This window comes from Trichosurus vulpecula, chromosome 5, assembly GCF_011100635.1.
Source record: "Trichosurus vulpecula isolate mTriVul1 chromosome 5, mTriVul1.pri, whole genome shotgun sequence".
NCBI classification, from domain to species: Eukaryota; Metazoa; Chordata; class Mammalia; order Diprotodontia; family Phalangeridae; genus Trichosurus; species Trichosurus vulpecula.
The window spans coordinates 94771536-94843624 of NC_050577.1; the positions used below are offsets into that span (position 1 = coordinate 94771536).

A 72089-nucleotide genomic window follows, 5' to 3' on the forward strand; every position below is an offset into this window, starting at 1 on the left:
CCCAGAACTCTCCCTTTACATCTCTTAATTATGTTTTTATCATTATATCAGTTATTTTATACTGACACCCACAGTCTATGTGTATCCCTTTCAATTGTCATAATAACTGTACTATTCTCAAGATTCACACACACACACACACACACACACACACACACACACACACACACACACACATATATATATATATATATATATATATATATATATATATATATATATATATATATGAAACAATATAATCCTATTTAAGGATGTAAACAATTTGCCCTTATTGATTAACAAAGTTTGTGGGGTTTTTTCCCATTTACCTTTTTATGTCTCTCTTGAGTTTTGTATTTAAAGATCAAACTTTCCATTGAGCTCTGGCCTTTTCATCAGGAAGGTCTTATTTCATTGAATGCCCATCTCCTTGCCTGAAAAATTGTGCTCAATTTTTCTGGGTAGTTAATCCTTGGTCGTAGTCCAGACTCTTTTGCCTGTCAGAATATCTTATTCCAATTTCTCCTGTCATTTAATGTAGAAGCTGAAAGATGATGCATGATCCAGACTGTAGTTCTATGATATTTGAATTGTTTCTTTTTGGCTGCTTGCTGTATTTTCTCCTTGAATTGATAATTCTGAAATTTGGCTAGAATATGTCTTGGAGTTTTCCATTTGGGATATCTTTCAGGGGGTGATTGGTGGATTCCTTTGATGACTCTTTTCCCCTCTGGTTCTAGGACCTCAGGACAATTCTTCTTGAGGATTTCTTGGAAGATACTGTCCAGGCTCTTTTTTTCATCATGGCTTTCCGGTAGACCAATAATTCTTAAATTGTCTCTCCTGGACCTATTTTCCAGGTCAGTTGCTTTTCCACTCAGATTTTTCACATTTCTTCTATTTTTTCATTCTTTACATTTTGTTTGACTGCTTGATGCATCATACAGTCAGTAGCTTCCACTTGCTCAATTCTAATTTTTAATGAATTGCTGTCTTTGTTTTGCTTTTGAGTCTCCTTTTCCAATTGGTTGATTTTACCTTTTAGGGTGTCATTTTCTCTAATTAGATTCTGAAACTCCTTAGCCATTTTGCTGATTTTACTTTTTAAAAATTTGTTCTCATCAGTGATTGTTTTTCCATTTTTTCTTTTACCTCCCTAATTTGGTTTTTAAAATCCTCCTTTAGCTCTTCCAGGAATGCTTTTTGGGCTTGAGACCAGTTCACATTCCTATTTGAGGTATCAGATGTGCATATAGTGTCCATGCTGTCCCCTTCTGAATTGGTATTTTGATCTTTCCTGTCTCCATAAAAAGAATCAATGGTCCTCGGTTTTTTCATGTTCTTCTTCATGTTGGTTAGCTTTTTCCTGGATTTAAGGTATATTTCTTTGAGGATCAGGAGTCTCTGCCCCAAGTCTCTTGCTCTTGGAATTGTGAGCCTAGTTACTGGCTTTGTGTTCTATGGCTTCTGGTTTCCTGAGGTCTGGGGGAGGGGTCATCTGGCTGCCAGAAGTCTCCTTTTCCCCTGTGGCTGCTCTCCACCACGGATGGTCTCAACCATGGTCTGTCCTGGTGTCTGCCACTTCCCCTGACTGTGCAAATGCATGTCTGGGTTCCTCGTGTTGACCCTTGCTGGCTCCACACTTCTGGGACTCAGGAATTCCCACTGTTTGGTACTGAATCCCCACTTCTGGCTCCTCTATTCCAGGGTTTTTCCCGAGGTATTCTCTGGGTCAGGGAGGGAGAGAAGGAGGGATGAGAGCTGTTTACCTGGCCATTATGACTCCTGGAAGTTCAAGAAGGTGTTTCAAACCTTTTGGCTGCAAGCCTCAGGAGTAGATGTCTCATGGCCTCAGGTGCTGCGCTGCTGCCTCCCATGGCTTCCACAGACTCCCATCCTGTTCTGGGAGGCCTGGGGATCTCCACAGGTTTCAGGCACACAGCTTTCTCCCAGTCTGGATTACTCGATGGTTTCCACAGCTCCTTCCACTTTATTGTGGTCTGGTGCAGCTCTGCGTACTCTCCCTGCCTACAGATGCATCTTGTCGACCTTGTGGACTCTCCTGGCTTGGAAATTTGCCCACTCAGTCTACTAGTGGTTTCTAACTCTCTCAAACCTGCTCAGATTCACTTTTTTAGAGGCATCTGACACAACTTGTGAGAGAGCTCCAGTAAGATGCTGTTTTCATGTGGCCATCTTGGCTCTGCCCCAAAAGACACTGGATTTATGCCCTGAATCACTAACTGCACTGAATAAACTTCAATGGGGAGACCAAGAATTAATTTGTATTACAGTATCATACATTCTCTTATAAAAGGTCCAGTTTTCAATTCAATCCAAGCCATCTTTATTAAGATACCATGTGCCCAAACCTTATATAGAGAAGAAGGAGGAACAGAGTGGTAAAATAGAAAGAATGCTTTGGATTTAAAATCAAAAGACCTAGATGGAGTCCTTGCTCTAACATTCCTTATTACTGCTAGAGATAAACCAATTATATGCTCTAAACCTCAGATATGAGCAGATTGATATTTGAACTCCCTACAAACGTTTGTTGTAAAAGGAAATCTTGAAGACCAGTGTAAAAGTAAACCACTATCCACTTCTATTGGGTGGGAAGACATAGTCCTTGACTTAATCTCCAGGAGTTTATATGTAGTGAAGACTGCATCCATGAACATGAAACTGTTAAGTGAAAAGGCAAGATAATATGTATGATTGCTGCCAACCAGCTATAGACTATGTATGAAAAAAAAGGTGAGTGAGAAGAGGGAAATGAGGGCTAGTGTGGTATGGGAAGACTTTCCAAGGATATGCAAGCTGAGGTGGACATTGGAGGCAATGTAGGGTTTAGACAGGCCAGCAGGATGGAGGGATTCTGTAAGCTCCAAGGCTTCAGAATTGTTAAATCATGAAAGTTTTCTCACTATTTCCTCACTAAAGTTAATCAAAGTGACAGAAGCTAAAAACAATTCAGAGCTGCTGGAGCCTAAACCAATAATTATAAAGCATCATGAAAACCCTTACCAAGGAAAGAATAAGTAAAGAATGACAATGTTAAATCTCCATAGCATTGAGTCAGATTCCCTTGGGTCCCACAAATCTCTGAGTGCTCATCTTAGGAAGACTCTTTGTCTGCTCCTTGTACTCAGCCAGTTTCTCTCCAGTTTTCCTGAGCTTCTCCTTCTGGCTGGTCCACTGAAGCTTTCCCACTAGGCTGTGAACCTCATTGGTGTAGTACATGCCCCTATTCTTCTGTACTAGGCTCTTTGCTGTATCTAGCAGCTCCTTCATTTGCTCTTCCTGCTCCCTCTCTTTGACAAGATTGTTGAAGACACAGACCCAGTCCCCACAACACTCAACAAGCTCTTTCAGGGCCTTGCTTTCTGTGAACTGGATGTCATTCTGCAGGGAGTTACTTCTAGGTGAAAACAATAACTGGGTGATTCATGACATTATTACCAAAGATCTCCTTCACCCTCTTCATGGTGTCCTGGTCCACCTTAGAGTAGTGACCCTGCTGGGTCAGAAAGAACAGTGTGTGTGGCCCTGGGGAGGAGAGGATGTTACACTGAATGATTTCTTGAGAACTTAGACCTTCAGTAGACACCTCTAGACCAAAGATATCAGGGCTGCCCATGCTTTCAATTTCCTCACTTCCCCAGCTCTGGTTCCCTTTGTTGCAGATCCTGGTCATTGACATTGTCCCAAGCTTGGACACAAACACATTCTCCCCAGGGATGTTGTTCCCTGTTGCACTTCTTCTGGTTCCTGTTTCTTCACCAGGATTACCCTCTGCTTGGGCTCTTTCAGGGGCTGCCTCTCCTCTTCTGAGTCTACAGGGAGTGGACATTATTCAGGAATCAAATCTACCCTTTTAGGATGATCTTTCAGTTTCTCCACTTAACAAGACAACAATTTAAGAATAGAACACTAATTGTGAGAGCTTACCCTCAGAGTTGACTCCTCTGCCCCCTTCTCAGTGCCTTCATTCAGAGACCCAGTACTGCCCTTGCTACTCAGGCTTGCCCCCTTCAGCAATGTTCCATGCTGTGAGCCTGGACTCTAGACCTAGTTCTGCCACTAACACCCTGTGTAACCTCAATTATTGAATCCTTTCCTCTATCTGAGCCTTGGTGTTCTTATCTGTAAAATGAAGCCCAACCAGCTCTTACACGCTTTGTGTTACTAACTGCTGACACCAACTTCTATGGTAATTTACAAATAATATCTCATTTGATCTTCACAAAAACCAAAGGCACTATACTCATTTTAGAATTGAGAAAATTAAGGCAAGTAGAAGTAAAGTGACTTGCCTTAAGTCACATGAGTGTCTTTGGTGATAATTGAATTTGGGTCTTCCTGTTCCCAGGCTCAGCACTCTCACCACTGTGCCATCTGCTGCTAGCCTTGACTAGCTCTCAAACATCCAAGCTGACAGAGAGTATGTTACACAGAACCCCTCTCCCTCCAGAAGGAGTGGGTGTTTCCTGTGAGCTACAACACTGAGGGAGAGTGGAGGTGGGGCACTATCCCAGCCTAGAATGTTTCTACCACCTAATAATCAAGCAGAAAGTGAGCATTTGTGCCCTTTCAAAAATATTCCTTACCATAGAGATTTTCTTCATTTCTTTCCACCTTTCTTTCTTTCGTGTTTACCTGGAACAGCCACAGAAATAATCAGGCTTAAACAGTGGAAACTTTGGGTGGAGTCATTCCTTTTGTTGTACTGAATATTGACAGAAGATGGACAGGGTAGAGACAATGAATACAGCCAGTATTCAAATTATGAATGTTTTGTGGACTGAGTCCATGGTGCATAACAGGGAGTTCACTGAGATCAGGGTCAGGAGACTGCCTCTAATCCTGTGAGACTTTGAAGAAATCAGGCTGTCTGCCTGAGTTTCAATTTCCTCATATATAAAGATGGATTAGAAAATCTCTAAGAATCTTTCTAGATCTATGATTTTCTGTTCTATCAATGATGCCCAAAGATCAACCACAACTGATCCTTTGGTAAGAATGACCATATTTTAAAATAAAATATGCCCAGCATGGCTCATCCATTAATGCATAATACTTTATCAGATCTGGGAGATGGATATTCAAATCTTAGAGCAGGCACTTATTAACTATGTGATACAAAGCAAATATCTTAACCTCTCAGAGTCTCACCTGTAAAATGGAAGAATTTGTTAGAGATAATAGGGAGCCACTAAACATGTTTGAGCATGGGCATGACACCATCACATCTGTGTAGGAGGTTGTGGTCAGATCACAGAATTTCATTGTTCTTGATCATGAAAGTGGAGCCCTTGTAGGAGATGTCAAGATCAAGGCTGTGGCTATTCTTATGTGTAGCTCAGGGAGGGTGGAGGACCAGGTCATGAGAATTGAGTTGATTGAAGACCTTGGAAATGAGGGAACATCAGCATGTATGTGGAAGTCCTCCAGTATGAGGCAGGAGCTGAAGTAGAGTGGGAGACTGAACAAGGCACTTAATTTATTAGAAGTGTCCCAGTGATTGGTAGATAATTGCCCCCAGAATATGGATTGGGTGATATATTTGGGTAATGGGAATCTCAAAGGAGGAGAGGCTGCAGAGTGAGGGTGTGAGAAGAGTCTGTTAGTGGCAATGGGGATCAATGAGTACTTTGACTCCCACTCTGGGATGAATGAATTGGGGGAGAGAGATGTAAGAGAAGGAATAGACACTACTGGAAAAGAGAGCAAGGAATGAAGTTTTATCCTTGGGCAGCCAGTTGTCAATGACAGCAGAAAATGGAAGGAGCATGAGAAAACAATGGGAGCTGTCCAATGAACTAGATGATTAACAAACCCAAAGAGAAATACCATTGTGCCTCTCTAACAAGCCAGATAAGAAATGGAGAGAGGGAGTAATCAAAATTCTGATTCTTCACAGACATGTCTATTTGGTGCATCTACCAGCCCCAGCCATATCGTCCCCAACCTATATTTGTACTCCCATGTCCATGACCCTAGATTCTGATTGATAAGCATTCACCATATCTCATCCCATCTCTGGTATGCCATGCCATTACCTGCCCCTCTTTCTGCGATGCTGATGTGTACAGCCCTACCTCACTGTTCCTTATTAGTTTCTTTTGTTGGATCTTCATCTAGACGCTTACTGGACTGTCTTCCCTTCTTCCTCTATACAATTTCACTTGGTGATTTCATCCCCTTCCATGGATTTCATTATCATCTCTATGTTGATGATTCTGAAATCTACTTATTCAGCTCTAACCCACCTCCTAATCTTAAGGCTCCTCAGTTGGACATTTTGAACTGGCTGTCCTTAAATTACTTAAACTCATCATGTTCAAAACCAAACTCATTCAATCTTTCCATCTTTCACTCAACTGTCGAATTATCTTCCTAAAGTACCTGTCACTCCCCTATTCAATAAACTCCAGTGGCTCCGTATTATCTCTAGGATGAAACATACAATCCTGTCTTTGGTATTTAAAACCCTTCATAAATTGGCCCCTTTCTACTTTTGCTGTCATTTTGTATCTTTCTCCCCTCCACACACTCTGTAAGCTAGTCATACTGGCCTCTTTGCTCTTCTTTACTCAACACTTTATTGTATTTCCAGATTCTGTTCTTTTTAGGGGCTGTCCCCCATGCTCAGAATTCTCTTGCACCTACTGGCTTCTTTGGTTTCCTTCAGATCTCACCTAATTCCTACCTTCTCCAACATGGCTTCGGCAGTCCTCCTTAATCTTAGTGTCTTCTCTCTGAGATTATCTCCAATTATCCTCTCTCTCTCTCTCCCCCCATCTCTCTTCCTCTTTCTCTCTCTCTCCAAACATACATATGTGCACACATATATTTATACACATGTATATATTTCATGAAATATGTATATGTGTTTATATATAAATGTGTGTATACATACATATATACATATCATAGTTTTAATATACACATATACACACATATCAATATATATGTCTAAATATGAATACATATACACACACATATGTGAAACTTTGTTATCTCACCCCCCATTAGACTGTGAGCTTTTTGAAAGCACAATCTGTAGCTAGGTGGTACAATGCATAAACTCCTGGACCTGGAGTCAGGAAGACCAGAGTTCAAATCTGGCCTCAGACATTCACTAGATATGTGACCTTGGGCAAGTCATATAATCTCTATTGTTCTCAGTTTCCTCAGCAGTAAAATGTGGATAATAATATCACCTACCTTCCAAGGTTGTTGTAAGAATCAAAGCAGACAATACCTGTAAAGCTTAAAGCCTTTAGTGCAGCCTCTGACACATAGTAGACATTATAAAAATTCTTACCCCCTTTACATTTTTTGCCATTCTTTATATTCTTAATGCTTAGCACAGTGCCTGGGATATAGTATATGCTTAATAAATGTTTATTTAGAGAGCTGAGTCAGAGATGTCGGCTGCTGCTGGCGGAGAAGCCCCGGGGCCACCGAGCGGCTTCGCCAAGCGAGTCCTGGTCACGGGCGGTGCTGGCTTCATTGCATCACATGTGATAGTCTCTCTAGTAGAAGATTATCCGGATTATATGATCATCAATCTTGACAAGCTGGGCTACTGTGCAAGCCTGAAGAACCTTGAAACCATTTCTAACAAACAAAACTACAAGTTTATACAGGGTGACATTTGTGAACCTCACTTCATAAAACTGCTTTTTGAAACTGAGAAGATAGATATAGTACTACATTTTGCAGCTCAAACACATGTAGATCTTTCATTTGTCCATGCCTTGGAGTTTACCTATGTCAATGTTTATGGTACCCATGTTCTGGTGAGTGCTGCTTATGAAGCCAGAGTGGAGAAATTCATTTATGTGAGCACTGATGAAGTATATGGAGGTAGCCTTGATGAGGCAAGCCATCTAACTTCTCAGTGCCTTAGAGCAACTCTTTAAGACCCTAAGTTGCAGAGAAGGTGCGAGTCTACATCAGAAATCCCAGTGAAATCAGAGGAATTTGATGAGTCTTCACCAAAACAACCTACAAATCCTTATGCATCATCTAAAGCAGCTGCAGAATGTTTTGTACAGTCTTACTGGGAACAGTATAAGTTTCCAGTTGTTATCACAAGGAGCAGTGATGTTTATGGACCACATCAGTATCCAGAAAAGGTTATTTCAAAATTTATATCGTTATTGCAACACAACAGAAAATGTTGCATTCATGGTTCAGGACTCCAAAAAAGAAATTTCCTTTATGCTGCTGATGTAGTAGAAGCTTTTCTCACTGTTCTAAAGAAAGGGAAACCAGGTGAAATTTATAACATAGGAACCAATTTTGAGATGTCAATCGCACAACTTGCCAAAGAATTGATACAATTGATCAAAGAGACCAGTTCAGAGTCTGAAATGGAAAATTGGGTTGATTATGTTGATGATAGACCTTCCAATGACATGAGATATCCTATGAAATCAGAAAAAATGCATGGTTTAGGATGGAGACCTAAAGTTACCTGGAAAGAAGGAATAAAGAAAACAATTGAATGGTACAAAGAGAATTTTCACAACTGGAAGAATGCAGAAAAAGCTTTGGAACCCTTTCCTGTGGAATAAAAAGTTTTACAATAAGAAATATTTATGGGAGAGAAAAGCAGAAAATCGTTTTACCTCATAGATACTTGATATGAAATCAAGTTACCAAACAGAATTTTCTTTCCTTTTGGAAGTAGATTCAGGTGTTTTTGCACAAAATCTCAAAGGTAAAATTATGTTATAAATAATAGGTATTCTCAGTTCATAGAAGAGTTGCATTATGAGCTGGCCTGATGGAATTTTGTTCTACTGTCAGCTCTATTCTCAAAGGAAGATGCTACTTTTCTGCATAATAGGAAAACAGTGGGAAATAAGATGAATGAAGTATGGAGAAGCACAACTTACAGATGTATCTACAAGGAAAGAGTCGATCCCTTGGTTTGAAAGTTCTATAAGCTAAAAGGCCTACTTCACAAGTGGTCCACTGGCTCAGAAATCAGTCATGGCAGTAGGGAAGGTGTCACTTGCAGGCCTGTTCCTTGCTCTTACACAGTGAATATACTACAGATTTACTTCCCCTTGCTAGGGATTGTTATAAATTTGAGTCTTAAGGTAATACAGAGTATTTATCCTAATTAAAGCTTTAAATTCCATAAATGATTTGCCATAAAATGAGAAATACCTGTCTGTACAAAGCAATAAAGTTGAAACAAGATGAAAACATTTCAAGCACTTTTAAATTTTGATACTTGATTTTTAATAATTGATTAAGTTCAAGAAAATTAACTGTGCAATTTAAAAACTTCTAAAAATATATTTTTAAAAATAGGAATATAAGATTTGTATAAGTTTCTAAATTAGTTATTTTAACTGCAAAAAAATCATTTTGAGTTAAAGAGGAAATGTACTGCATTTTGTATTTATGAAATTGTCATATTAATGTTTTTAATGAGACATTCATGCTTTTTATTCTATTTTCTATTTATTTTATCTATATTCATGACCAAAAATGCATAACTTGACCAACTTAGGTTAAATGATGCTGGAAACTTAAAACATTCATTCAACAAATATTTTTGGAGCATACATTGTACATATCATTGAACTTAAGAAATACTTTTTAAAAAGTGTTCTTTTTTAAGAAACCAAAAATTTTTGTTTTTCATTTTTAGAATTCCTTTTATATCATTAAATTCAGGTCTTTTGCTGTCAAGATTAACTTTAATTCTCCAAATTAGCTTATTATGAGGGGAAACATTATTTTGATTTTTAACATTTATAAAAAGTTCATGTCCACATAAACCATTTTCTATTAAAGCATTATTGACATTTCAAAAAAAAAAATAAATGTTTATTTAATTGACTTGACATGTCTCCATTTACCCTTCCCCTCCACCTTGCCTGCACACTAGCTCTGACTCTGAGTAATTACTTCAACATTGGAAAGAAAATGTCAATCATCAATCATCCTGTGAAACTAACTGCCATTCCCTGTGACTCCACTGTCTAAAACACTCCTCTTTGGTTACCATTCCCCTATATGGATTTTCACCCCCTTACAATGTAAGCTACTTGAAGACTGGGACTGTCTTGCTTGTATTTTAATCCCCACGAATAATTTTTTTTTTCATTCTTCTAATACAACACACTTTTTAATTGATGCATCCTTATTATCTAAGGCAAATGATAACTTGACAACTCTAGTTTGTTTGCTTTGGAATTGTCAGGGCTGTCCAAGGCAGATGCTGGTCCTCTTCCTCTCTCACTTTTCTCTACCCTTTGTCTCCCCCTCGTCTCCCCCTCACTCTCCCCACTTCATTCTCTATTAATTGTTCACATTTCTTGGTTCTCATTTTGTTCTGCAGTGACTTCCTATGTGCACGTTGCCACCCCAGTCCATCACCAGTTTTGCCTCCTAGTTTCACATTCAATAGCTCTTATTAGAAGGAACTTGGCTTCTGTGGTAAGCTAAGCCTAGCAAGAAGAATAATAATTTCCTGTTCATAGTGAAGGAAGTAGCAAAAACAAAAGTTTACAGCAAGTGCTGAGGCTAACCTAGGTGGAATACATACATATCTATCTCTGTTGTGTGACCTGAACCATGACCCACAAACTTCCTTCCCTGCTCAAATACGTCTCCCCTAGTTCATGGCCATGAATCCTTCTCTAATACAGATAATTTCTAATATTCAGTTTTTAATGTCCACCTAAAAAGCAGAGCCCTTGTCTCCAGAAGCTCGTAGTAAAATGTACTCTGTCCTGTCCCCTCTTTTCTTCTTACATTCTCTTTCTCTTGGTGACCAGTCAGGATCTCAGGTTTATCTTGATGCAAATGGCACACCAATCTACATAGACAACCTTCATCCCTCACCTGAGCAACTATCCTTTTCTGACTACCTGCTGTACACCTATCTCCATTTGCAAGTCTCATAGACACTTCGAACCCAATAAAGGAACATGGAGCTGCAATAGAGCTCATCATCTTCCCTTTAAAGCACATGCTTCCCTTTTCCTAACTTCTTTATTTACATCCATGGCAGCAGCAACCTTCTAGTCACTAGGTTCACAACCTTGCAGTGAATTTTAAATCTTCAGTAATTTATCTTTCTGCAAGATCACATCAACTCTGAAACTCATATCTCTTCAATATCTACCAGATTTGGGATTTCTCCCTCCCTCGGATTAGAAGGTGTGGAAGGTAGACATTAGAGAGGGCCTCCCAGATCTTCCACATAAGGAGAAAACTTAGGACAGTCATCTCATCATTTTCTACCCAGCTACAAGTCTTCATTATTCCCCCTCCCAAGGTAAATAACCCCTGATCTCCTTTCAACTTTTTAAAAAATATGTTATCTCCCCCAGGGAGATTGTGAGCTCTTTGAGGGCATGGCCTTTTGCCTTTTTAAAAAAATATTCCTAATGCTTATCCCAATGCCTGGCACATAATACACATTTAATAAATATTAATTGACTGACTGACTACACTTTCCCCTACACCCCTATATTTTTAATGCATTGTTGTTGCTTGATGGGAAGATTTTTCCCATCTATTAATAGGCCCATGTGACCTGCTTAAGTCACATGGAAGCCTAAGTCACATGAGCCTAGGTCATGAGGGTTGTGCTGCCCTCTCTCTCTGGTAACTATGTATATATTGCTATGGTCAAACAATTAGAAGCCTGCTGCTGATTTGTGTTATTTGCTCTGTTTATATAATTTTTGTTTGTAATTTCTGTTTGTATTTTCTCTGAAGGTCAGGGTGTTGACTTTTCCACTGAACTAAGTGAATGGTAGATATGTATGCATGTATGTATGTATGTATGTATGTATATATATACACACACACGTGTGTGTGTATATATGTGTGTACGTATGTATGTATATATGTATGTATACACACATACATAAATATATTATATATATATATATATATATATATATATATGTTTGATTAAAGTGAGATTGTTGACCCCTTTTAAGTTGCTTTCTTTTAGAAAAGCAGATCAAAGAACCTATGCTAGCAGCCCTGTATGCTGGTGTTATTGGTCTTATACACCCAGAGCAGTTGCAAGCAACATTATTGTTACACTCTCATATATAACCAGTCAATAGAAATTTATTAAGCACCCACTATGTGCCAGGAACTGTGCTAAGCAAAAGACAGCCTATTCCCTTGGGGACTTCACAGTTCAATGGAAGAGACAACAAGCAAACAAATATATGCAAACAAGTTATATGCAGGATAAACAGTTAATAATTAACAAAGGGAAAGCAGGAGGATTACAAGGGGTTGGGAAAGAATCCCTGTAAAAGGTAGGAATTTAGTTGGAACTTAAAGGAAGCCAGGGAAGGCTGTAGGTAAAGATAAGGAAGGAGAGCATTCCTAGAATGGGAGACAGTAAGAGAAAATGTTCAGTCAAGAGATGGAGTGTTTTGTCCATGTAACTGCAAGGAGACCATCGTCACTGGATTGAAGAGGATATGGCAAAGAAGAAGGTATAAAAAGACTGGAAAGGTAGGAGGAAAGGTAGGTTAGGAAGGGCTTTGTGTGCCAACTAAAACATTTTATATTTGATGCTAGAGGTAATAAGGCAGCACTGAAGTTTATTAAGTAAGGATAGGGTTTACATAGTTAACCTTTGATTTTAGAAAATCCTTTTGGTGACTTAATCAAGTTTTGACAATTCTATCTCTACAATACCTCTGTGTGTCTTCTCTTATCCTTATTCATACAACATCCCCACCTCCATACCCATTTAGGTTCTACTCAGTTCTGACCTGAATTTTGCAAAAGCCTCCTAATTGGAACCCTAGCTTTTATTCTTTAACTTTCTTGATATCATAAGCAAATAAGTAGAACATGAAAAAAATTTTTCACATTAGATCTATGGATAAGGGAAGAGGTTATGGCCAAACAAGACACCAAGAGGACTATAGGAAGTAAAGTGAATATTTTGATTACATGAAACTGCACAAACAAAAACATTGCAGCCAAAATTAGAAGGAAAGTCAAAATTGAAGGGAAAACTTATAGCATATAATTTATAGCATATGGCATATATATCATATTTTCTCTGATAAGGGCCTTATTTCCCAAATATATAGAGAACTTAACCAAATTTATAAAAATGAGAACCATTCCCTAAATGATAAATAGTCAGGGGATATGAACAGTCAGTTTTCAGAAGAAATCAAATCTAACAATAGTAATATGAGGAAATGCTCTAAATCACTATTGATTAGAAAATGCTGATTAAATCAAGTCTGTGGTACCTAGTCAACCTATGAAATGAACTAACATGTCAGAAAAAGAAAATGAGAAATGCTAGAGGAGATGTGGAGAAATTGAGACACTAATGCACTGTTGGTGGAGTTGTGTACTGGTCCAATCATTCTGGAGAACAATTTGGAATTGTGCCCCAAAAGCCACAAAACTATGTGAACTCTTTGATCCAGCAATACCACTACTAGGTCTGTTTTTCCAAAGAGACCAAAGAAAGGGGAAAACGAACTATATGTATGAAAATGCATACAGCAACTCTTTTTAGTGGCTAAGAATTGGAAACTGAGAGGATGCCCATCAATTGGGTAATGACTGAACAAGTTGTGGTATACAATTGTGATGCAATAAAATTGTGCTATACAAAATTACAAGTAAGATGGTTTCAGAAAATACTTGGAAAACTTAGATGAACTGATGTAAAGTGAAGTGAGCAGAACCAGGAGTATATTGTATACAGTAACTGCAATATCGGAATGACGATCAACTGTGACTCTAATCAATAAAATGATCCAAGATAATATCAAAGTACTCACAATGGAAAATGCTAAACTCCTCCAGGAAGAGAGTTGATCAAATAGAAACTAATAACTCCATGAAATATCAAAGAATATTAAAAACAAAGGCAGAAGATTGAAAAAATAGTACAAAATGTGAGGCATCATCCCCAAAACATCTGAACTGGAAAAAAATCAAGAAGAGAAAATTTAAGAATCATTACTCTACCTGAAAGCCACAACCCAAACTAGAGTCCAGACGTTATGTTTCAAGATATCATAAATGAAATGCCTAGATGTAATAGAAATAGGGGCAAAGACAGAAAAACTTTCCTGATCACCTCCTCAAAGAAACCCTAAAAGGAAGAATCCTAGGAATGTCATAATTAAAATTATGAGCTCCCATATGAAAGATAATATACTGCAAGCATTCTACTTTCCCCCAAAGCAGCTCAATTACTAAGGAACTATAATCAAGATCACATACCTGATAGCTGCTAATATAAACTAGAGGAGATTTTGGAATGCAATATTCTAAAAGGGAGTTAAATAAGAAAAACGGGAGAACCTAGACTGGATTGGTTCTGTTCAAATGGTTTTAAAAGGGAGAAGAGAAGGTAAAGTAAAAGGAACACAGTAATGTAGGAAAGAGAAATGTTAAACTCAACAGGGAAATAAGGTAGGGGATTGGCATCTTAAGAGAAAGGATAATACTGGGGAGGGAATAGTTATCAACAAAGCAGACTTCCAGATTCTGAAGAGATAATTAAAAGGGGTAAGGGGATTATAAATGAATTAGAATCTGAAGAGGAATACATCAATTGGGGAATGGTTGAGCAATGTGTGGTATTATATATGTAATTAAATATTATTTTATCATAAGAAATGAAAAATTATTTCAGAGAACCAACAAAACTGATGCATGCAGAATAAAATGAGGAAAACAAAAATTTATATAAGAAAAACAACATTGTAAAGGAAAGCAATATGAAAGAATTAAGAGTTCTGTTAAAAACAATCATGAAACAAGTCATTAGAGGTCCCATGATAAAATATGTCACCGACCTCTTAACAGAGAGGTGTTGAATATGAATCGCAGAAAGATATACACTGTCATATAATGAATACCATATTACTTTCTTTCTCAATAGGTGGGGGAAGGGCTGGAGGGAGAGGGAATTTGGAACTCAAAATTTTAAAGTGAATGATAAAAATAAACTTAAAAATATATATGTACATACATACATACATACATACATACATATATATATACACATATATGCACACACATATATCCATACATGTGTGTAGTTGGATTTGGTAATATTGGAGATCGATATTGTTTGATTATCCTAGTCAGAATTTTCTTTATTTTTTAATGGTGGAGAGGTTTGGAGGGAGAGAAAAGAAGGAAGTACAGATAAATGAGGCAGTTTTGAAAGTAATAGGTGGAATTTATTATATTCTTCTAAAAAATAGAAGTATAAAATGGACCTTCATAATTTCATATGCAATGTTCTTTTTCGTGTTCTGCTGTATATATGGAAATGCTGTTGTTTGGTGTTTTAATGCAAGATAAAAGATACAATTTATGTCTTAAAAGAAAGAATAGGGGGTGCGGCCAAGACGGTGGCTAGAAAGCAGGAACTTGCTTAACCTCTCCCCCAGGTCCCTACACACACGTATAAAAATGACTCTGAACAAATTCTAGAGGTGCAGAACCCACGAAATAGCAGAAGGAAGCAGGGCTCCAGGCCAGGACAGCCTGGCTGGTCACTGGGAAGGGTGTATTGCACAGAGCTGGGAGCAGAGCAGAACCCAGCTTGGGCTACACCAGGACCAACCAGACCAGGAGCTGGGCAGAACAGGCCCTGGCACCCTTAATCAGTGAGCTGTGGCAGTTACCAGACTTCTCAACCCACAAACACCAAAGACAACAGAGAAGGTTAGTGGAAAAAGCTTCTGGGACAGAGTGAAAGGAATTGGTGGTTGGCCAACACCCTGGGGGCAGGGGACATGGTGCAGCTCTGAGGCTGCTTCCAGAGCTACAGCTGCAGTTGCTTCCAGCCCCAGGCCCACCTGGTGGGAGGAATTAAATAGCAGACTAGACCTGGAGTGAAAAGCCTGCTTTGCCCTGCCTGGATCTGGGCCGCAATCCTGGTTGGCAGTTCTTGGGGGAGAAGGACCACTTGTGTGGCAGAGCTTGCTGTGTAGAAGTAGCTTTGAAAACAGCAGTGCAGCCCCTCAAGCTTGGGACAAAGTACTCTCTACTCTACAAGCAGTCATACCCTGACAAAAAACTCAAGGGTCAAGTAGTTTGCTGGGAACATGAGCAAACAGCAAAAATGGTCTCGATTCAGACTCAGACTTTGGAATCTTTTTTAAGTGACAAAGAAGACTAAAATGTACAGCCAGAGGAAGTCAACAAAGTCAAAGAGCCTATATCAAAAGCCTCCAAGAGAAATATGAATTGGGCTCAGGCCATGGAAGAGCTCAAAAAAGATGTGGAAAAGCAAGTAAGAGAAGTAGAGGAAAAATTGGGAAGAGAAATGAGAGTGATGTGAGAAAACCATGAAAAACAAGTCAATGACTTGATAAAGGAGACCCAAAAAATACTGAAGAAAATAACACCTTAAAAATCGACTAACTCAAATGGCAAAAGAGCTCCAAAAAGCCAATGAGGAGAAGAATGCCTTGAAAGGCAGAATTAGCCAAATGGGAAAGGAGGTCCAAAAGACCACTGAAGAAAATACTGGTTTAAAAATTATATTGGAGCAACTGGAAGCTAGTGACTTTATAAGAAATCAAGATATTATAAATCAGAACCAAAGAATGAAAAAATGAAAGACGATTTGAAATATCTCATTGGAAAAACCAGTGACATGGAGAATAGATCCAGGAGAGATAATTGAAAAATTATTGGACTACCTGAAAGCCATGATCAAAAAAAGAGCCTAGACATCATCTTTCAAGAAATTATCAAGCAAAACTGCCCTGATATTCTAGAGCTGGAGGCTAAAGTAGAAATTGAAAGAATCCACTGATCACCTCCTGAAAAACGTCCCCAAAAGAAAACACCTAGGAATATTGTTGCCAAATTCTAGAGTTTCCAGTTCAAGGAGAATACTGCAAGTAGCCAGAAAGAGACAAATTGAATATTGTGGAAACACAGTCAGAATAACACAAGATCTAGCAGCTTCTACATTAAGGTATTGAAGGGCTTGGAAAATGATATTCTGGACGTCAAAAGATCTAGGATTAAAACCAAGAATCATCTACCCAGCAAAACTGAGTATAATGCTCCAAGGCAAAATATGGATTTTCAATAAAATAGAGGACTTTCCAGTTTTCTCAGTGAAAAGAACAGAGTTCAATAGAAAATTTAACTTTCAAATACAAGGATCAAGGAAAGCATGAAAAGGTAAACAAGAAAGAGAAATCATAAGGGACTTATTAAAGTTGAACTGTTTTGTTTACATTCCTACATGGAAAGATGATCTGTGTAATTCATGAGACCTCAGTATTAGGGTAGCTGAAGGGAATATACATATGTAGAGAGACAGAGGGTACAGGGTGAGTTGAATATGAAGGGTGATATCTAAAAAAATAAAATGAATTAAGGGATGAGAGAGGAATATATTGAGAGAGGGAGAAAGGGAGAGATAGAATGGGCTAAATTATCTCACATAAAAGTGGCAAGAAAAAGCAGTTCATTGGAAGGGAAGGAGGGGCAGGTGAGGGGGAATGAGTGAATCTTGCTCTCATTGGATTTGATTTGAGGAAGGAATAACATACACACTCAATTGGGTATCTTACCACACAGGAAAGAAGGAGGAAGGGGATAAAAAGGGGGGATGATAGAAGGGAGGGCATATGGGGGAGGAGGGAATCAAAAGCAAACACTTTTCAAAAGGGACAGAGTCAAGAGAGAAAATTGAAAAAGGGGGGACTGAATTGGAGGGAGCAAAATATAGTTAGTCTTTCACAGCATGAGTATTGTGGAAGGGTTTTGTGTGATGATACATATGTGACCTATGCTGAATTGCTTGCCTTCTTAGGGAGGGTAAGTGGGGAGGGAAGAGGGGAGAGATTTTGGAACTCAAAGTTTTAAAAGAAGATGTCCAAAAAAATGTATTTGCATGCAACTAGGAAATAAGATATACAGGCAATGGGGCATAAACCTCTATCTTGCCCTACAAGAAAGTAAGGGAAAAGGGGATGGGGGGGGGGAGTTTGGTGACAGATGGGAGGGCTGACTGGGGAATGGGGCAATCAGAATATATGACATCTTGGAGTTGGGGGAGGGTAGAAATGGGGAGAAAATTTGTAATTCAAAATCTTGTGGAAATTGATGTTGAAAACTAAAAATATTAGACAAATAATAAAACATAAATTAAAAAAATGATGGAGTAGGAGGAGAGGAAGTGGAGGCACTGATTAGAACCAACTTTTTCAAGCATTTCAGCCAAGTTGAGGACAGCTAGTTGGGATGTCAGATTGGAGTGAGGGCTTTCAGTATTTTCTATTTATGTCACAGTCTATTTTCTATCTGAAACTGTTCAAATCCTATATGAAAGTTGATTCTTTTGACCCATATTCTACAAGCTTTTTTTAAAAATTGAAAAACAGTTCTTTTAGTCGCGACCTCTCTGGCTTCAGCTTCTGCTTCTGCTGTTGCTGCTGGGGGTGTCTGGGGCTCAGGTATGGTGTCAGAGGAGGAAATCCAAGCCTGGCTGGAGTGGGCCGGCCAGTCCCATCTCCTGTGCTTCTGCGATGAGCTGGAGCCGGCCGGGAGGGCGTCCCTGCTCACCAAGCTGGCCCTGCTGGACCCTGACGAGCTGAGGGAGCACTGCCAGCGGGCGTGTATTGGCAACCAAAAATGGGCTCCTTAGCACTTAGTCAACAAGTGCCCTTGACTAGTTTGGCTTTTTCCCCTGAACTGAATGCTGTTTGTATGTTGGACTGGAGTAAGCTTGTCGGCCCCTTCACCTTGCTTCCCTTGCTTAAGCTGATGGAAAGAACCTGTGCTTTCCCGGTCAACCCCTTCACCTTGCTTAAGCAGATTGAAAGAACCTGTGCTTTCCCCGGTGTACCTTACACCCCCGCAGAAGCTGGATGGTTAAAAGCAGCTCCCGTTGGAGCCAGAGGCTGCTACAGCTATAGCCGCAGCCGCAGCAGGAGCTGCCAGTAGCAGAGCTGACCTACGGGAGGAAGCTGAACAAAGACTTCAGGCCAGTGGGTAATCTTTTTACCATAGAGGGGGAAGCATGATTTTGCTTTACGCAATCATGCTTCTCTGTAGCCTCCTGGTTACTCTTTCAAGGCGTACTTATTGGGCCTGGAAGCTTTTGATCAATATGTCAAAATGGGGTTGCTGGTTCATGGGTTGGTTACTGTGGAGCCTAAATATATGTTTTGATTCTTCTGCCTCCTACTTTGAGAGTTTCTTATATCCGGGGGTTCCGAACCTTTCAGACATGTTTATGATTCTCTTTGAGATTATAAACTCTGCCCTCCTAATACAGGGCGGCTGCAGCCTGCGCCCAGGATCAGCGTCCTGTGGACCGCCTGGACTCCAGGATGCAGCTGGTGCAGCCTGAGTTCCTGGGCAGCCTGGGCAAGAGCGACCTGCAGACTCTGCAGTGCTGGGAGGAGGGAAGGTTTCCACCAGATTGCGCAGAACAAGGTGGCTGTCCTGCTACTTGCTGGGGAGCAAGGCACTCGCCTAGGAGTGGTGTACCCCAAAGCCATGTACCGGGTGGGCTTGCCTAGTAGGAAGACACTGTATGAGCTCCAGGCTGAGCGAATCCGCTGAGTGGAGCAGCTGGCTAGCCACAGACACAACACACACTGCACTGTTCCCTGGTACATCATGACCAGTGAATTCACTCTGAAGCCAACAGTTGAGTTTTTTAAGGAAAATAACTTCTTCCATCTGGACCCAGCCAATGTGGTCATGTTTGAGCAGAGGATGTTACCAGCTGTGAGCTTTGATGGCTGGGCCATCTTGGAAAGGAAGGACAAGGTTGCAATGGCGCCAGATGGCAATGGTAGTCTGTACCAAGCCCTCGTGGACAACAGAATTTTGGAAGACATGGAGCGTGGTGGAGTAGAGTATGTCCATGTGTACTGTGTGGACAATATCCTTGTTAAAATGGCTGACCCTGTCTTCATTGGCTTCTGTGTGCTGAAGGGTGCAGATTGTGGGGCCAAGGTAGTGGAGAAGGCCTACCCCACAGAGCCTGTGTGTGTGGTGTGTCAGGTGGATGGCATTTACCAGGTGGTAGAGTACAGTGAGGTGGACCTGGAGACAGTCCAACATCGGGATGAGAGTGGAAATCTGGTTTTCAATGCAGGCAACATCTGCAACCACTTCTTCACCCGGAGCTTCCTCCAGACCATTATTCAAGAATTTGAGCCTTTACTGAAGCAACATGTTGCCCTCAAGAAGGTCCCTTTTGTGGATGAGGATGGAAATCTGGTAAAGCCACTAAAACCGAATGGTATAAAGATGGAGAAGTTCGTGTTTGACATGTTCCAATTCTCAAAAAACTTGGTTGCATTTGAAGTCTCAAGGGAAGAGGAATTCTCTCCCCTAAAAAAACGCGGACACGGTGAACAGAGACAACCCCACCACTGCCCAGCAAGCCCTGCTAGCTCAGCACTACCATTGGACTGTGCAGGCTGGTGCCACCTTCGTGGATGAAAACGGAGTCAGGATCCCAGAGCAGCCCAGTACTCTGGGAACTGAAAACCCTCCTTTGTGAGGGTTTTGTCCTTTGTGAGATTTCTCCATTAGTGTCCTATTTTGGGGAGGGTCTGGAGGTATACCTGAAGGATGAGGAGGTCCGCTCACCTTTCATACTTGGTGAACACAAGGCAAAGCTACTGGAAAAGGTTCATTTCAAGACCAAATCAGATGTGTCCTTGGATCCACCAGCATGAAATTGGTTTTTGATTTGAATAAGACATGAATATTTCTGGAAGCAGTGCTGCTCAGCCTTGGGTACTAGACTTTAGTAGGAAATATATTTATGATGAAATATAAATGCTAAAATGTATTTTGCCAAATATAGTTGGCTTCTGTCATCTAAGGCTGATCATTTGAGTCTTGTGTACAGTTCTGCTTCTCTTGTTGAAATGTGGAATAAGTGCTATAAAGCTAAAAATCAGATGTATATTCCTCTCTCATTCCTGCCTCTTTTTCTTTGCTGATCAATTCTATTGACATTTTTTCTATTTCTGAATTTTTGCTAAATTCCTTCAGGCAATCAATGGAGCAGATCCAGGCTGCTAACAAAGTGCTGGGTCCTAAAGGCAAAATGATTCTGTGTTGATGTTATGACTTGCTGTTGTTAGTCATCAAACCTTTCACTAGCTCAGAGGCTGCTCCCTGTCCTTGTTCTGGGTTGCAGATTAATTTTGTGAAGATCACTCTCTGGGTGCATTTGCCCCTGGCTTATGGAGCCTTGTGGACCAACAGGCCTTCCACTTTCCGTTTATCTACAAACCTGGGTCAAATGGGAAGACAGCTGCTACTGCCCTGGCTTTGATTCTTAGCCCAGAAGGAAACTGTCTGGAGAACTGAGGAAGAAAGACCAGTGTCTAGTGAGGGCTCCCACTGCGCAGAGGCCCCCCGCAGCTCTGTAATAGCTGGGTTTCATGAGACTTTCTTAGAAATCGAGAAACACCTTCAGCTAAGAAACAGTAAACTGGGTGGATCTTTCTGTTTTTCTGCCTCAGTGAGCAGGGCCCTGAGCACTGGAGCTGCTTTGTATCTGGCCTTGTGACCCTGGGCAAATTGCTTGGTGTGCCTGTATTCTGCCTTCTTTCCCTCCAAGTAAGGGATGGTGCTATTTACTACCTCTTGGGGCTGTTGTGAGGAATAAAAAAGAGTAAGACTTCTACAAACGGCGCTGTTTAATTACCCTTTCCATTTTTTTCCTTGCTAAACCTTCCCCTGGTATTTTGTTCAGTGGCTGATTCCTGCTCGGTTCATGCAGACAGGAGCTAATTACTGTCTTTCCCTTTTCTAATCAATTTACCCAGTAGAAGGAAGTCATCATGAATGGAGCAGGTCTTGACTCTAGAGCCTGGTGGTTCTGAAAGGGATGGGTGAAGGCTCAGCCTAGGAACAGGGAGGCAGTCAGTATTGGGAAAGATTAAAGCCCTGTGGGAAGAGCTTTAGAATGTTAGGAAATTTTCAGAATTCCCCTCCTCCCCATAACCCCAAGCAAGCTAGGCCTCACTGGTAATGAAGCTCCTAAGGAGGCTGGCTACTCTGTGGTTCTAATAGAGAGATTTCTCCCTAGAACCCTGGAGTCTGGTAGAGAAAGGGGAAGTCCCTGTGTTCTCTATGCCAGAGGTAAAAGTTTAGCCTGGAGCACCCACAGGCTGTGTCAGACATGGGAATATATTCTGGATCACAGCTACTGCTGGAGCATTCTGGAGGTTTTTTTTTTTAAATAAGCTTTAATGACAACAAACTTCCAACTTCCAACCCAAACAACTGCATGTATCTTTTTCTATATAAATGTATAAACTCAGTCAATTTCCTGTTATCAGTTATGAATCTTTCTAAAAAATGTTTTATTCATACATTTTGTTTTTCCATCACAGCCAACTATGGATCTTAAAAGGCAGATTGCTTTATCTCTTGTTTTAACTATGAATATGCCAGACTTTGGTAATAAAGACCGTGCAGTTATTTCTACCAGAAAAAAATCCAGTTCTTTTTCTATTCCTTTTGGGCATCAAAAAATTCATGTTAATGGTGGCGATGTATTAAATACCTTAAAAATTAAATCTTCTCTTCTGCACAAAAATTCCTTTTTCTCACCTTTTCATCACAAAACTGCTCCATGTGAAAGGAGCCTTAATGGGGAAGTGTAGCTTACAGGGCAAAAAAAGGGGGAAATCTCACTTATCAGAAGGTTTAGTGGGAGGGAAAGGAATAACTTAAAAATAATGGCCAGGGAAGCAAACAGGAAAATGGTCTAAAGGGAGGCAGGTACCAAGACACACACACACACACACACACACACACACAGACGTGCACGAAGAGAGACAGAGACAGAGAAGAAATGTCTTGTTAATCCACAGATCTAATAATTAAGAGTTGGATGCATATTACTCCAGAGAAGTGTTTGGTGCCTAGTGAAAGTTTTTTTCCTAGTTCCTCAGTTCAGGAATCCTCTTTGCTCAAAAGGGCTCCTGATCACATGGCATGAGCACACCTGGTCAGGTAATCTTAGACTTCTCTTTCTCTTAATCATGCCAGTTTCAGGAAATGGGCAGTCCTTAGGTCAGATAGCTTTCATTTTCCATCTGCCTTTTGCTGCTCACACACACCCAGGCTCCAAGCACACCCTGACCCCAAACTCAGCTGACCCCAAACACTGACCCCAAAGCTCAGCTCTTTGTGGAGGGAGACAGAAGGCTGTGGATTTTGGTAAAGCCACAGTGCTTAGATTGGCCAGGTGAAGGGTTGGCAGCACCTCTGGGGAGGGTGGGATCCCTACCCTGTCCAGTGGACAGATCTGCCCTTCTCAGATAGTCTGCTTTGTTTCTCTGCTTGCTTAGCTTTGGGTCTTGTTGAGTTGGGGTGAAGAACGAGTGTGTTGGCTGAGTTTCCACTCCCTTTACAAGCCCCAGGGTTGACTCCTAGAGGAAAATCCCTTCTCAGGTGAATGATTGTCCTTTCACACTTTGCCAAATTTGTGAGGGAGGGCTGTCCTTGAGAGAAGGTGGTTGCTAGAAACTGAAACCATCCCTGTTTGCCTCTAGCCAAAGCGTTCTTCAAAGTGATTTATAAAAGTGCTCATTTTCAAAACACAAAAAGTGATTTTAAACCACACTGAAACAGAATAGAATGTTTACCAGTTTTTTTCCCCAAACTATTTTAATTCAGAAACCTGAAAGAAAAATATTGGCATCATCATATGCCATAAACTACTATTCAAGTACAGCAATGGAGAAATGTAGTACTGCCCACTTTATGAGCAAACATTCCCCTTAGTCATTCACTTTATTATGTTATCCTTTGGCTCATTTGGGGAAATGAAGACACCAGTTAGGTACTTATTTAAGATCACAAAGCTAGTGAGTGATGGGGATTGGATTTCAGATAGACCAAGACTGAGTCCTTCCCTCCAACCTCCAATGAACTAGTCCCTTGCCCATTAACACTATCTATTTTTTTTATCACATCCTTTTAAAACCCCAATTCATATACAACAAAAGTCAGATTAAAAACTGCTTTGTCTAACACCATTTCTGTTTTATAATGGTCCCTCAAATTTTACAATATAAGAGAATTTAGAAATACAATACAATTTAGAAGTATAACAACACAAACAATAATTTTCTGAAGCTATCAGTTGCATTTCCAAATGATCACATGTAGAAGTCACTTATTTTATTACCTTTGGCATTTTAAAACCAGATGGGCAGGACCTGCTGTGGAGACACTGATTGACCTCACTTTGGGGAGTGCAGCAGAGTGTACTGCCTAGGGGTCGGGGTGGTTAGTGCTGGGACCATCTCACTGGTGGTAGTTCCTGGTGGTAGGGCAAGGTAAATGCTCACTGTAGGACTTCCTTGCTCCAGCTGCATGTGCTGCTGGGGTAGGGGCTTACCATCCTCAATATTAACTCACTAAGATTATAAGTTGTGGAGAAAATGATAACCACACAACTCAAATCTCAGGGAAACGCCAACATAACACTTGCTAAAAAACAGGCAGATCCACCAACACCCCAGCAAGAGTCTTCAAAATAGCCTTCAAAACCTCAATATTGGTTCCATATTGTTCATGGGAGATAAGGACCATAGATTTGAGTATAGTCATGGACCAATTACAGTTCTGGCCAATAGCAATGACCCTACCAAGGGGTATGAAAGCACTCCCTTTTTGCCAGCCAAGATGCACAGCATCAACTATGAGGGCAATTTGCAGGAAAACCCAGTGGGCTCTGGTCTTCTACACCAACAGACTTGGCCTTCCCCACCCTGGGCCCTGGCTATTACCAAGGACACAAGGGACACATTAGCACATCTACAAGAAGAGGGTGAGGCAGAGGGTTGCCCTACTGAGTAGTTGTTTTTCCTCAGGCACATCATTTTTATCTGGAAAGACTTTTCCCAACTGCAGTTCTAGGCAGCAATCAAATGGACTTGAATAACATTAATTCAACAGCAGCTTTATTTTTTATGTGGAAAAGGGTCTTGCATAGAATATTTAAAAAAACCAAACCTTGCACACAGAAACCCCGCCTAGGATTAAATTCAAGCGAGTCTGAAAACTAGATCTCTGTACTGTACATCTTCAGATTCTAGTGACGAATTTTATTTTGTATTTTCACAGGTATTAGTGTATGCTAAACTTGGGGACACAAGCATTTTATGACCCTATTGCAGATCTTCTGAACTATGCACATTTGTGCTTTTTTTGGTAAGTTTGGACCAACATTTCTGTAAAAAAAAAGTTTGCCAAGAATCAGAAAGGATGCTGATTTATTGGGTATTTTTATTTTTATAAAAGTACCTTCAGCCCAAGGTCACTGTCATTCTTTACACCTGCTTTCAGCGTGATCATGAAAGGTGTACTTTATGCTCATTTCAGAAAATAAACACAACTTTTCTCTTGATGCAACATTTTTTGAGCATTTCTTTTTAGAACTTTGAGTTCCAAATTCTCTCCCTTCTTCCTTCCCCACCCACCCTCCTTGAGAAGGCAAGCAATTCAATATAGGCCACACATGTAACATTATGCAAAACACTTTCATAACAGTCATGTTGTGAAAGACTAACTAAATTTCCTTCCATCCTATCCTGTCCTGCTTTATTCAATTTTCTCCCTTAACTCTGTCCCTTTGCTTTTGATTACCTCCTCCCCCATCTGCCCTGCCTTCTATCATTCCCCTGCTCTTATCCCCTTCCCCCTACTTTCCTGTGGGGTAAGATACCCAACTGAGTGTGTATGTTATTTCCTCCTCATATCAAATCCAATGAGAGCAAGACTCACTCATTCCTTTTCACCTGCTCCCTCTTCCCTTTCAATAGAACTGCATTTTCTTGCCACTTTTATGTGAGATAATTTACCCCATTCTATCTCTCTCTTTCTCCTTCTCCCAATATATTCCTCTCTCACCCCTTAATTTCATTTTATTTTTTAGATGCCCTCCCTTCATATTCAAGTCATCCTGTGTCCTCTGTCACTCTATATATGTATATTCCCTTCAGCTACCCTAATACTGAGAATATTGAATTACATATATTGACTTTCCATGTAGGAATGTATACAAAATGGTTCAACTTTAGTAAGTCCCTTATGATTTCTCTTTCCTGTTTCCCTTTTCATGCTTCTCTTGATTCTTGTACTTGAAAGTCACATTTTCTATTGAGCTCTGTTCTTTTCACTGAGAAAACTGGAAAGTCCTCTATTTTATTGAAAATCCATATTCTGCCTTGGAGTATTATACTCAGTTTTGCTGGGTAGATGATTCTTCGTTTTAATCCTAGCTCTTTTGATGTCCATAATATCATATTCCAAGCCCTTTGATCCCTTAATGTAGAAGCTGCTAGATCTTGTGCTATTCTGATTGTGTTTCCACAATATTCAATTTGTTTCTTTCTGGCTGTTTGCAGTATTTTCTCCTTGATCTGGGAACTCTAGAATTTGGCAACAATATTCCTAGGAGTTTTCTTTTGGGGATCTTTTTCAAGAGGTGATCAGTGGATTCTTTCAATTTCTACTTTAGCCTCCAGCTCTAGAATATCAGGGCAGTTCTCCTTGATAATTTCTTGAAAGTTGATGTCTAGGCTCTTTTTTTGATCATGGCTTCCAGGTAGTCCAATAATTTTTAAATTATCTCTCTTGGATCTATTCTTCATGTCAGTGGTTTTTCCAATGAGATATTTCACATCGTCTTTCATTTTTTTCATTCTTTTGGTTCTGTTTTATAATTTCTTGATTTCTCATAAAGTCACTAGCTTCCACTTGCTCCATTCTATTTTTTAAAGAAGTATTTTCTTCAGTGGTCTTTTGGACCTCCTTTTCCATTTGGCTAATTCTGCCTTTCCAGGCATTCTTCTCCTCATTGGCTTTTTGGAGCTCTTTTGCCATTTGGGTTAGTCTATTCTTTAAGGTGATATTTTCTTCAGTTTTTTGGGGGGTCTCTTTTATCAAGTCATTGACTTGTTTTCCACGGTTTTCTCACATCACTCTCATTTCTCTTCCCAATTTTTCCTCTACTTCTCTTACTTGCTTTTCCACATCCTTTTTGAGCTCTTCCATGGCCTGAAAGCAATTCATATTTTTCTTGGAGGCTTTTGATATTGGCTCTTTGACTCCTTCTGGCTGTATGTTTTGATCTTCTTTCTCACCAAAAAAAAGACTCTATAGTCTGAGTCCTTTTATGCTGCCCATTCATGTTCCCAGCCAACTACTTGACCCTTGACCTTTTTGTCAGGGTTTGATGGCTCGTAGAGTAGAGAGTATTTTGTCCTAAGCTTTAGGGGCCTTGGGCTGAAGTTTTCAGAGCTACTTCTACTCCACAGTCATTGCAAGCTCTGCCACACCAGCACTCCTCCTCCCCCAAGAACTGTCAACCAGGACCATGACCCAGATCCAAGGAGAGCAAAGAAAGAGAACCTTGCCTCTGCACCAACAAAGCAATCCCTGCACTCCCGCTCTGATCTGCTGCTTGATTCCTCCCACCATGTGGGCCAGACACTCTGGAAGCAGCTGTTGCTGGAGCTCTGGAAGCAGGCACAGGAGTTTCCTGCTGCTGCCAAGAGCCACCTCTACTGCCCCCAGGCCTGGGGCCGGACAATGCACTTCTCTCACCCAGATCTAGCGGTTTTCCCACTAACCTTCTCTGTTGACTTTGGTGTTTGTTAGTTGAGAAGTCTGATAACTGCCACAGTTCAGTAATTCAGGGCCCTAAGGCCTCTTCTGCCTGATTCCTCATCTGGTCAGTCCTGAAGCAGCCCATGCTGGGTTGCGCTCCATTCCCAGTATGGTGCAATAGACCCTTCCTGGTGACTATACAGGCTATCTTGGACTGGAGACTTGTTTCCCTCTGTCCTTTAAGGGGTTCTGTAGCTGTAGAATTTGTTCAGAGCCATTTTTTACAAGAGTTTGGTGGGATTTAGGGGAGAACTTAAGTTAGTCCCTGTCTTCCACCCACTATCTTGGCTCCACCCCACCCACAACATTTTTGTTAAAAAAAAAAGTGAAATTTTTCTGGCAAAATCCAGAGCTTCCTTATCAAAGTAAAAAAATACTACAAGCAGATAGAAAGTGTTCAAGTATCAAGGACCCACAGTGAGGATCACGTGAGATTTGGCAGCCACCACTATAAAGTGGAGAACTTGGAATGTGATGATCCAGAAGGTAAAAGGCAGACTTACAATCAAGAGTAGGGAGAAACTGACTTTTGTAAAGTGGAGGACTTCTAAGCTTTTCCAATAAAAAGACCAGAACTGAGTAGAAACTTTAAAATACAAACACAGAAGTCAAGAGAAACATAAAAATGCAATTATAACTGATCAATCATAATGGACTTAACAAGTGTGAACTGCATACATTCTAATATAGAAAGATGGTTTTTGTGCCCCTGCCTCAGAACCCCTAATCATCATCAAGCATCATATAGGGAGCTTAATAAGACAAAAGTCCAAGGAATGATTTCTTTAATGACCTTAAAAGAAGAAAGGAAAGAGGGATCAAAAGGAATGAATTAGGTCTAAAGGTGGAGGAAATTATCTCACAAAATTGAGGTGTATATTCAGAGAGAGTATCATGCAAGATTAATTGTGCAGCTTTGATTTCATTGGAAAAAATTTAATAGCACAAATAAAACCAATGCAACTAAAAGAGAAGGGAAAAAACTGGATTGAAAAAAAAACAACCAAAAACCTTTGCAGCAAGTTGATCTAATGAAGGTCTTATTTCTAAGATATACAAGGAACATATTAAATGTATTATAACAGTGGTTTGCCATTTCTTTCTCCAGTAGATCACCTTGTGTCAGAACTCTCCACTGTGACCTATTTAGCTTTGATAACCCTGCATAGCAGAGTTCATAGTATCATCAAGCTACACAAGATCTTCCACCATGACAAGGCAATGATTATTATTTTTTCTATTGGTGATTATAGCTTTTGTATTGGTAATTATGATCATTATTGATTTTATATTTTGTTATTATTTTTGTAGTCCTAGCTCCTTTGCCTTCCAGAATATCATATCCCAAATCTTCCCCTACTTTAACTTAGAAGTTGCTAAATCTTCTGTGATTCTGACTGTGGCTCCATGATATTTAAATTGTTTATTTCTGGCTATTGTAGTATTTTCTCTTTGATCTGAGAGCTCTGGAATTTAGCTATTGTATTCTTGGGAGTTTTAATTTTGGGATTTCTTCCAGAAGATAATCAGTGAATTGTTCCAATTTCTCTCTCACCCTCTGGATCTAAGATATAGAAGCAGTTTTCATTGATAATTTCTTGAAAGGTGACATCTAGACTCTTTGATAATGGCATTCAGCTAGTCCAATAATTCTTAGATTGTCATTCTTCTATCTCTTTTCCAGGTGAGTTACTTTTCTGATGAGATAACACATTATATCTTATTTTCTCACTCCTATGACTTTGTTTTATTTTTTTATGTCTCATAGAATACATTAGCTTCCACTTGCCAATTCTACTTTGAAATCAATTGTTTTAGTCAGTGAGATTTTGTACCTTTCTTTTACATTTAGTAAATTCTTTTTAAAAAATTGATTCATTTATTTTTAGTTTTCAATATTTGAGTTCTAAATTTTCTTCCCTTCCTTCTACCCCACTCCAAGACAGCATGTAATATGCCATAGGCTATACATGTACAATCATACTAAACATATTTCCACACTATTCATGTTGTAAAGAAGAATTAGAACCAAAGGGAAAAACCACGAAGAAGAAGAAGAAGAAGAAGAAGAAGAAGAAGAAGAAGAAGAAGAAGAAGAAGAAGAAGAAGAAGAAGAAGAAGAAGAAGAAGAAGAAGAAGAAGAAGAAGAAGAAGAAGAGAGAGAGAGAGAGAGAGAGAGAGAGAGAGAGAGAGAGAGAGAGAGAGAGAAAGAGAGAGAGAGACACAGAGAATATACGCTTTGATCTGTATTCAGACTCCATAGTTCTTTCTCTGGATGTGGATAGCATTTTCCATCATGAGTCTTTTGGAATTGTCTTAGATCCTTGCATTGCTGAGAAGAGCTAAGTCCATCAAAGTTGGTCATTGCATAATGTTACTGTTACTGTGTATAGTGTTCTCCTGGTTCTGCTCACTTCACTCAGCATCAGTTCATGTAAGTCTTTCCAGGTTTTTTCTGAAGTCCACATGCTCATCATTTCTTATGGAACAATAGCATTCCATTACATTTATGTGCCACCACTTGTTCAGTCGTTCCCCAATTGATGGGCATCTCCACAATTTCCAATTCTTGGCCACCACAAAAAAAGCTGCTATAAATATCTTGTACATGTGGATCCTTTTCTGATTTTTATGATCTCTTTGGGAAATAGACTTAAAAGTGGCATTTCTGGGTCAAAGGGTGTGCACAGTTTTATAGCCCTTTGGGCATAGTTCTAAATTGCTCTCCAGAATGGTTGGATCAGTTCACAACTCCACCAACTATGCCTCAGTGTTCCAATTTTCCCACATATCCAACATTTATCATTTTCCTGTTTTTGTCATGTTAGCCAATCCCATAGGTGTGATGTGGTATCTCAGAGTTGTTTTGGGCCCAAGATGTTTCCTCATTTAGCTTTTATACTAGCCCCACCCCATTTAGCCAATTATACTCTTTAAATAGTTGTTTTCTTCCATGGATTTTCATACCTCCTTTTCCATTTGGTCAATTCTACTTTTTCAGCAGTTTTCCAAGCTGTTTAGTCTTTTTCATAATTCTCTTGCATCACCCTCATTTCTTTTCCAACTTTTTCTTCTATCTCTCTTATATGACTTTTGAGCTCCTTTTTGAGCCCTTCTATGAATTCTTTCTGAGCTTGAGCTGACTTCCCATTTTTGTTTGGGGCTTTGCCCATAGGTGTTTTGGCATTGTTCTCCTCTTCTGAGTTTGTGTCTTGATCTTCCCTGTCACCATATTAACTTTCTATGGTCAGATTCTTTGTTGTTGATTTTTGCTCATTTTTAACCTTTTTCCTCTTTTAAATTTGATTTCTGCTCCCAGGCTTGAAGGGGCTCTGTCTTAGGCTTATTGTGCCAGAGCCTGTAGGCCCTGGCTATTTACCTGGTGCTGTGCTGATGTTGTTCTGAGGACCACAGGAGACCCTTGCATCTGGTGTTGCAATGAGGGAATGTGGCAGGGATGGTGGCTAGTGCTGCTAGAGGCCATAGGGGTCTGGCAGCTTACCTGCTGCTGAGCTGGAGTCCTACTTGTGGTGCCTGGCATGAGATGAGACCAGATGGGGTTTTTCTGCATCTCCTTGGGCTACACTGAAGTACATAGAGGTCTGGCCTCAGGAGGATGCCTGTGCCCATGGGTATACTGAAACATATGGTGGTACTGAGATTTGGAGTCTGTTTCCCTTGGATATGCTGAGGCATGTGTGTGTGGGAAGGAGGGGTCCTGGTGTTGGTGTTTCCTTGCTGCACCATACTGGGCCTCAGGATCTCCTGCTAATTTGCTGAGGTGCACTTGCTGCTGGCTTGCTGGAATGCCTCTTGTCCTGGAATGTACTACCTTTTTACCTGAGTGAGACAGACCTCCAACCAAGTGATACAGATCCTCCAAGTCTCTAGGGCTAAAATACTGCTCCACTCTTTCTTTCTGCTGGCTCCACTGTTCCAGAATTTGTTCTGGAATGCTATTTTATGATTGTTTGGCGGTTAATATGGGAGAGCTACAATGATTTACTGCTCACTCTTCCATCTTGACTCCCAGAAGTCCCAAGGGAAGATTTTGAATCTTTATATTAATGCCACAATTCATTTTCTGCCCAAAGCTGTTCAATTCCATTTGAAAGCTATGTTTCCATGTATACATGTAATGAAGGACTGGTCAATAAGCCCAGCTTATGAGCCTTAGCAGAGTGTATTTGATGCAGTTCCTCATGTGGAAGAGGCAGGGGAGTCTGCTTTGGGAAAGTTCTGATATTGTATAACAGAAATGCCTTTGAAAGACTTTGGAGGGTGCATAGATGTTCTTTCACTAGTTCCCCAGCCCATTAACCACATGGTCGATAGCAGTTTCTTTGAGTGGCTGCATTTGGACATGAATTTGGTGGAAATTTTTTTTCTAGAAAGTTTTTTATGTGTGTGAGCCCACTCTCTCCCCAGAAGCCAAGTAGTTACAAGGGAGAGTACCCCTCTGAGGTGATGGGGAAGTATTTGTATTTGTTCTTTTTATATCTTTAAAGTAAATATTCATTAGTAAAAAGCTAATTGATGTTAAATAGTTAAATAGAACTGTGGCTCTAGCCACCAGAGAAAGGATACTCCAACCCTGAGGGTTACCTCTAGGGAGCTATAGCAGCCTAGTGCCAGAAAAGTGGGCCTAGAATACTTGTTAGGTAACTATTTTTTCCTTTTAAATTTATCTATTTTTAGTTTATAACATTCAGTTCCACAACTTTTTGAGTTCCAGAATTTCTCCTCCTCCTTTTCCTTCCCACTCCCCACCCAAGATGGCATGTAATCCAGTATAGGTTCTACGTATACCTTCACATTAAACATAGTTACATATGTATTTTACTAGTTTTGTTTTTTGCAGTCAGAAGTTCTTTTTTTAACTCATTTTAGGCATTCAGAGGTGTGATTGCAACAATGGCAATATCTTGCATTCCTCAAGAGTTATTTTAAATCTTTTCTTTATACAAAAATACCCTTTTTCACCTTTTCTTCACAAAAGTATTCCTTGTGAAGAAGGCCTTGAAGGGACTGTTGAAAGGTACATTAACAGTTCCCCATTGTTTTGAGCCCTGCTTATCAATCAGGATTGCAGGAGGCTCTGGTAAGGAAGGAGACACTAAGTCTACAGCTTTTTGTATCCCCTACTGTTTGTCATACACCCCTACCTGCAAATCATCATGTTCTTTCTGTCTTGGGGAAGAACTGAGATTCAAGGGCCCAATTTTTCTGCTGAGGGGGACTTTTCTGATTTGTCTTAAAGTTACCAATAAAAGCCCTTGCTCATCTTCAGTGATCAGCCGTTCAGTGGATGGCTACTTGGACATACTTATAATATAATCCATTTAATTATCTTTGTCCTGAGTTTTGCATTGTTAATCAGGGTGAAAGCCCAAATTAATAATTTTTCTTACAGCAACTCAGTGTAGTTTATAGGAGAAGAGAAGGGAGATAGCTCACTTATCAGAAGATTTTAGTGTGAGGGGAAGGAGGAGCTTGAAAACAATTGGCAGGTGAGCAAGCAGGAAAATGGTTCAAAGGTACCCAGCGAGACAGAGAAAGAGAGAGAGTGAGCAAAGGTCTAGTTAATGCACAGATCTAATAATTAAGAGTTGGTTACATGTTAGTACAGAGGAGTAGTTTGTGCCCAGTAAAAATCTCTTTCTCTTTGTTCCTCAATTCAGGGACCCTTTTGCCTCAAAGGGTACCTGACAACCATTCAGGTAATTTTAGAGGCCTTTTTCTTTATCTCTCCAGTTTCAGGAAATGGGAGGTCCTTAAGTCAGACAACTTTCATTTTCTATCTGCCTTTTGTTGCTCACACACACCCAGACTCCAGGCACACCCTACACAAATGCTGATTCCAAAGCTCAACTCTGCGAGAAGGAGGAAGAAAGCTGTTCGATTTGGTAAAGCCACAGTGCCTGGATTGGCCAGGTGAGGGGTTGATGGCACCTCTTTGGGAGGGTGGGCTCCCTGCTCTGTCCAGGGGGTAGACCTTCTCCTCTCAGACAGTCTGCTTTATTTCTCTGATTGCTTAAAATCCTAGCTTTGGCTTCTACTGAGTCTAGGTGAAGTACATGTGTGTTGGCTGAATTCCCACTTCCTCCAAGAGCCCCAAGGTTGGTTTTTAGAGGACTATGGCTTCTCAAGTAAATGATTGTCCTTTTACTCTTTTCCAAATTTGTAAGTGAGGGTTCTTCTTGATGGGTGGTGGGTGAGGGAGGGAGGAAACCTGCTCTTGATCAGCAAATCTGAAGGAAGGAACAAACAAACCTCCTGTCCGTAGAGTCAGGTCAGAGTCATTATTAAGTTGAGATTTGGTTCCCTATGAAACAAGGGACTCATAGACAGTCATGACCCCAAAATGGGAAACCAGCCTCACCCTTAAGCAGAGAAAGAGGTGTTCTGAGTGTTAGAATTGAAAGGCAAATTTCAGTTTCCCAGAAATGTCCCCTTTTCTTTTTCCTGTCTCAAATACCTGTTCCAGATAGCTATCTCATGATTAGACATTAATTTCTTCAGGGTAAGCATTGCTTCCTCCTTGTGTTGTCTAGCTACCTTCTCTTCCTGAGAGGAAGATTTACTCAGCTTTCCCCAGAAGAAGAGCAGAAAGCCAGCCCAGGCTCCTCTTCCTTTCTCTGACCTTCCTGGTGGGTGTTTTGCCCATTCCTCTCCGTTGGTGGGTGTTCCCAACAATCCCCTGGAAAAAAGAAAAGGGGAGGAAAAGGAGGAAGTGCGGCATCAAAGGCAGATTGAGCTCACTTCCCAATTTGCTGCACTCTTCAGTGAGCCAGTTAAGAGTAACCGCAGCGTGGCAGCTGTGATACTCACACAGAAACCCTGAAATGAGAGGGCAGGGCTGTGTCATGGAGCTGGAAGGGCCCTGCAGAAGCAGCTGTGTGGGGCTCAATGGCTCTGTTTGTCCAACCTAAGATGTGTGTCTCTGGGAGGGGTGGTGGGAGGGAAGTGGAGAAGAATGGCCATGGCAGTCAACAGGAAGTTAAGGGGAAGCATGGGAGGCCAGAGCTGACTCTGATCCCTACACCCAACTTGGAAGCTTGCTCTCTTACTCTCCCACATCTCTCTTGAGGTGAAGACAATTTTTAGGTCTTTTTTTTTTTGAGGGGGAAAGGCAAGGCAATTAGAGTTGTGACTTGCCCAAGGTCACACAGCTAATAAGTGTCAGGTGTCTGAGGCCAGATTTGAACTCAGTTCCTCCTGATTCCAGGGCCAGTGCTCTATTCACTCTTTTAGGTCTTTTCTCTGGGAATTCTGTAACTACACAGTGTCATGTCCCCAGCAGGGTTACAATCCCAGTGAAACTAACATCTGAGCAATTTATCTTTGGTGCCCCCAACCTCCTCTTTCTATACTTTCCTCCATGAGCTTCCCTTCTTCACCAAGAACCCAGGGTCCTAATACTTTCCTATTTCTCTAGTCCAAGAATAAAGTCATCTAAAAAACTCACAGGTAACTCCTACAAAAGTATTAATTTTGCAGTGTATTATCATCCTGCCCATAAACCATTTGTCCTCTAAAATAGGATCTCAGGGAGAAGACAATGCTTAACCAAAGAGAACAACCTACCAAGGAGAGAATTTCAGGAAGAGTAAAGGAAACAGCTGAGGAGGAGACATTTACTTGGTGTCTTTTAGACCCCAAGATGTAATGTAGCCAGACCATCTGCTGTGTTCATGAATAAGGAGCACCTTAGATAGACAGTGCTTTTCTAGCTATGGAGGTATTTAGGAGATATTTTCAATCACCTGTCCCCACCCTTCCCCCAGAAACTGGTGGGAGCCCTGGACTTGGGTAAAGCCTGTTCTGCCCAAGGCCATAGGAAAAGCTGAGGGCATCTGCTTTGACTCCCTGCCAGCCCTGGGGTAGACTAATCTCTGGTTTAAGAGAAGGCAATTCCTTCAGTCCCTGGTTTCCTCTTCTACTATTTTGGCACATTGAGGATTACACTGAGAAGCAGCCCAAAAAATGAGCATTCCAACTGTTTCCTTTTTAGGGTTTTTGCTTTGTTTCTGTCTCAGAGATGTGGCTGCATTTCCTGTTTAGTTCTTTCTTTTGGTTCCAGAATGATGCTGTGTGTAGGGTGGCAGCCTAGAGGCTTCTAGAGGGTCAAATTATTGCCTTCTTTACATCTCCCTTTTTGCATGGATCTTTATATTTGAAAACAGTCTTGCTGTCAAACCTCCTTTGTTCTATCTTTTAGAGAAAAGCCAAAAAACCAAGAAAGCCATTCATGCCACGTGAATGTAGTCCATTTGGTAGCATGGGACTGGACTAGATGTCCCTTAAGGCTTCCTTCAGCCCAAAGAGCATTGCTGCTGTTCTCTGTGAAACCTGTCAGCCTCCAAGAGTTTGGGCTAAGAAAGACAAACATGATTTGGTTGTGTTCATCATTTCATTTCTCTCAAAGCAGGCAGTCATGCATTGAATGGGAGCTGACAGCTTGTAACTGAGAACTCATTTTGGGGTTTGGGTGCACAGTTTATATGGCCTTCAAAGAGTAGGTGTTACCAAGGGGTGCCAATCAACTCTGATTGATTAACATACTGGGAAGTGAGGTATATGAAAATGAGGGTCTTGGAGTAAGTAATTTAGGTCACCTAAGTCTTGGTCAAAGAGAAATCAATTTCTATATCACCTGTCTTTACAATAGGGGGAATCAATATTTTCCCAGATCTGCCTGAGCAAACACAATGAGAAGGAATATACCCATTAGCCCAAATTTAAGGGTTTCTTTTACTTTCTGATTAGAAGTAAATCTTTAAGAAAGATCTCCCTCACTGGCTGGTTTCTCAGTTAGGAAGTAGATTAAATTACTTCTGAGCTTTGGCTGGGTTTTGACCAGGATAAAGAGAGTAAATGCAATATAATTATCAGTAATGTGCTTCTGAAGAAGAAACTGAACTTTGGAAGAAGGGCCTGCAGGAACTTCTGAATCTCATTTTTCACAAACCCCAACACTGATTTTTTAAACCATTTTTTTATTTTTACCAGAATGCAAATACAAAATAGAAAAAAGAAACAAAAACATATCATAAACTTAAATATAAAGTAAGAAAAAAAGCATGTCATGTGCATAGCAGAATATAGGAGAGGGTTGAAAATATGTAACAATAAATTTTCATTTCAAGAAAGCCTGTATGATAAATAATATACCTTGTGTTGAAAATTTTCCATTTTTTCTTTGCTTCCTTGTGTTTTCTTTTGTTCTCTCTGTGCATTTTTTCACTTTGTTTTTCCTCTCCCCCACCCCTCAAAAGGCTATAGTATAATTTAGATATTTCTTGATATATACATAGACATACAGATATATATATACACTTATACATATATACATGTGTACATAGACATATCCTTTCCCAAACATAATCTGCTCCTGATCTTTGTTTTTTACATTTGTACATATCTTTTGTTTCCTATCCTTCCTGCCTCCTTTACTTTACTTCTACCTGCTACATCACTTTCCTATTACTTGCCTACCCCCTCCTCCACCAACCACCCTGCCTCCTGTTACTTGCCTTCCCCCCTCTAGGGTTCCCTCCCCTATCCCCCCATTCCCATTAATCTAAACTCCCTTTACCTATTTCCTCATTCTCCCCTCTAAAAATCCCCCCCTTGGCCTTTTCCCTCCTCACTATACCCCTACCATTTTATTTCTTCTAAATTTAGAAGATTTTTATACTCTTCTAAATATATATGTATTGTTCCCTCTTAAACCCATTACTGATGAAAGTAGGTTACCACAACTACCAGCCCTCCTCCCCATCTAAAGCCTCTGTAGCCTTTCTTCTTCTTGCAGCTCTTTTGTATAAAATATTTACTGTTTTTAGTTGTTTCTAAATGGTTTTACTTTTTAAATTCATATCATAATCAGGTCTATCCCCCTCTTTCTTATGAGTTTGACAATTATTAATAAGAATGTTAGACATACATTTTATGTTATATAAAAGGTAAGCAATCTGTTCTTATGAATCCCTTATAGTCAGTCTTTGCTGTTCACCTTATGTTTTTCTTGGTTCTCGTGTGTTGAATCTTCTATTAAGTTTAGGATTTTTTTTGACAAAGTCTTCAAAGTCTGAGGGTTTGTCAAATGTCCATTTTTTTCCACTCAATATAATACTGAAATTTGAAGGGTATGACATTTTTCGGCCAGAGCCCCAGGTCTTTTGCTCTTCGATATATTGTGTTCCAAGACCTGTGGTCCTTTAATGTCTCTGCTGCTAGGTCTTGTGTAATTCTAATTGTGGCACCATCATATTTGAATTGTTTTAATCTCTATGCTTTTAATATTTTATCTTTGAGCTGGGGTTCTGGAATTTTACTATGATATTCCTATGAGTTTTCCTCATGGGATCTCTTTTAAGTGGTGTTCGATGGATTTTCTCTATTTCTACTTCCCTGCCTTGTTCTAATGCTTCAGGACAATTTTCTTGTATTATTGTATCAAGATTCTTTTTTTGCTCATGACTTTCAGTTACTCTGATTATTTTTATATTTTCTCTTCTTGGTCTATTCTCCAAATCTGTTGTTGCTCTTATAAGATGTTTCACTTTCTCTTCTATTTTTTGATTATTCATGTCTTGTTTAATTATTTCTTGATCTCTTATAATTTCACTGGCTTCACTTTGCCCAATTCTAATTTTCAAGGTGTCATTTTCCTCCTTGAGATTCTGGATCTCCTTTTCTGATTGGTTGATTTTCCCTTCATAACCTTCTTGTTTTTCTTGGATTATTTTTAGTTTTCATTTTCATTTTTCCTCCATCTCTGTCATTTGATTTTTAAAGTCTTTTTTAAGATCTTCTATAAATTCTTTTTGGGCAAGTGACCATTTGACATTGCTCTTTGGGGGTTTCTTTACTTCAATATCCTCCTCTGAAGATGAATCCCGGTCATCGCTATTCCCATAATAGGTTTCTGTGGTTGAATACTTTCTCCTTTGCCTGTGCATTTTTTTTTTTGTAGTAATAACTTGCTTTTTGTAATCACCTCTAGCCCTGGGGTATGGGAACTGGTGCCTCTTGCTCCAGATCTTTAGTTCTCTCCTCTAGCCCAGAACCAAAGCCAAACCTCCAACCTCCTGTAAGTGCCCACAGCCAGGGGCTTTCTGTCCCACTGCTTATGACTCACCAGGTGTGTGCTTTTCCTTCTTGCCTCCACTGCTCTTTGGAGCACAGCTGAGTCTGGCATTCCTCATCAGTAGAGGTTCCCTCAGTCTTCGTGGGCTCAAAGGCACAACTCCCCTCACTATCCTGGGGTGAAAAGTTCCAGCGGCTGGGGCCAAGGCAGTGTCTCAGACCAACTAACCCTGGGGCTTGCTGCTAGTTGTTTAAATGGCTTCCCAGCTTGTTAAAAATGGAACCTAGCCTGGAGGTGTTTGCTCCTCTCCAGGGACCAAACCTAGTTCTGGGGTTTCTCTTCAGATCTCCTGAAACTGTCCAAGGAAAACCCAGGTTGTGCCCCTAGTTTTCTTTGTCTCCACCCACATTTTTTTTGCCCTAAGGTGCTATTTTAACTCTTTTGTGAGGGAAAATCTTGAGAGCTTGGAATTTTCTGACCTAATCCTCCATCTTCCCAGAATCCTTTCCTCCCAACACCAATTTTTACTAGTTGAAAAGGAATGATTTTTCTACTTTCTTAATAAAGAAGGAAATAACCTTTTTCCCAAAAGAAAGATGGGGTTTTGTAACCTCAAATTTGCATGTAATTGTTTCTTAGCAACTGGGCTTTTCCATAGGAACCAGTCTTCCTTGGTAACATGTGACTTTTAGTCAAATGATTTCAAGCCAATGAACATATTTTTGAACTATGCCGAAACACAGCAGATTATTTAGCACTTTTTAAATTGACCACATACTTTATTTCGGGAATGGGATAATGAATGTTTTCAGCTTCACATTGCAGAGATTACATATTTGGATGCAGCAACAGCAACACGTATCATTGTCCACATTATGGGCAGATATCTATTAAAAATCTAAAAATTCTTTGTTCTCATACTTTCTCATATTCTCTCATTTGAAATACGTGCAGAAGTGAAGGCACCAAGAAGTTAGTTACTTTTCTGAGATCACACAGCTACTGACTGAGGACACTAGGAATGGAAGCCAGGATTTCTGACTCAGTCACTGGTATTTTTTCCCAAGATGAACTAGTTGGTACAGAGTTGGAACTCTTATAGCTAGTAGTACTGTGCAAGAATGTCAAGCTACTCATAACTAAATTAGAAAGTGATCTTTGTGCATTCAGGTAAGTTTTTAGTACAATTTTTTTTGCATCCATCACCAAGAATGTTGAATGTAGCCACCAGAGGAGCTATCTGACTCTGACACCATAGTTGGAGCCTATCCCCAATCCACTGGCTTTGTGAAACTCCTCCTTGCTGCACCTATAGCCCACTGTTCTGACCAGATATCACCATTCCCCAGCCTCGTTTATGGACCTTCAATTATTATGCAAAACAACATACATAACAGCTTGCAAGGCTGTACCTTCCATTAGACTTGCTCCCTGTTGAAATGTACTTAAACTCTGCAATTTCTGCCCCTCTTTAGCTCCCTAGGGCTTTGGTCCTGCAATGGTACCCAGAAATGAAATTCCATTGCCTTAATTTAAGGACCCTAGTTTTTGCTACCCTGGTAGTCCTTTTTATTTCAAGTTGGCAAGAAAAATCTTGGTTTGGGCTTTGCCCTGGTCGATAAGGCAAGCTCTGGAAACAAGGCAAAAGTCATTAATTGATACACCCATGAAATAAGCAGCACCGATTACAAACTGCCACAGCTTCTATAGACAGAAGTAAATAACTTCCATATAAGGGCAAAACAAAAGCTAATTGGTGTATGCAGGAGGAAATGGGTTTTATGTCATGTCATCTTTTCCCCATGTTTAAGTATGCATGCCCAAGACTTATTTCCAGACTGCCATTTCCCATAGACTGGTTACACAAATACCCAATGGTCAAGCAAAGTTTAAACATGACGTCACTTAGGGTAACTTTGCATGCTCATAAAACTTCACTGTCCCAAAGCCCAAAGTCAAAATATTGGAATTGCAAGCCTACTCTCAAATTCCCAAAGTTTTAGTAGGCTCGTAATATGTTATGGGAGAAATATCTCCTCTCTGAGTTCCCATTGTATGTAACTTCTGCCGTATGTATATTTACCACATTTCAGAAATTGTAGAGGTAAAAATCTAGGTTTCATTATTATGCTCAAGCACAGGTTCAGGCCTCAGAGAAGACCTGAAAGTCAATTAGGATTCTAGGGTGGCTTCTTATACACAAAATTATATGGAGTGAAAGAGAAATAATTCTTTTATTTATTGTAATTCTGCACATTCCTCTTAGGGCAGAAAAGTTAAAGAGAAGTTAGATTCATAACTCCATACTTCCTTCAATGTTATGAATGTTTTGCAAACTTAGTTACTTGTCATAAGTTTGTGTTTTGGCCTTAGAACACTGCACTATCTATAAGCAATGAGTGTCATTTTATATTTAGCCTTACCCAAAAGAGGAAAGTGAAAGGCAGTGTGGAATGGTGGGTAGAGAGCTGGCTTTAGAGGTAGGGTACTTAGAAACAAGGAGGTGAGGAATTCTGGCAGAAAGACAGAGACCCATCTCTGACATATACTGATAACGTGACCCTGGGCAAGTCACTTAACTTCTCAGGGACTCAGGAAAATTTCTAAAGCTTGTACCTTGCAGAACAGGTAGAAGGAGTTTCTTCAACAGGAATTTCCTAACCCCAATGAGAACCACTGATCCTGTTAAAAAAAAAACAAAAACAAAGGGAAGATTCCAGACAAATTAAAACCAGAAGTCTTTCCTCTGACAGAGATTTCAACAAAGAGTTAAAGTACTGGGGTTTTTTTAATCTGTTAACCCCTTCTAGATTGGGGGGAGGGGAACCAGAGTCAGGGAACTAAGGGCTGGCCAGAGGCTCAGCAGCAGCTCTTGGTAGGCCAATCCTGACCCTTGGGCAGGTGCAGATGAGAGAAGGGAATGAGGCACAGACATGGCCAGGAGGAAGTGGCTAAATGTCAGGTGGTAGCTGTAGGCTGTTGTGCCATAAGGGAAAAGATCAGATAGGTCAAGGCTGGTGAAGAAGTTGTGGTCATATTTAGAAATGGCTGCCCTTGGTTGGCATCATCACAACAGTGATGGGAGAAAGCAAGGAGCAAGTGGTTACCCTGGAAACATTTGGAAAGAGGACAAGGTCAAGAGAGACACACCTCAAAACTCTGCATCTACTCTCTGCTACTTGGGCTCCCTCCTTCTCCAGTCCATCCTCCACACAACTGTCAAACTTGTTTTCCTGAAGCACAGTCTGAGCAGGTCACTCCCTTCCTCAGTAATCTCTGTTGCCTCCCTACTGCCTCTGCAATCAAATATAAAAACCCTCTGTTTAGCATAGAAAGCCCTTTGCTACCTGGCCCCAACCAATCTCTCCTATAGCACGTGTATTGCTCCCCTTCATACATTTTCCAGTCCAGTCAAACTTGTCTTCTTGCTATTCATCACCTATCCAGTCCAGGACCCCAAGAAGGCAAGTGATTTGGCCAAGCCACAAAGCCAGTTGAAAGTAGATATGTGGGCCAGAACCGAGGTCTCCTGACCCTGGGTCAGAGTCTCATTTCACTTCAGCACAATTGACAGTGACTTCAGTTCTCATTCTTTTTCTACAGAAGTTGCACCCTGTAATGGCAGAAGGCTATCCTGGAGAGATTCCTGACAACATGAGCAAGAAGACAAGCCATGGTGAGCACACACTCAGGACTCCCCTGGACAGGGTTGGAACTGGAGGTCACTGAGATCAGATATGGTTCCCATCTTTTGTTTTTTAGCAACTATGATTTTGGCCCTTTTCTAAGTAGGCAAAAGGTTCTTGGAGGGGCATTCTCCATTTGCCTGACCTTTGCTCAGTTTCTGTTCTTTCTTTATTTTCCTCTTTCCTTCATATTCTCTCTCATTCTTTCCTTAATTCATTCTCTTCCCCCACCCCCCACTATGTTTAACCATTTGTTGTTTCAACAACAATAAGGGAAGAGGTGGGTAAGAGTCAGTTTACTTTCTCCATCACCATAATGGGCTCTACTGGATGTCCATAGCCAGGACATCTGGGAGTTGCCACTCTGTGTCTAACCTATCCATTCATTCTGATAAGATGTTGCACTTGTGTAGAGTGAAATGGGGAGAAGAAATGAAAAAGTGGCTGATACAATGACTGATACATCCTTTGTGGGAAAGTGTTCTCTGGTTCTTTGAGGGCATGACTATAACTAGACTCAGTCAGCTGCTGACATTCAGGGGGCATCTTTACTTCTTGCGTATAACCTTATGCCTCAGTCCTCCACTAGTGTCCACCCCTGAAGGGAAAGAAGGGCAGTGGAAATGTCAACAGTGTTAGGTTGAGGGCCAGCAGAGGATGGGAGAAAAGGACTATGGGATCAGCTACCCCTTCCACCTAATTAGAATGTCCATTGTGATACCACACTCCAACTTTCATCTATCATGTGCTATGTGTTTTTGTTCCAGGAGAAATTTCCTCAATGTATTTGTTCTTAGGGCTTAATAATTTAATTGCCAGAATATCGAGACTTGTACCAAGAAAGGTTACTATTATGTGCACAGGTTTAGACTCCCTGCCAACTGTAGACAGCTCTTCATACTTTACTCCATCCGTAGAACATTTGCTGCTCACTGGCCCCAACCCTCTCTTCTCTTTTTTGTTCATTTTTCCTCTTGGCTTTTGCCAACCAATCAAAGTACTCTTTAATACTTGGTCATTGAACCAATGCTGGATATGATATTACAGCATTTGACTTTTTCAGGTTTTGTTATGGTTGCTCAGGTATGCTTAGATATAGCTTCTTCTTTACGAAAGTCTTTATTTTTCATTCATGCATGCAATTATTCATGCACACACATATAATATTTAAAATTTATGTAAGGGATTTAGGGTTTGCAAAGCACTTTTCATAGGCTTTTTCAGTTGGTCTTAACAACACTCCTATGTGGTAGATAATTTTATTATTTCCATTTGACTGAGGAAACTGTATCTGAAGAAGGATTGATGACTTGTCTAGGACCACATAGGTAGTAAGTATCTGAGGAAAGATTCAAATTCGGGTCTTATTGACTTCAGGTCCAGAATTCTATCATGTAACCTAGCTACCTCTCTATATAAACTATTTCTGGATATAGATCTGTTTTAATTAACAAAGGATTCACTGTATGTATAAAAGTGTAACTGCTTGTTCAAGGCAGATAAGATAAGCACCTAAACAATGACAGAGACAAAGAGCACTGTATAAGTTTGGAGGATGAAAATTTCACTATGGACTGAGGTCATTAGGGAAGATTTCAAGAAAAGGCTAAGCCCTGAAAGAGGTCTAGATTCTAGAGAAGTAAAGAGCTATCTGACATTCCTTATGTGGAGAATGAAGTGAACAAAGTCTTGGCAGTGATAATGCTGATAGTGAGTCTTGGAAAAAGTGAAGAGACTCATCTGATTGACAGAGAGGATAATCTATGAAAGAATGGGTTACAAGATTAGAAGCAGACTGGGGCTGGATCATGTAGAACCTAGAATGTCAGGGTAAAGTATTGAGTATTTATCCCATGTAATAAAGTGGCATAAAAACCACTTAAAGTTTTAGAAGATGGAAGTGACATGATGAATATGGTATATTATTTTATTTCTTAATAATATTTTCCCCCAGTTTCATGTGAAGAAAATTTTTAGAATTCATTTTTACTAGATTTCAAGTTCCAAATTTTTCACCTTCCCTCTCTTCCTTCCCCTCTTCTCAAAATGGTAGGCAGTTTGATGTAGTTTATATATATGCTACTATGTAAAGCATATTTCCATAGTCATCACACTTGTGAAAGAAACCTAAAAATACTATGAGAAAGAATAAAGTAAGTGAAAAAATATACTTCAATCTGCATTCAGAGAGGATCAGTTCTTTCTCTGGATATGGATAGTATTTTCCTTCCTGAGTTCTTTGTATACGTCTTGGATCATTGAGTTGCCAAGAAGAGCTGAGTCATTCATAGCTGATCATCACACAATATTGCTGATACTGTGTACAGTGTTTTCCTGTTCTGCTCATTTCACTTTGCATCAGTTCATACAAGTCTTCCCAGGATTTTCTGAAATTTGCCTGTTCATCACTTCTTATTGCACAATAGTATTCTATTACACCCATATGCCACAACTTGTTCAACAATTACCCAATTGATGGGCATCCCTTCAGTTTCCAGTACTTTGCCATCACAAATAGAGCTTCTATAAATATTTTTTTTGCACACATAGGTCCTTTTCCCTTTTTGTGATCTCTTTGGGGTACAGACTTAGTAGTGTATTGCTGGATCAAAGGGTATGCATAGTTTGGTTGCCCTTTGGGCATAGTTCCAGATTGCTCTCCAGGATGGTTAGATCAGTTCACACCTCCAGCAACAGTGCATCAGTGTCTCAATTTTACCACATCCTCTCCAACAATTATCATTTTGCTTTTTTTGTCATATTATCCAATCTGATAGGTGTGAGGTGGTACTTCATAGCTGTTTTAATTTCCATTTCTGTAATCAAAAGTGATTTAGAGCAGGGCTTCTTAAATTGTGGGTTGTGATCTCATAGAGTCACATTACTGAATGTGGGGTTTGTGAAAAATTTGGCAACAGTAAAAGGTTTCTGAACGTGAAATGACCAAAAATTAATTCAAAATCAAATGTGTAATGAATCCAAGGTCCCCATCATGCAACTTCATTGCAGTCTTGGTTCTGAACATACAACATATGCACTTTGCACTATGCATGCCATCGTGCCACACAACATCAGGAATGCTGCCAGAAACACCTTGGCTCAGATTCAAGATCTGTATGTTACGAGTTGCAGTGTTTTTACTGTACATACAAAATTGTTAAGTGAATTTTGGCTTTGGATTAAGACAGAATTTCCAATAATTCCTGAAACGGCCCTAAACATACTTCTGCCATTTTGTACTATGTGTTTACATGAAGAGGCATTCTTAGCATTGATGATTACAAAATCAAAATATTGATCAACTCTGAAAAATGTTGAAGATCCTCTGTGTCCTACAGTGTCAAATTTTCTGCTAAGATTTAATTCGTTAAGTAAAAATAAGCAAGAACATCCATCTCATTAGTGTGCAATTTTACTTTCAATTTTAATAAATGGTAAAATTATATGCATATCAAAGACTTGTTTTGAAATAAATTTCTTTATAATTTATTCTCAGGAAATGTTTGATTTGTATACCTATTTTATACACCTACATACCCGGGTCACATAAAAATTTCTCAGGCGAAAAGCAATTGAGTGGAAAGTTTTAGAAGCCTGTATCTAATCCACCTTCCTCATTTTACATGTAAGGAAACCAGTGCTCCCATAGGTGAGGTGACTTCCCCAAGATCAAATAGATAATAAGAAGCAAAGCCAGCATTAGAACCCAGGTCTTCTTATTTTGAATCCAGGACTGTTTTCACGATACCACTCTGCCTCTATGGATTGAGAAGGAAGGCTTAGACTCCATTTCTAGAAATACTGTAGTAGTTCAGGTCTGAAGTAGGGTATTAGGAATGGGAATAAAAAGTTAAGGACAGAAGATAGAAACATATAAGTTCACTGGCAACATAGTCGATGAATTATTTACCTTTATAGCTCTCTCCAGGCTCAGTGCAGTGCCTTGTACATAGCAATCACTCGACAAATGTTTTGTTAAATTGAATTAAAAATGAAAAATTTTGTGAAGATAAATAAGGTTAGTTCTAGAAATATTTGAGGGGTACAGGACAGGCAGACCAACAAAAGAATCAATACTAGGTGCCAACCATCAGTGAGGTGAACCTATTTCTGAGCCAGAGGGTTACATGCTTCTTACGAATGCAGGACATAATGCCAATGTGCATGTGACTCTGAGACTGAAGCTAAGAGCAGACATGGCTGTCCTGGGTGGAAAGGGAGACTGAAAGGATAGTAGTTGAAGGTAGAGCTTAACCCTGTCACTCTCATTACCCACATCTCAGGTTATGGACACCAAGATCCCAGCAAAAAGCAACTGAGACTTGTCCTGGTGGGTAAAACAGGAGCTGGGAAAAGTGCCACAGGGAACAGCATCCTTGGAAAACGAGTATTTGAGGCAAAACTAGCAGCAAAGTCAGTGACCAAGAAATGTGTGAAAACAAGCAGATTGTGGAATGAGAGAGAAATTGTGGTTGTGGATACTCCTGGGATTTTTGACACTGATGTGTCTGATGTGGACACATCAAAGGAGGTCAGCCGCTGCCTCATTATGTCCTCCCCTGGGCCTCATGCCATCATCTTGGTGGTCTCACTCAGTCGTTATACCAAGGAGGAGCAAGATGCAGTAAAAAAGATTCTGGGAATTTTTGGTTCCAATGCTAAGAAATATATGATCCTTTTATTGACCAGGAAGGATGATTTGGAAGGCACTGATTTGAATCAATACTTAGATGAAAGTAGGAATGAAGCTTTGAAAGACCTGATTGGCCAGTTTGATGGAAGATATTGTGCATTCAACAACCGGGCAACTGGAGATGAGCAGGAGGCCCAGGTAACAGAGCTTCTGAGCTTGGTTGAGCAAGTAGTACAGAAGAATGGAGGCTCTTGCTATACAAACCAGATATATAAACTGACAGAAAAGAAGATTCAGAAAGAAACTGAAGCATTGCAAAGATCCTACATGCAAGAACTGGAAAGACAGAAAAAGGAAATAAGGCAGGAGTACGAAGAGGAAATCAGAAACTTAAAGGATGAACTAGAGCGGAAAGAAAGAGAAAAAAACATGTATAAGGCTCTTGCAGAAAAAGAAACTTTGTATTCAAATTTGCAAATTGATGCCAGAAATGAGGTTATGAACCTTAATGGGTTCTTTGAAAGTTTCCTGAAAATCTTGGGAGTGGCTTCTGACATAATTAAAATTATATTTAAGGACTAAGGAACTTCGTAACACTATTTTATGCTTTCTGCTACTTTTCCAGCTTTTTCCTTCTCTGTTGGTTATTGATGAATACTCAGGCATTGCAAGTCCATCCTACCACTCACATCTCCAAGAATAAAGACAGTTGCAAACTTTTGATCATAAGAACTACACTAATATTTAATAACTAACATTTCAGTCTGAAAATAAAAGGACAGATTATTTTCCTGTGAAAATCCAGAAAAGGAAATTCTAACTCATTCTGAACTGGAAATTTTCCTTCCAAGATCCAGACGAGGTAAAAAGAAACAATGGTCAAGCAAGTAAAAGGGTTTCAATATTTCTCTATCCTCTCCTCCCTAGAAAGGGAATGTATTCTCTATGTGGTGACTCACTCACATTTCAATTGTTGTCATTACCAAGCTAGTATTTGTGTAGGAATTTAGGGTTTGTTGAACACTTTACGTAATGTTTACTTACAAACACGTAGTTAACACAGAAATCGTGTCATCCGATTTGATCCTCAACATAACCCAGTAAGATAGATACTATTATTATCTACATTTTATCAATAAGGAAATTAAATTTCAGAATCTAAGTGACTTGCTCATGATAACAGTTAGTAAGTGCCTGAGGCAAGGTTAGAATTCAAGACTTCCTTTCTCTAAATCTGACACTCTACCCACTACACTACCTACTTGCCAGTTTCACATCGGCCATTGTGTCCTTGACATTCATCTTAACCAAATAGTATTTGTAGAGGGAAGAGATAAAATCTTGTTATCTTCATGGTTCCTAACCCTAAGCTGGAATTGCACACAAGTTTTCTGCTTCATAGTGATCCACTCTCTCTCTCTCTCTCTCTCTCTCTCTCTCTCTCTCTCTCTCTCTCTCTCATTACCTGCTCATTTAAATTGTCAGAATTCCGTGTCATTGACTGTCATGTTACTAGCCATTGTGATAACAGTTCATTTATGTAGCTCTTTAAGATTTACAAAAAACTTTCCTCACAGCAAATCTCTGAAATAATATTGCAGGTGTTACTCTTATTTTACAGGTGAGAAAATTGCAACTCAGAAAGAATTGGCTTTTCCCATTGAATAAAAGTTGTTGCTGTCAGGATTAGAATACAAACCTGGCTTTCTTCTGATTTCAAGTCCAGTGCTCTTTTTACTATACCTCTTTCGCTAAATAATTGTTTACTGAACATCTCACAATTCAATCTCTCCTGTGCCAATCATTCACAGTATAATTATGGGGCAAGGGGTATGTTAAATCCTTATCAGTTCATAGGCACTGAAAGACTCTGACCCCATGGATGAGACAATGTGGTTTAATGTGTTCATTTTACTCTGCTAGTTGAACTGCATGATTTTAATACAATTTGATATTTCTGATTTTTCCAGGCTTTATTTCTGCTCTTTATTGATATGGGGAAAAGAGAGGGAAGCAAAAGCACCATAATACTTGGCAAATGCGGACAGGTGTTTTTTTTTTTTGGTAAAAAAAGAAAACTTAGGGGTGTTTCTGTGTGAATTGGTTTCTACCCCATTATCTGGACCTGTTCAATGAAGTTCTTCACAATTTGTTCCCAGATCTTCTTTGGACTCATCTTCAACTGATCACCCCACATACCAAGTACTCTACTCTCTCATATCAGGATAACTCATATCCCTTGCCAAATAAGTAGCTGAATATATGTGGAGTGGAGCAAAAGATGTCACCTTTCATTTCCCCACCTTGCTCCACACATAGACACTCCTTTCTTGTCCTTAGATCAGCAAGATACACAGAACATGTATAGAAACAGATGAGCTTTTTTGTAGAATGATCACTGTCACTTTAATAAAATCAGCCAAGTTGGGTCCTTGCCTCCCAGAAGAGCTCTGTTTGTCTGCGGAAGTCCCTGTAGGTTACATCTCCCTGGTTGAGAGAGAGAACCTTTAAGATCAGAGAAAATGCTCTGTAAAGTTTTCTCAACTCCTCGATGTCACTTCATGTTCTCAACTGAAGTCCCAGGGACATTTCCAACTTCTACTGATGATAAGAAGCTTTAAGGATCTGTTAATGTACCCCCTTATGACTCCTAAATATGTCTTGGACAAAGTCCTTTGTGTTAAATTTTGCACTTTTAACATGTTACCCATGTTATAACTACAGAAGATTATCTCTATGTGTGAGCTACATACAGCCGTTGGCTCGATATAGCCATGGTCTATACACCTTCTAGCTATAACTTGCTTCAGGCCTGGAGAGCAGGTCCCTTAACACATACCATCCCTTTAGGGCTGTCCCTAGATGCCAAGGGGATAACTAGCAACCTTCTGCTAGGACCTCAGCCTGCCAGTGCCAGGAGGGGATTGGGAGAGTAGCTCCAGAATCTATATGTACTGCATGTGGAACCTCGTCTGAAATAAACATGGAGCCCGTTGACTTTGTGGGGACCAGCTAAAGAGATTCTCTACCCAGGACTTTTGTTATTGTAGACCCTAGTTTTCAGGAATTTTTTCCCCTCTCTTTTCCTTTAGATCATAATTGTACAAATGGGTTTTCTAGAGTGTTTTCTTACATAAAACCAATTTCTTTGTCATAACTTTTGCTTGTTTGAATGTTTATTATGAACATCTATTATATGATTGCACCAAGTATAAGTATCACTGCTAACATAAGCAAAATAAATTTAAATACCTAAAATACTAATGGCTAGAAATTCACCTGAAGCATGCTATGGGAGCTCACGAATGTTTCCATATTTCTTTGGACTTTAAAAAGGACCTAGAATACTTTCATTATTATAACTTGAGTCCAGATCAAGAGTGGAGAACCTGTCGCTTTAAGGCCATATGTGGCCTTCTAGGTCCTCAGGTACAGCCGTTTGACAGAATCTAAGTTTTACAGAACAAATCCTTTTATTAATGGGATTTGTTCTGTGAAGTTTGGATTCAAAGGGCCACACTTGAGGGCCTAGAGGGCCACATGCAGCCTTGAGGTCTCAGGTTCCCCAACCCTATTTGTCTGAGTTTTTTGTAGACTGCAGGTCTATGGGTTAAGGTTTGCCTGCTAACCTAGAAAGCCTGAGTAGTTAATTCTAAGTGTTCAATCCCTTTTTTAGGAGCCCCACACTTCTTTGAGGGGTTTTTCCAAGTATGTTTTCTTTAAGATAATCTGCTTGTACTAGTGAGGCATGAATTAAAACTTGCATTTGGATCATAAAATGGCAGGGATATATTGAGGGAAATATTGCTATGTGAACTTACAGAAAATTAGCTTGGACCTACAAGAGGACCAGCTATGGTATATGGATGTTAGCTGGGAACTGGAGAGGTATGAGTTAGTCCCCCAAGTCCCAAAATATGAACCAGTATTCTTACAAGCAAAGAAGCTATGGTGCAGACCTAGGGAAGTTGGGGTTAACATTCTTCCCGTGGACATTGATCTGGGGTTCTGCTGTGGGTCTTTTGTACAAAAGGAGTATAAAAGTGGTTTTTGAGAAAGGACCCACATGCACAAAAATATTTATAGCAGCTTTTTGTGATGGCCAAGAACTAGGAATTGAGGGGATGTCCATCAATTGGGGAATGGCTGAACAAGTTGTGGTGTATGAATGTAATGGAATACCATTGTGCTGTAAGAAATGATGAGCAGGCAGACTTCAGAAAAACCTGGAAAGACTTACACGAATTGATGCTGAGTGAAGTGAGCAGAACCAGGAGAACATTGTACACAGGAATGGCCCCATTGTGCGATGACTGACTTTGATAGACTTGGCTCTTCTCAGCAATGCAAGGACCTAAAACAACTCCAAAAGACTCATGATGGAAAATGCCATCCACATCCAGACAAAGAAATATGGAGTCTGAATGCAGATTGAAGCATACTATTTGCTCTTTTTTTGTTTTGTTTTTTCTTTGTCATGGTTCCTCTCATATGTTCTAATTCTTCTATGCAACATGACTAATGTGAAAATATTGTTTAATAAGAATGTATATGTAGAGCCTATATTGGATTGCACACGATCTTGGGGAGGGGGAAGGGAAGGAAGCAGAGAAAATTTAAAACTTATGGAAGTGAATGTTGAAAACTAAAAATAAATAAATAAATTTATTTTAAAAAGTGGTTTTTGAAACTATGGTAGGGAGCTCCTGCAACCCGCCCCCATGGAGCATCCCTACTGGTTGCTTTTTTAAGCTTCCCAGAGGTTTTCATTTGTTTTTATTCTATGAACTATATTATTTTTAAATGGTCTTGAGAACTGTTTCTATCTGAGGATATAGGAATGATTTTTGTTGAAACACTTCTTAAACTCCTGGCTCCGAGTAGTTCATTTTACCAGATGCAGGATAGCAATCCCCACATGTAGGAAATTTGGGTGTGCTAGATGCAGAAAAGGAACATCTAGGAATTTTGTCAAGACCTCAGTTAGATGGTCTTATTCACTGAAGGCATCATAAAAATGTTTTCTATCAGAAGTGTTTGGCTTCTTACCTGGATAAAATGACTTTATTATTCTAGTCCATTGAGATCACTTTATATCATGCATGGATACACACATGTATGCACAGACACATACATATATGTGTAATTATTATGCTTCCTGTGATAACTATTCCTCCCAACTTTGGGTCACTGAAACATTTTCTAAACTTGAGATAGACAGATACATTCACCAAAGTGAGTGATACCAATAATAAACAGCACAAGTCCAAAGACAGGTTCCCAAGGGCACAGCAATACACAACCACCTTTTCATTGAAACTGACTCATTAATGACTACGCTTTGGCTCTAGTTATATAACCAATTCTGAAACAATTTATCATCATATAGCTCATATATCTCCATCTTATCTATTTGGACTACATGAATGATTTTGTCAGAAGCTCGGTTGAAATCCATTCATGCTGTGCTTAGGGGATTACTCTGATATTTCAGTCAAAAGAGCATTATCATTAGTCTGGTATGATCTGTTCTTAATAATGCCATGTTGACTCCCCTCTTTCAAATACCTTGAAAATCAGTCCCCCAATTCCCTCAAAATTGTTGCCGCAAGCATAGGCACCTTCTCTATGTATATGTAGTCCAGCCCAGCTCTTCTTCTCATCTTTGTTCCCTCTGGTGCCATTTCTATATTCTCAGCAAGCACTATGATGTCATGGGCAGCTAGGTGGTGGAACGAATAAAGTGCCAGGCCTGAAGTTAGGAAGACTCATCTTCCTGAGTTCAAATCTGGCCTCAGACACCTATTAACTGTGTGACCCTGAGTAAGTAATTTACCCCTGTTTTCCTCATCTCTAAAATGAGCTGGAGAAGGAAATGGCAAATCATTCCAGATTCTTTGCCAAGAAAACCCCAAATGGGATCGTAAGGAGTCAAACATGACTGAAATGACTGAACAACAAAGTATGATTTCAGAATCCAAATATAGTGTCTATCCTAAAATTAATTCTAAAAGAGTTTATTATAAAGCATTTTTAATAGATATTTTACTTTTTTCAGTTTCTTGTCCTCTTTCTAGTTTCATCCCTATATGCCATTTGGATGACTTTATTTAATGAGGCCTCTCACCAAGCTTGCTTTTCTCTCCATTTCTTTTCCAATTTTTTCCTCCTGTGCTCTCATTTCTTTTCCAATGGTTTCCTTTAATAGTTTCATTTCACTTATAAAATTATTTTCAATTCTTTTTAGAAAAAAAATCTCTTGCTTTTATTCATCTACAAATCCTAGTTGAACTTGTGTTCTGGTTGTGTTTTTCTTTGAGGCTTTTCCTATAAATGTTTTGGAGTCATTCTCATCTTCTAAATTTGTGTCTTGAACATCCTTGTCATCCCAGTAGCTCTGTTGTTGTTGTTCACCCATTCTTTCAGCCTCACTTCATACCTTTTGTTAGGTCTAGTTGTTGAATACTTCTGAATGGAATATCTGAGCCATGCTTTATCCTATTTTGAATACATTTATGTTCTTCTGCTGCTTTTTTGGGGTACTGAGTATTGTGCTATTCAAGATCCACTCCCCCATCAATGGGTACCCATTTAGTTTTCAATTCTTTTCTGTAGTAGAAAGTGCCACTATAAATATTTTTGCATAATCAGTCCTTTCCCTTTCTCCATGGTCTCTTTAGAGTATAAGCATTGTAGAGGTATTACTGGGTTGAAGGTTAGTGACTTTTGGGGTATAATTTCTAATCATTCTCCAAAATGGCTAGGCCATTTCAAAACCCCATCAATAGTATATAACTGTGTCTACCCTCCTAAATCTCCTTCAACAATTGTCATTTTAATTTTGTCACTGTTGCCAAGCTTGATGAATGAGATAGAAACCAAGAGTTCTTTAATTTACATTTCTCTTATTAGTTATTTAGAGCATTTTCCCCCTATGGCTACTGATAGATTAGGTTCCTTCCCCTGCAACTAGCTTCTTTATATCCTTTTGGTCATCTATCCAAAAATAGCTTTTGTTCTTCCATGTTTGAATCCAGTTCCTATATATCCTGGATATGACAGTTTTATCAGAGAAAAATCCTACCAAGATTTTCTCCCAGTTAATCATTTCTCTTCTAATTTTAACTCCATTGTTTGTTTGTTTGTTTGTACAAGATCTTTTTAATTTTATATCCTCAAATTTGTCTACTTTGTCTTTTTAGATCCTTTGTATGCCTTATTTGGTCAAGAATTCTTCCCCTATTTAAACTTGTGGGTGCTGTCTCCTCCCTGTTTCTCTAATTTGTTCATGATGTTACTTTTTACATCTAGGTTATATATCCATTCAGAATTAGGTAGTATATTTTGTCAGATTTCTAAAAATTAGGTTTTGACATAATTTTTTTTTCAGATATCAAGTATATCTTTCATTATTTTTTTTTAAATAAATTTCTTTATTTATTTTTAGTTTACCACACACGGTTCTACATAGTTTTGAGTTCCAGTTTTTCTCCCCTCCCTCCCCCCTCCCTCCCCAAGACAGCATGAAGTCCCATATAACTGTCATGTATAACTTCGCATTGAATTAATTTATGCTCTAGTCAGGTCGTGGAGAAGAATTTTGACCAATGGAAAGAATCATGAGAAAGAAGAAACAGAACCAAAAAAAAAAAAAAACAAGCAGAAAATGCGAGCATGTAGTGTGCCTCAGTCTGTATTCAAACTTCGCAGTTCTTTCTCTGAATGAAGATAGCATTCTTCATCGTGAGTCCCCTGGAGTTGTCCTTGCCCTTTAGGTTGCTGAGAAAAGCGCAGTATATCAGGGTTGGTCCTCACGGAATCCATATATCTGTGGCTGTGCACAACGTTCTCCTGGCTCTGCTCCGCTCACTCAGCATTATGTCGTGTAGGTTTTTCCAGGTTGTTATGTAGTCTGCATCATCCCCATTTCTTATGGCACAATAGTATTCCATCACCTTCATATACCACAGCTTGTTCAGCCATTCCCCAATTGATGGGCATCCCTTTGCTTTCCAATTCTTGGCTACCACAAAGAGAGCTGCTATAAATATTCTTGTACATATGGGTCCTTTTCCCTCTTGCGTGATTTCTTTGGGATACAACCCTAGAAGTGGTATTACTGGGTCAAAGGGTATGAACATTTCTATAGCCCTTTGGGCATAGTTCCACACTGCCCTCCAAAATGGCTGGATCAGCTCACAACTCCACCAGCAATGCAACAATGTTCCAATTTCCCCACATCCTTTCCAGCATTTATCATTCTCCTGATTTGTTATTTTAGCCAATCTGACAGGAGAGATGTGGTATCTAAGAGTTGTTTTGATTTGCATTTCTCTAATCAGCAGCGATCCAGAGCATTTTTCCATATGCCTGTAGATAGCTTTAATTTCTTCCTCTGAAAACTGCCTGTTCATATCCTTTGACCATTTCTCAATTGGGGAATGGCTTGTATTCCTATATATTTGGCTTAGCTCCCTGTATATTTTAGAGATGAGGCCTTTATCAGAGATACTAGTTGCAAAGATTTTCTCCCAATTTTCTGCTTCCCTCCTAATTCTTGTTGCATTGGCTTTTTTTGTACAAAAACATTTCAATTTGACATAATCAAAATTATCCATTTTGCATTTTGTAATGCTCTCTATCTCTCGTTGGGTCATGAATTCTTTACTTTTCCACAAATCTGATAAGTAAACTATTCCTTGCTTTCCCAAATTACTTAGAGTATCAACTTTTACTCCTAAATCATGAACCCATTTTGACTTTATTTTGGTATATGGTGTAAGATATTGGTCTATGCCCAGTTTTTGCCCTACCATTTTCCAATTTTCCCAACAGTTTTTGTGAAATAGTGAATTATTAGCCCAGAAACTGGCTTCTTTGGGTTTATCAAAGAGTAGATTGCTAAACTTGTTGATTTCACCTGCTTGTGTACCTATCCTATTCCACTGATCCACACCCCTGTTTCTTAACCAGTACCAGGCAGTTTTGATGACTGCTGCTGTGTAGTACAGTTTAATATCTGGTGTGGCTAAACCACCATCTCTAGCATGTCTTTTCATTAACATCCTAGATACTCTAGACCTCTTGTTTTTCCAAATGAATTTTGTTATTATTTTGTCCAGCTCAGTAAAAAAATTTTTTGGTAGTTCGATTGGTACGGCACTGAATAGATAGATTAATTTAGGTAGAATTGTCATTTTTATTATATTAGCTCGGCCTAACCATGAGCAACTGATATTTCTCCATTTATTTAGATCTGATTTTATTCGCGTGAAAAGTGTTTCATAGTTATTTTCATATAGGCCTTGGGTTTGTCTTGGCAAATAGATTCCCAAATATTTTATAGTGCCTTCGGTAACTTTGAATGGAATTTCTCTTTCTATCTCTTGCTGTTGGGCTTTGTCAGTAATGTATAGGAATGCTGAGGATTTATGTGGGTTTATTTTATATCCTGCAACTTTGCTAAAGTTGTTTATTATTTCAAGTAGTTTTTTACTTGATTCTCCAGGATTCTCTAGATAAATCATCATATCATCTGCAAAAAGTGATAATTTAGTTTCTTCTTTTCCTATTCTAATTCCTTCAATTTCTTTTTCTTCTCTTATTGCTACAGCTAATGTTTCTAGTACCAAATTGAATAATAGGGGTGATAATGGACATCCTTGTTTCACCCCTGATCTTATTGGGAATGCATCTAGTTTATCCCCATTACATATAATGCTTGTTGATGGTTTTAGGTAGATGCTATTTATAATTTTGAGGAAGGTTCCCCTTATTCCTATGCTTTCTAGTGTTTTTAATAGGAATGGGTGTTGTACTTTGTCAAAGGCTTTTTCTGCATCTATTGAGATGATCATATGGTTTCTGCTAGTTTTGTTGTTGATATGGTCAATTATGCTAATAGTTTTCCTAATATTGAACCAGCCTTGCATTCCTGGAATAAATCCTACCTGGTCATGGTGTATTATTCTCGTAATGAGTTGCTGCAATCTTTTTGCTAATATTTTATTTAAAATTTTTGCATCAATATTCATTAGAGAAATTGGTCTATAATTTTCTTTCTCTGTTTTAACTCTACCTGGTTTGGGTATTAGTACCATATTTGTGTCATAAAAAGAATTTGGTAGGACTCCTTCTTCACCTATTTTCCCAAATAGTCTACAAAGTATTGGAATTAGTTGTTCTTTAAATGTTTGATAGAATTCACATGTAAAACCATCTGGCCCTGGAGATTTTTTCCTAGGGAGTTCGTTGATGGCCTGCTCAATTTCTTTTTCTGATATGGGGTCATTAAGAAATTTCACTTCCTTCTCTGTTAGCCTGGGCAGTTTATGTTTTTGTAGATATTCATCCATATCTCTAAGGTTGTCGAATTTATGGGCATACAGTTGGGCAAAATAATTCCTAATTATTGTTTTGATTTCCTCTTCATTAGAGGTGACCTCACCCTTTTCATTTTTTATACTGGTGATTTGATTTTCTTCTTTCTTTTTTTTAATCAAATTGGCCAAAGGTTTGTCAATTTTATTGGTTTTTTCATAAAACCAGCTCTTTGTTTTATTTATTAATTCAATAGTTTTCTTGGTTTCAATTTTATTAATCTCTCCTTTGATTTTCAGTATTTCTAATTTGGTATTTAATTGGGGGTTTTCAATTTGCTCTTTTTCTAGCTTTTCCAGCTGTCTGCCCAGATCATTGATCTCCTCTTTCCCTATTTTATTCATGTAGGCATTTAGAGATATAAAACTTCCCCTAAGAACTGCTTTTGCTGCATCCCATAAGTTTTGGTATGTTGTTTCATTATTGTCATTCTCTTGAATGAAATTATTAATTGTTTCTCTGATTTGATCTTTGGCCCACTCACTCTTTAGAATTAAATTATTTAGTTTCCAATTAGTTTTTAGCTTATTTTTCCATGGTACTTTATTAAAAATGATTTTTATTGCATCATGATCTGAAAAGGATGCATTGACTACTTCTGCTTTTCTGCACTGGACTGTGAGGTTTTTATGCCCTAGTACATGGTCAATTTTTGAGTATGTGCCATGTACTTTTGAGAAGAAAGTATATTCCTTTTTATCCCCATTCAGTTTTCTCCAGAGGTCTATCATATGTGCCTTTTCTAAAATTCTGTTTACCTCCTTAACTTTTTTCTTATTTATTTTGAGGTTAGATTTATCAAGTTCAGAAAGGGGGAGGTTGAGGTCTCCCAATATTATAGTTTTGCTGTCTATTTCTTCCTGTAACTCCCTTAACCTCTCCTCTAAGAATTTGTATGCCTTACCACTTGGTGCATATATGTTAAGCAATGATATTGCTTCATTGTTTATGGTGCCTTTTAGCAGGATATAATGTCCTTCCTTATCTCTTTTAATTAGATCTATCTTTACTTTTGCTTTGTCTGAGATTAGGATTGCTACACCTGCTTTTTTTACTTTAGCTGAGGCACAATATATTTTACTCCAGCCTTTTACCTTAACCCTATGTGTATCCCCCTGTTTCAGATGCGTTTCTTGTAAACAGCATATTGTAGGATTATGGTTTTTAATCCATTCTGCTATCTGCTTCTGTTTTGTGAGAATGTTCATCCCCTGCACGTTCAGGGTTATGATTTCTATCTGTGTCTTTTTCTCCATCCTGATTCCCCCTGTTTATGCTTTTATTTCTCCCTTTCCCCTTCTCCTCCCCAACAAAGTTTTGCTTTTGACCGCCGCTTTCCTCAGTTGACCCTCCCTCTTTATTCCCCTCCCTTATCTTACCGTTACCCACTTGCTACTTCTCCTCTTCCTTCTGCCCTCCCCCCTCCCTTTTTCCCCCCTTTTCCTCCCACTTCCCGTAGGACAAGTTAGATTTCTAAACTTATCAGAGTATGTTATTCCCTTCTTGAACTAGATCAGATGACAGTAGAGCTCAAATACTGCTCTTCTCCCTCCCTTCTTTCCCTCTACTATAATATGTTTTTTTGCCACTTCCTTTGGTGTAATTTACCCTTTTCTACAACCTCCTTACCACTTCCCTCATAGCCCTCCCTTTATATCTCTTATTTATATTTTATATCTTTACATCAGTTAATTTATACAGGCATTCACAACCTACGTATATCCCTTTCATTTGTCACAATAGTTGTACCATTCCCAAGAATGACTTATATATGTATATGTGTGTATATATATATATATATATATATATATATATATATATATATATATATATATATATATATATATATATATATATATATACATATATATATATATACATACAGACATAAAAAACATACATAAGATGATATAATCCCACATAGAGATGTAAACAACCTAAGCTTATTGGTTAATGAGGTTTGTGGGGTTTTTCCCCCTGGTTACCTTTTTATGTCTCTCTTGAGTTTTGTATTTGGAGATCAAATTTTCCATTGAGTTCTGGCCTTTTCATCAGGAAGGTCTGGAATTCCCTTATTTCGTTGAATGTCCATCGCCTTGCCTGGAAAATTATGCTTAGTTTTGCTGGGTAGTTGATCCTTGGTTGTAGTCCCAGCTCCTTTGCCCTTCGGAATATGATATTCCAATTCCTCCTCTCTTTTAATGTGGAAGCTGAGAGATCCTGCGTGATCCTGACTGTAGTTCCACGATATTTGAATTGCTTCTTTTTGGCTGCTTGCAGTATTTTCTCTTTAAGTTTATAGCTCTGAAATTTGGCTATAATATTTCTTGGTGTTTTCAGTTTGGGATCTCTTTCAGGGGGTGATCGGTGAATTCTTTCAATAGCTATTTTGCCCTCTGGTTCTAGGACCTCTGGGCAGTTGTCTTTGATAATTTTTTCGAGGATACTGTCAAGGCTCCTTTTTTCATCGTGGATTTCCGGTAGACCAATAACTCTCAGATTGTCTCTCCTGGATCTATTTTCCAGGTCAGTTGTTTTGCCAATCAGATATTTCACATTTTTTTCTATTTTTTCATTCTTTACGTTTTGTTTTATTACTTCTTGATGCCTCATAGATTCATTAGCTTCCACTTGCTCAAGTCTAATTTTAAATGAGTTAGTGTTTACATTTTGCTTTTGAGCCTCCATTTTCAATTGGTTGATTTCACCTCTCAGGGTATCCTTTTCTCTCTCTAGATTCTGAATCTCCGTAGCCATTTCGCCAATCTTATTCTTTAGGGACTTGATTTCATCAGTGAATTTTTTTTCCATATTTTCTTTTAGCTCCCTAATTTGGTTTTTAAAGTCCTCTTTTAGCTCTTCCAGCAGTGCTTTTTGGGTTGGAGACCAGATCATATTAGCTTTTGAGGTATCTGATGTATCTACCGTGTCATTGCTGTCTTCTTCTATGTCGATATTTTGATCCTGCCTGTCTCCATAAAAAGAATCTATTGTCCTCGGTTTTTTTGTGTTCTTCTTCATGTTGGATTGCCTTTTGCTGGCGTTAGAACGAATTTCTATCTGTGAGTCTCAGGGCTTTCTGTCCCAGCTTTCTTATTCTGGGGGTTGTGAGTCTAGAATTATAACCTTCAGTTTCCTGAGGTGTGGGGGAGGGGTCTAGCTCCCTGGCGTCTCACTCCCTATGGGTGTTCTCCAGCACTTGCTTTTCAGCAATGGTCTCAGCTGTTTGTTGTTTGAGCTGATGACTGGCGCTTCCCCTGGGGGAGCAAGATTACGTCTGGGCTCCTGGCGTTGACCCCTGCCCACTCTTCCCCTCTGGGACTAATAAGCTGCTGGTATTTGTCCAGTGAGGCCCTGCTACTCTCTCCTCTGTTTCAGTTCTCTTTTTTTTTTTCCCCGAGGAATTCTCTGGGTGAGGGGGGGAGGGGTTAGAGCCGTTTACCTGGCCATTGAGTCTTGCGGAAGTTCAAGAAGCCGAGTTCCTGGGTTTTGCAAGCGACAGGAGTGGCTGTTTTCACGGCCGGTGGCGCTGCGCTGCCTCTCGTCGCTCCCACAAACTGCCGTCCTGTGTTGGGAGACCTGGGGATCTCCGCCGGTTTCGGGCGCCCAGCTTTCTCCCAGCCCGTCTCCCACGTGGATTTTCCGGCCAGCCGCTTCCGCCTTGGTCTGGAGCAGCTCCGCACCGAGCACTCTCCGAGCCTGCAGGTTCGTTCCTCCGGCCTTTCAAACTCTCCCGGCTCGGAAATTTGCCCCACGCAGACTGCTCGCGGTTTCTGACTCTCTCAAATCTGCTCAAATTCACTTTTTTATGGGAATCTGACAGACCTTGTGAGAGAGCTCCGGTAAGACTCTGCCTTCATGCGGCCATCTTGGCTCCGCCCCCATCTTTCATTATTTTAAGGTGCACGTTGTTCTGCTTTAGTTTGGTGAGTATATTGGCATTGCTCCAGCTCTTCCACTTTCTCTCCTAGTAAAGAAACATACTGTTCCTTAGAAGTATAAGAAATGCATTCTATTCAAATCACTATAGAATTGCCCTTACTTTCTATATTTCTATATTTACTTGAGCTTAAATACTCTGTGTTCTTTCACTCTTGAGCTCATATGTATAACTAATCAAGCTAAATATTGTCAAAATGATTTACTTCAACTTAGGCTTAATTAACTGCTAGTGAATACTATGACTGTTTTCATGCATGCCCTCCTGCATGTCATTTTCCTTTGTTTAATCAACTTAGCCAAACAGGTGGGTGATACCTTAGAGTTGTTTTAATTTGAATTTCTTTAATTATTACTGATTTAGTGCATATTTTTTTCATATGAGTATTGATACCTTAGATATGTCCTAAGAAAACTGCCTATTCAGATCTTTTGACCATTTATCAATTGGGAAAGGGCTCCTATGTTCATAACTTTGACCTGGTTCCCTATTTATTTTGAAAATGAGTTATGTATCAAAGAATTGGTGGCAAAGAAACTCCCCATTTTCTACTTTCCTTCTAATTCTAGTTGTATTGACTCTTTGTGTAAAAACTTTAATTTTGTGTAATCAAAACCATCCATTTTACATCCTATGAACCTCTTTAACTCTTGCTTTATTCTTAACTCTTTCTTTCCTTTTGATTTGACAAGTATTTTTTTTACTCATATTCTACTGATTTGCTTATATCACTCTTTATGTCTAAATCATGTATCCATTTTGAGATTTATGTTGGTGTAGAATGAAAGATATTGGTTTGTACTAGTTTCTGCCAGACTACTTTTCAGTTTTCCCAACAGGTTTTGTCTAACAATGAGTTATTGCCTGAATAATTGGAGTCATTGGATTTATCAGATCCTAGGTTAGGGTGCTCATTTTTGTTCCTATCTTGTGTATCTAATCCATTTCATCAATTAGCCTCTCTATTTGTTATGAATTACCAAATTATTTTGATAATTGGAGGTTTGTAGTATATTTGATATCTGGTACTGTCTGGATCTCTTCCTTCCCATTTTTTCCACTGGTTTTCTTGATATCCTTAATCTTTTGTTTCTTTCAATGAATTTTATTATTAATTTTTCCAGCTGAGTGAAATCCATTCATGCTGTGCTTAGGGTATTACTCTGATATTTTAGTCGAAAGAGCTTTGTGATTAGTCTGGCATGACCTGTTCTTAATAATGCCATGCTGACTTCCCTCTTTCAGATAACTTGAAAATTAATTCCTCAACTCCCTCAAAATTGTTCCAACCACCACAGATACTTTCTTTATGCATATTTAGTCTAGTCTCACTACTCTTCTCATAATTGCTTTCTCTGGTTTCATTTCTATCTTCTAAGCAGACACTATCATGTCAGGATCCATGTGTGGTGGCTCTAGTATAATAAATGGCAAAAGATTTTATTATAAAGCATTTTAACAGATATTTTCCATTTTTTTTGTCAATTTGCCATCCTCTTTCCAATTACATCCCTAAATACCATTGGGATGACTTTGCTTAGGCCTCTCACCAAGCTTGTTTTTCTCTTCACTGTTTCTTGCTATTTTACAAGGCAACAGTATTCATAATCTTTCCAGCTCCTCTGTAATATTTGCAAAATGACTTTATATTCCAATTTGTTGTTGACTTTGACTGCCATATCTCACTGCTTAGCAAGTGGATTAAGCTTATGTTGACTGGAATTGTTTCTGGGCTCTTTTGGTTTCCCAAGTGTCATAACTGATTTTTGTGATTTAAAATTCCTTAGGAAATAGTAGTAGCCAGTTTCAAGATCTATTCTTTTATCCATATTATTATATTTTTATTTTTCTTTGTCTCTTACCCTTCTTTATAAAGAAGAAGAAGGTGGTAAGAGAGTATGCTCACCACTAGTGTTCTGGGTTTGATGCAATATATATCTGAACCTCTGTCCCTCTTCTATTTCTTTCTCCTAGACCTTAATCCCAGGTTTTCATTCTTCATTTCCTTTTAAACCCTTCTTCATGATCCACCCTCCTTGATTAAGGCTTGCTTTGCTTAGGAGTAGTCCCTCCCTCAGTTTACCCTCCGTCTTATTCCCCTACCTCCCTTCTCTACTTTCTTTCCTGTTTCCCAATTTAGTGAAATGTATTTCTACACTTTTTGTACATGTGAATTTTCCCTCCTCTGAGAGATTCAGATTAAAGAGAATTTCAAGTATCACTCACTCTCCCTGCTCATTCCTTCTTCTAGACAAAAACTATACAAAGGCTTTATTTGTGCGCCCTAATTATGTGAGATGATTTTCCTCTCCCTTCCCCCACTCCAGTGTATTCCTTCTCCCCTCCCTTTTCTACTTCTTTTAAGATCATCATATTACAAAACCGGTCCCTTGTGGGTAGTGCCACTGGTTCCCAACTCCTTTCAGTTGTGACTTTCTCTTTAGTAATACCCTCAGATCTGTCCCTTAGTGGTATGGATTTCTTTAATCTGTGCAGAAATAGCAAAGGGCTGGAAGATGCCTGAAGCAATTGTCCTTAGCAGAACTAAGTCCAGCCCTTCCTCCCATTAAGCATTGCTTTAAAACTCAGTTATAACTTGGTTTCTTTTGAAGGTCCTTCTCTATTCGGAAAGTCATAAAATATAAATCAAAACTCTTTTTTTCAACTCTCTCTCTCTCTCTCTCTCTCTCTCTCTCTCTCTCTCTCTCTCTCTCTCTCTCCTCTATTCACTGTACAACCTAGAGGCCTCAAATGAAGACACATAAAAAGCTAGTCAATATTTATAATAATGTCTTGGTGTTTGAAAAAGCAGTACCTTTACAGCAAGTGGCAAAACAGCAAATAATCTCTTGACGAAAAAGGATTGGTAAAGCAGATTCAAAGAGAGAAAGAACAAAAGAGAAAGAAAAAAAGAGAGAGATAGATGGACAGAGACAGGGTTGGTGGGGTGGGGGGGAGAGGGGGAGAATAGGAAGAGATATTGAGCATGGAAGTTAAGGATCCATGGGTTCTGTCTCTTTAGATCAATTGATGCAATCCCCTGTATCACCATCTTACACTCAGGGCTGTTTAGAGTCTATCAGATACACAACATCCTCCTCTCCTCATTCACCATAGCATCAAAGTTGAAGCCAATCAGCAGACTGTGGTTTAAAGCAAACAACAGCTCTTGTCTCCACTGTCATGGATGCACTATCTATCCCTACTACATACCAGTGCTTCTCTAATGCAGAAGCACTAAACCTTCTCAAATCAGTGCTGCTGTAACTTCTCATATCCTACCTTCAGAAAGCTCTCTCATGTCTTGCCTCTCATGAGGTTTCTAATCTTCCCTTCATTTTAGATGAGGGTGAAGGTGAAGGAGATTTCCCTTTCAGAAATAATCACAGCCCCAGGGGCTCAAATAGACAGATATTAAATAAGATGTCTACCAGCAAACACCAGCAAACATTTATAATATTTATATATAAGATATTAGCATATATAATCTTATATATAAATATTATAAATCATCCTCTCACAAGTGATCCCTCACTCTTTTTCTTCCTCACCCAACACCTTCTTATTCTCTCACCAAGTCTCCTCTGTTTGAAAGGCTTTCTCTCTCGAGCTACTGAAAGCCATGAGACCATTCTGGTTTGCCTGATTGGCTTCACCTGAATCTTGAGCAACAGAATAAGGGGAAGGGTAGAAATCACAGAAATCCTGTTGAGACTTTACGCTAATGTAGGAGATGGACAAATCATAGAAAGGACTATATATTATTCTAAGGTATATTTTCAGGGCAATATTATCAGTCAATAATCCATCATTATAAAAAATGTTTTTTAAAATATTTCCTCAACAGATCACCTGACTCTTATTCTTGTGGGGAAAAGTGGAGTTGGGAAGAGTGCAACAGGAAACAGTATCCTCCAGAAAACTGTATTTCCTTCCAAACTGTCAGCACAACCTGTAACTGAGGCAGTACAGGAAAGTACTAGGATATGGGAAGGAAGGACATTGGTCGTCGTGGATACTCCATCCATCTTGAAGAAAGGCTTGATAAACAAGTGGGAAAATGTTCTTTACATTCTAATTATGGTGATTCAATTGGGCCGGTACACAGAAGAGGACAGGGATGTCTACAGATATGTGAAAAAGGTTTTTAATAAGCCCTATAAGAAAATGGTTCTCCTTTTTACAAGGAAAGAAGATTTAGAGGGTGGGAGTCTGAGTCATTATGTGGAAAATTCAAAAAATAAGTATCTTAAGAAGCTCATTAAAAAACGTAAGATTCCATACTGTGCTTTCAATAACAAAACTACTGAAGAGAAAGAGAAGCAAAGTCAAGTGGAAGACCTGATGCAAAAAATTATGGCTCTCAACTGTGTTAAAAGTCATCACAAAACACAGTGAGGTCAGCAATTTCTGCCTTTTGCGTTTCTGCACCCTCCTTTCAGTCCCCTTCTCCTCCTTTCCCTGCTCCATGTTCTATTCTGACAGCCCTGACAGCCCAAGGCTCCTCACTATGGCCCCTCTCCAGGGAAGAGAGCCTTTGTGTGGCACTGAGAGTTCTTCATCAAGACCTATGGTTCAGAGTTTTGAGTTCCCCCGGCATATGGTTTCCCCTATTTATGTGCCTCCCTACTTGGCTTCTCTAAATCTGTCCTCAATAGACATTGTATGCTTTAGTGCAAGAGCATGACTCAGAATCATGTATGGACTCAGATGTTCTAATCGTCCCTGATTATGCCTTTGACTGAGTAACTAGTGTTTGATTATTCCTGTTTCCTCTTTCTCATGAATAACCGCTATGATTATTCTTAGTTCTGCTTTATTTTTTAAATATATATATATATATATATATGCAAGAATACATGATGTCATAGTTACTGGTTTCATTTAAATGGAAGGAAGGAAAGAAGGAAGGGAGAGAAGAAAGGACAAATAAACAAAAGAATGAAGGAAGGAAACAAGCATTTATTAAGCATTTACTACGTGCCAGGCACTCACAAGCAGAAAGAAAACAGTCCCTTCCCTCAAAAAGATTACATTCTAATACAGGAAAACAACTCTACAAAGGTAGCTGAAAAGGGATGAGGGAAAGGTACTTTGCCCACCATGATTAGGTCTGGGAGGGGAATGAAGGCTGACCAGGGCTCTCCCCCCAAAATAGGAGGCTACAGGAGGAACTCATCAATGGGATGAGGGGGGAAGGAATATTCTAAGTTGAGAAGACTGCAGGGGTCATTTTTGTTCTGTGACAAGGAGATTACAGGCACCAAGAGAAATTCTAGAGCGGGGCAACATATTTTGGAAATCTCAGAACCAGGAACAAGGTTGGGAGGGTATTGAAGACCAGCTTGGATCTATCCACAAAATGCAAGCTGCAGGAGGGATTCATCAATGTGGGAAAGGGAACGAATTCTTACAGAGGGAGATTTCAGGTTGAGAAGGTCACAGGTATGACTGGATATTTCAGGTAAAAGAGGTTCTAAGTGATTAGGGAAGGTCCAGGGTGACAGAACATCTGAGAGCCTAGAAGAGGACCAGGAAGGGATGCTGAAGGAGACTCAATAGCTTAAATGGGAAGTAGTAAGAGTCTATCTTTCCCTATAATCAGCTTAATCCTAGGATCCAGATAGAGTATCTTGAACCTATGGCAGCATTGTGTAACTGTTTCTATGAGCTCCAGAACCAGCAGTCTAAATGCAAGTCGAATGAGCAAGTTAGCCAAGAGAATGAGACTTAGAGTACCAGTGACATGTCTCCTTCTCCCTTGCTATAAGGGCAAGGTGTTTGTTAATTGATTTCATTTATAATGACAGCCCTCCTCCTTCTCCAATTTAGAAGCCTCCCAGAGAACAGTTGTACATTAATGCAAAAGAGTAAGTAATGAGGAAATTTCAGGCAATTCAAGTGTCCTCTCATAGTAATCAATCAGTTAGTGAATGAACATTTATTAAGTGTCTTCTAGGTGTCAGGCACTGTGCTAAATGCTGAGGATACAAAGAAAAGCTAAAACAGTTTCCACCTTCAAGGTGCTCACAATCTAGTAGGAGAAATAACATACAACTATGTACAAATATAACTATACACAACAAGAAATATACCTGATAAAGTGAGTTTAATCAACAGAAGGAAGACACTAGAATTAAGAAGAATTGAGAAAGGGTTCCTGTAGAAGGTAGGATTCTAGCTGAGACTTGAAGGAAGTCAGGGAAGCAAGGAGTCAGAGATGAGAAGGGAGAGCATTCCAGGCATGGGGGACAGTGAGTGAAAATGCCCAGAATAGAGAAATGAAGTGACTCCAGGATCCTTACAAAGTATTGGGCTCTAATTTCCTGAAGGCCATGTATGCTAATTTTCTCCCCTCCTCCCGGGTTTTTTTTTTTGGTACCCTTAAACAGATCATCAGGTCTAGGTTCTCTGTCAATGGCTCCAGCCTCAACTGATGGTATTTGCTCAATTATAAGGATGAGTCCTCTGCACCTCAGTTCCATTTAGTCAACAATAATTAGTTTTTACAAAGGAATATTTGTATCGAAGGCACATTCACATATATTTCTCCATAATACATAGGTCTTAATCTCTCTTCCCCTTTCCCCTCCCCCATAAAACCTCAGTCTCATGGGGAGAAGAAGGGAATTGGCCTTCACAGTTTATCTCAGGTTCTATAAATCACAGTCTTAAGTTCCAAGTCCAAAATCCAACTTGGGATCAATTCCCAGACACCTGGTTTCTCTGGGATTTTCTGCTGTAACATTCTACCTGGAATCCTGGCTTCAAGATCATCATGGCTTGAGCTCACTTTCAAGGGGGGTTACTGCTTACACATGAAACTGAGGAAAAGTAAAGGAACCAAACCAAACACTTCAAGGAAGGGTAAAAAAGAGAAGAGGGAAAGGGGAAGAAAATCCTCCTTCCCCCTCATTCATTCAGTTCATCGTGCCTACACTGTGAATGAACTATGTGATCCTCACCTGGACGTGGCAAGAAAAAATGCTGCACAAGAAAGATCCTCCCAGTCTATCCACTTTTAAAGATGCAGCCTGTTCCAGCTATATAGTCAATCTAAGAAACCTTCATCCACCTCTATGGTAGGAGAAAGCAGGAAGCAAGGCACCTCTATGTTATACAATCTGGGTATTATTAATACAAGCCTCTTTACAAAGAGATCATTGGTAACTTTGGAGAGAGGTTTCATTTTAATTAGAGGACAGATGTCAAATAGAGAATTAAGAAGAGAGTAAAAGCACAATTATAGGTGGTTGCCCACTTTTTATAGAAGGATCAGAAAATCAGTATCAGATATTGTTCTTCATAGATTCGTTTCCACCTTGGAATTAAAGGAAAACAAAATAGCAAAGAATTTAATTAAGGTGAAATCTCTTCTAAAGGAGTAGAGAGACATCTTAGTCCCACTCTGAAGGATGAGTCTATGTTTCAGGTCTTAGAATCTACAATTGCAGATCCGAAAAAGCTCAAGTGAATCCAAGAAAGATATGAGAACTGTCTAAAACACTTATGCTTTGACTAAGCTACTTTGACGGGTGTGATTTTCCTGTTATAAAAGCAGTTTAATGTCTTTTTAGATACATTAAGTCTCCATCTACGCCATTGTCATGATGGAAACCAGAGAAACCGAGGCAAAAAGCTCCAAGAAAATCAATTTATTAGCAATGGCTAGCAGTTTGCAAGTAAAGTGTTGAGGGAATTGAGGGGAGTGGAACAGCAAGTAGTAGTGGTTAATTGTGGGAATTGAGTGAACCACACTGATTCCATCTTGTGACTCAATTCTGGAGCTTGCTCTGTTCCCTTTCTATTTAATTATGGGTCTGGTCCAATTCCTATCTTGTGAGAAAATTTTATTCAGTTCTTCAAATTGAGAGAAAACCTTATTGCATTGTTTGAACCTAGCCTTCTGTGGCTGGTAAGTTGGATCACCTTGAACCACTGTTTAGAGACCCTTAACTAAGAAACTAGATAATGCTGACCAGAAACTGAGTTAGATCCAAGGAGTTTTCTCACAGTTATATATCTCAAGTAACCCACTGTCTCTTATCTGAAAACTGGCCCCATACTGATCAATCAACTATTATTTTCCATGTTTCTTTGATTATCTACAGGCACTTGGGTGGAGTGAGACATCTCCTTTTCCGATTTCAGAGAATTGCACTTGTTTGTTCTTCCCCTCCCAACTTTTAAAATCCCTAATCTTTCCTCCAATTAGAAATCAGATTACCTAATGTATCCTGGTTAATTGTTTCCTTTTAATTGATTGGTCTTATTTGATTGTTTTTAATGTATGTAGTCTATCTTCCTCTGTATTTGTGGTCCGGGCCTGAGATGAGAAGGTCTGGTCCTGGCTTATTGAGTAATTGACATGTATTGCTTAATAAATCAATGTGCTCAGAAGTTCAAGCCTTGGTTTCCTCAGTTATTTCATCTTCTACCTACCACAGTGGGTCCAAGACCATATCTGTTGGTTTAAGGACCCAGAGCAGAGTTCACAAGGCATTTAATAGGCATAAATAAGGGCCATAAATAATAGGCATAAATAAGGGCCATCAGAATGGGGAAATAATAAATGCAGATCACATGTCTCAATTTGAGGAAAATGATATTGATTCACAAGGGCATTTACACATTCTGATTGGCTGGGGTAGTTTTAAAGCTTTCCATTGTCATCATGGAAGTCTCTCTCACACAGTTATCTTTGAAGAGAACAGGGAATTTGAAATGGTGACAGGTAAGTAAAGCTCAGGTTGTTTTTTTCCATTCTCATGTAACTTGAAATAACTGTGATTGTGAAAGGTGGCAAAGATCTGAGAAATGAGGAGTAATGTTGACAGAGGCTTTTAATAGACATAAAGAACTTGGTCCAACAGCTGAACTGAAGAAGCTCAGCTATGCAGAAAAGTGGAAGATGGTTAGCAGGGAAGCTTAGCTGAAAAACAAAAACAAAAACAAAAAACTCTGTCCTGTCAGCTTTACACAGAATTTCAAATACACTTCTTAATCCACTATGATTAATAAGAATCAAGCTACAAGTGTAATTAAAGGCTGCGACTAAACATAAGTGATTGATCAGTAATTGATTAATTTTCCACATCATTAACTGCAAAAAGCAGTGTTCTATTTTAGTCTCTGGGTGTCTTTAGAAAACCAAGAGTATACATACCAAGAAACACTGCCTATAGTGCGAGTTATTTCCGTTGTTGTTGCTCCAGTGGCTGTTACATAAAGGTTGAGTTATTATTTTATAGATCATATTAGATGTGCTATTGATGTCTGTAAGGCAGGAGCTCTGCTCCTGGCAGATGCACTTTAGATTCAGCTAGACCAAAGAACGGCAGTGCAGCCACAGAAAGGGTATTCATACCAGTTTATTTCTCCTCCCTGGCAGCCAGTGAAGGAATTGAGGAAAGACACCTGCACCCCTTAGCCAGTGCCCACCTGATTTATAGGGAAACAGAGAAAGAAAGCATTTTGCTAAGGAGTAGCTCACAAGTTTACATTAACTTTAGCAATGTCATGATGACTTAGCACAGAGCATGTGCCATAGGCATTTAGAACTTAAGCACAAATGTATATTATGATATGATTATTTAACTATGCACAGATGCAAGTAGAAATTGTTTATAAGCCATGATCCTGGGAACTGATATCTATGATCCTGGGAATATTATTTTAAAAAGAATAGCAAAATCCACCTTACATACAATGTCTAAAACTAAGCATCTCTAAAATGGAATTCATGAGAACAAAACTGAAAACACACCTAGGTGTGGTTAAGTATCTCACACTTGATAACAAGATTTTTACGGAGCCAGTCTCTTAACCTGGGAATGCTTGGAGCTACACAAAGCAGGCTTAGAGATGAGAATGCTGGTAATCAAGTGTGGTTTTATTAATCAATCTCAGAGTGAGGAATGCTCTTTAAGATAAAGTAAAAGCACAGCTTATACACATAAATCACAGCAGAGGAAAGAGGAGGGAAGGTAGATTACAAACAATAATTTCTTAGGGTCTGAGTGGTTTCTCATAACAAACCCACAAATCCCACAATACAATAATTCTTTGATTATTTCAAATTTGGGGGAATCTTGACTAGCCCCAAGACACTGAACCAGAATTCTGTAATGGGAACAGGTTCTACAATCTTTGATTCAATACATTCAAGGTACACAGGTACATACCAAGAATGAAGTGATTGTGAAAGGTTGTCAAGGGTTTTGATGGATTATTTCAAGCTGCATTGTTCATTCTGACTCCCAAGCAAGAAGTGAAAATTCTGAGAATCATATCTATTAGTATATTCATTACACATAACATATCAATTAACGTGAAAAAAATCATAATTCCCTTCACACAGCCTGGTCCTCAATTGTTCAGTAATTGCTACTTAATCTATTCTTGTCTTCCTCATTCACACCAATCTTAAGTAAAATACTTTGCATTCTACTCAAGCCAAGCTAGGACCCAAAAATAATCAAATGGATGAGACTTAATGCATACTTTGCCCCCATTCTAGAACCATGAGTCATGGAATATCTTGTTTTATAAACTGCTCTAAAGAGATGAAATTGTACCGATTTCACAATATGTGCTGATTTCATTTTCCTGTTACTTTGCAATTTTTTCAATACTGATTAAATGTTTTATGATTTTATCAATTTATCAATTTTATCA

At 39.3% G+C, this 72089-nt stretch overlaps 2 protein-coding genes and 2 pseudogenes across 2 annotated transcripts; 3 read left to right on the plus strand and 1 right to left on the minus strand.

Moving 5' to 3' along the window:
• Positions 1-3060: 3060 nt before the first annotated feature.
• Positions 3061-6122, minus strand: LOC118850934 (annotated as a pseudogene).
• A 1293-nt stretch (positions 6123-7415) lies between these two features.
• LOC118851618 (dTDP-D-glucose 4,6-dehydratase-like) lies at positions 7416-8773 on the plus strand. The gene is made up of 2 exons (XM_036761124.1): positions 7416-7871; positions 7971-8773. The coding sequence occupies exons 1-2, from the start codon at positions 7416-7418 to the stop codon at positions 8568-8570; spliced, it is 1056 nt and encodes a 351-aa protein (XP_036617019.1). The 3' UTR covers positions 8571-8773.
• A 9696-nt stretch (positions 8774-18469) lies between these two features.
• Positions 18470-20711, plus strand: LOC118850935 (annotated as a pseudogene).
• A 12776-nt stretch (positions 20712-33487) lies between these two features.
• On the plus strand, positions 33488-50515 carry LOC118850288 (GTPase IMAP family member 4-like). The gene is made up of 3 exons (XM_036759578.1): positions 33488-33612; positions 42377-42449; positions 46743-50515. Exons 2-3 carry the CDS (start codon positions 42392-42394, stop codon positions 47672-47674), a joined length of 990 nt encoding a protein of 329 aa, XP_036615473.1. The 5' UTR covers positions 33488-33612; positions 42377-42391; the 3' UTR covers positions 47675-50515.
• The last annotated feature ends 21574 nt before the right edge of the window (positions 50516-72089 follow it).

Bases quoted from the DNA above. Each gene is read 5' to 3' on its own strand.
- LOC118851618 (XM_036761124.1), top strand. From the start codon at position 7,416: ATGTCGGCTGCTGCTGGCGGAGAAGCCCCGGGGCCACCGAGCGGCTTC. The intron at 7,872-7,970 runs GCAAGCCATCTA...GTGAAATCAGAG, and splicing joins ATGGAGGTAGCCTTGATGAG to GAATTTGATGAGTCTTCACC.
- LOC118850288 (XM_036759578.1), top strand. From the start codon at position 42,392: ATGGCAGAAGGCTATCCTGGAGAGATTCCTGACAACATGAGCAAGAAG. The intron at 42,450-46,742 runs GTGAGCACACAC...CCCACATCTCAG, and splicing joins GAGCAAGAAGACAAGCCATG to GTTATGGACACCAAGATCCC.